Raw genomic sequence first — 72,089 nt, forward strand, 5'->3', positions numbered from 1 at the left:
AATCAATCAATCAATCAATCAATCAATCAATCAATCAATCAATCAATCAAAGGACATTATGGAGCATGTTGACTCAATGTCGATTTCACAAAATGCTTCCACTCTGTTCCGTCTTTTGCTAGTTCCTCCCAGTTGGTAATTCCCATTTCCATGCATTCCTTCTGAATGCATGAAAGTGCGTTGCATCAAATGGTAGAGAGGAAATGTCGCTTTTTTTTTTTTCATTGCTCATGTAGCTCACAATGGACAGTGTGAAAGCACTGCATATTTCGTACACCATAGGCTATGTTCTATCAACAGTGTACATAGTTCAGGTAAAATTTAATGACTTTTTTTTTTAAATAAAAAAGGAAAGAAATGGAAATGTAACCATAAGAAGAATATTGTTAAAAAATCCATTGTGAAGGTTTGAAATACATGAATTATAGTGGAAAGTATTCAAATGAAAAGGAAAAAAAGAAAAACAGGAGAAGACTGCAGTTTAGTACAAATATAGTATTATATTAGCATTGCACATAATTAATTACTACAGATATAATTCCATTTTTTATAATAACAAAGAGTATCTAGTAAGACTATTTATTCTGAATTATCATTTTGTGGGTGACAGAAAGTGTAAAAAAAATTACTCTCCTGCCAAAATTTCATAATCTACCACTTATAAGTTCTCCCAACTTGTACTTAACTAGGCCTAATTAAAACAACTGACGTCAAGTAGCACAGATGCAGAAAAGGAACAAAAGAAACATAGTTCAAGTCTATTATGTGTGGGTCTGTCAAAATGCTGGAATGTTTTTCCTTATCGTTCTACTATGTACTGTTTTAAAATACATAAAAATATTTGAATCTCAAATTTTTACATTGAAAATGTTTGGAAAAAGGAACAATGTATCCATTTCCAAACATTAACTCACATTTAACATGGTAACTGTCGTCTACCTTATTTATAGTAATTAAAGATATTTTAAAAATTGTACTTAGTCTATCGACAATTTTAAATTAAGTTTCAATGTACACTTTCAAATACTAAATTTGAAGTTTTGTTTGGATTGAAAAATCTGTATCAGAAATTAAAGAAAACAGGTCAAATTTTAAAAATTACAAGATGGGACTGTGTGGCAGACTGTTTTTAGTCACACTGTGAGAGAGAAAGGAAAAACAATGTGAATTTTTTTAACATATTGTATTACAGTAAAACCTCGATTATCTGTGCCTCGATTAACCAATCAGATTATCTGACAGTCTTCCCAATATTTCCTCCATAATAATCATAAAAACCCTACTAAAAGTTGATCTGCGCACTTTAATATAAAGGGTATAAAGCAATAGGACCTCTGCGAAGCTACTACACAACAATAAACATTCATTTAGCTGTGCCCGAGGCTTCAAAATAGAATGTGTACAGCTAGCACTTCCTTTAGCACTCTGTTGCCATTCACAGCAATTCGTACCTCCACTCATCCCTCACATTCCAATACAAGGGCAATAATCTTGATAATGAGTAACTTGCAGACGAACTTCAAGGGTTTGAAGAGAATGATAATAGTGGAAGAATATTAATGGAAGTCCACACCTGTGGAGTAATGGTTAGCGCATTTAGCTGCAAAACCAGGTGGCCCAGGTTCGATTCCCAGTCGGGGCAAGTTACCTGGTTGAGGTTTTTTCCGGGGTTTTCCCTCAACCCAACATGAGCAAATGCTGGGTAACTTTCGATGTTGGACCCCGGACTCATTTCACCAGCATTATCACCATCAACTCATTCAGACGCTAAATAACCTAAACTGTTGATAAAACGTCGTAAAATAACCTACTAAAATTTAAAAAAAATATATTAATGGAAGACATTAAAAAGTTGGAGCAAAATGACGAATTCTTTGATGTGGATGAAGAAAAAATTAATCAGTGGCTGGATACAGACTTGGCACTTCCCGGGCATGAAATAAAATGTGATGATGCCATTATTGCTGACCCTGAGTGTGAGGCTACAAATATGAGTGACAATGATAATAGTAGAAGGGAAGAAGAGATAGTGCTTGAATCACGTGTTTTACCACAAATTGCACTTGAATCAGCGGAGACCCTAACAAGGTTTTTGAACAAGATGATGACACTTCATTCCAAGATATTGTTTTACTTCTGGCAAACAAAAAGAAAATGCTGGTAGTATAGTTCAGAAAAATGTGACAGACTTCTTCAAATGAACATAAAAATGAGTTAAGGACAAGAACAACAGATCATGTCTTTTTTTATTCCTCCCCTCCCCTTCATTGAGAGATAATCGATGTTCTACCATATATTTCGTTTAATTAATAGGTGCAAAATAGGATTTTAAAATATCATATTGACCCAATCTAGCAAAATGCTTCTTGCATTAAAACTGCCTTGTGAAAGCCATACTTGTATTATAATCACCACAGCCTAGCCCTTTTTTGTCATGTCTACTTCATGGGGCACATGGACTGCTACAATACCGGTATGTAATTCTGTAATTATAAAATAGAAAATCCTTCCTAAAGGGCAATTATCCCCCAGATGTTATATTTCGAGCACAGGAGAAGTGCTGAATGACTGAAGTGGCTGACTAGCATAAGACTGTATGGGGATGACCACCAGGGCCCTGTTATATGATTTTACTAATATTATTAGAATAAATTTACAAATTACAAGTTACAAATTAAGTACTAATACTAATAATTTCGTTGCACAATATTCACCAGATTACTAATATTGTTAGCGATTTTTGCTAGAAAAATTTTATAAATTACAAGTTCGACAAAATTAATGGTTGGAAAGAAATATGTGAATATGGAAAATCAATTGAATCAAAACACTTGCTGTCTTCTAGGAAGAAACTTTGTAAATCTACTTTATCTGAAGAATCCAAAATTAGATAATTAATCACGATTTAGTTTACTATTATAGACTACAAATGAATTAATCTCACAAAATAATATAATCTGTAATAATGGGTGAATTCAGACTTGTACAAAAAACATTAGAAAACACTAATAATTAATAATATTAGTTTCAATTATGTAACAAGAGCTTGTAAAATTCACTAATAGTATAAGTATTTTTACTAGTAATTTGTAAGTTTTCTTCTTTTTACTAGTAATTTGTAAGTTTTCTTCTTAACAATATGCAACAGATATATTCTATAAATTACAAATCACAAGTAAATTCAGTATTATTAGTTTGTAAATTATTATGCAACAGGGCCCAGGTGCTTTATTAAGGAAGAGAAGAATGTTTATTCTTTTCATGGCGACACAACAAACAAAATCAAGGAGCAGGTAGCAGAAATTAACACTGATTTAGCCATTATCCCAGGAAGTATGACATCTCACTTCAAATGCTAGACACTCCTGTTAATAATTCTTCAAGGATAACTTGCGCAGTGTGTTTAATGACTGGTTGCTTAAAGGGGATCATGTCCTGACCCAAACAAGAAAATTGAAAAACCAAGTATTGTTTGCTTGCACAATGTATAATTACAGCATGGAACAGGATTAGGAGTCAGTCTATAGTGAATGGTTACAAAAATTGCTGTATCTATTTATAGGAACCTGGATGGCAGTGAGGATGACATTTTGTGGGAAGATTACTAGTGTTAAGAAGAACCCAGTTTCAAATCAGAAGATGAGGTGATAGGAGAACGAGAGAAGAAGAAGGAAGAAGAAGAAGAAGAAGTAGAAGTGGTAGTAGTAGAAGCCTAGGAATGATAAACAGATGATAATGTTGTTGAAGACTGGAATTTAAAACTTAAAAATAACTTTCAATTGTAAGTTTTTTTATTCTAGAACATTTTCAAAGTATAGATTGCATTATATTGAAATACCTTTACTTTTCGATATAGAACATCAGAAAACTTTAGTTCGTATTATATTTGAGGTCATACTAGACTTGGTCTAATACAGAACTGATCCATGACTGAATTACAGTAATTTTAGTGAAATACTGCATTCTAAATGTACTGTGTTTAAATATAAATATCCTCTGGCATCACAGTAGAAATAAATTTAAATGTTCTCAATTGTTAATGAATCAATGTCAGTTTACTTGCTGCAAATTCTGTAATAAAATAGTTATAACTACGAAATATTACATGAATAAGGAATTAGCTTATATTTTTAATCACCCGTTGCATTCAAAATGCGTATTCTTCAACAAAAGTAGAAAGATAACAATCGTGTAGGCAAATTAAATAATTTACACACAAATTAAGAGTAATAATTAATGCTGATAATATATTTTTCAGCATAAAGTTTTACAATAAAATAAAAATACCTGAGAACATGCTTCTTCTATGTGTAATGAATAAATCTGATAGAGCCAATGCAAGATTCACTGAAATAACATTTGTGGATTGGATAGGTTGTGTTACAAAATCTGAACAAAAACAACTTCCAGCATAATAACATTACAAGAGAACAACGTAACATAGTGCATAACTTCACACAGTACTTTTGAATATTAGAATCTGAGTAAGTCAAACTTTCCCTCTTCTTTTATTAATTTTTTTTGTGAATCTTATTCACAAAGATAAACAGTTTAATAGGCTTATAATTTATTGTATTTCACTTCTCGATTCTCCCATCACACATACCGCTAGTTACTAGCACCAGAATCTTCACCTGAATTCTGTCTTCTTCCATTTCTGGCTCGATTTCGTCCACCTGCAGGAGGAGAAAAATATTTAATTTAATATGAAATAGCTATACACATTCTATTATGATAAAGAAACAATTAATTATAAATATTTTACCTCTTCTAATCTGATTCAGACAGGCCAACATACGAATCATAAATGAAGCTGGCACGGTAATAGTGTCTTTTGTTTCTTCCAACATCACTTCGTTCCTCTCAGTTAACTGAAACAAAGAGTATAAAGCATGTGTAAGATATACACTGTGTCCGGGACAAAATTTACCAATAAGAAAGTTTAATAACTCGCGTAATAATGGAGATAGGAAAATGAAATTTGCGGCAAATGAAAGAGGGACATTTTAAGTTTTATGTGTGATGTTGGCAACATTTGGTCATTGTTGTCGACATAGTTGTAATTAAAATGGCGTTCACAGTGCAACAAAAAGTTCAATGCTGCTATTGGCTTGCCGAATTCAAGTATCCGAAGATAGTGGAGAGAAGATTTAGACAACAGTGGCCTGAGAAGCAACCACCAGATAGGCACACAATAACAACTTGGCATAGAAAGCTTCTTAAGACCTGTTCTCTTGTAGAGAAAACACCACGCGGGAAGAAAGTGACAGAAGCGCAAGTCGACAGAATTCAGCAAGCTTTCCAATGGAGCCCGTGTAAGTCTGTTCGCCGTGCCAGCAGGGAACTTGCAATTCCAAAGTCAACTATCCACGATGTTCTGCACAAGAGATTACGTCTGCATGCATACAAGATTAAATTGGTTCAAAAGTTGAAACCAAACGACTTGTCTGCACGATATGATTTCGCTAGTGACATGCTGTTGAAAATTGATATTGAAAATGGATATCTGCAGAAGGTCGTGTTTAGTGATGAGTCCACCTTCCACGTCTGTGGGATCGTCAACAGGCATAATTGTCGCATCTGGGGATCAGAAAATCCGCATGTAGTGAGGGAATTGGAAAGTGACAGCCCTAAGATTAATGTTTGGTGCGGACTTACACATGAAACTGTGATTGGACCGTTCTTTTTTGTGGAAAACACTATCAATGGAAATGTGTATCTTGATATGCTGCAAAATTACGCCATTCCTCAAATTCCACAGGGATATGTTTTCCAACAAGATGGAGCTCCGCCTCATTATGCATTACATGTTACAGATCACTTGAATGAATGCTTTCCTCAGCAATGGATTGGTCGAGGTGGACCTACAGCATGGCCTCCCAGATCCCCAGACCTAACCCCACTGGACTTTTTTTGGGGGGATACATAAAAGACATTGTGTACAAGACTGTAGTGGCAGATTTGGAGGATCTGCATCGGAGAATTGTCGCTGCTTGTGCAACTGTCACTCCAGAGATGTTACGAAAAACATGGCAAGAACTTGAATATCGCCTGGACATCTGTCGTGCTACAAGAGGTGCACACATAGAAGTTTATTAGTGGTCATTCGAAACTTTGGAAGTCCCTTTGTCAATTCCCGCAAACAGCATTTTCATCCATCAATTATTTGGTGAGTTATTAAACTTTCTTATTGGTAAATTTTGTGACGGACACCCTGTATTTATTTATTTATTTATTATAATAAGATATTTATTAGTCAAACAGCATCTATAATTATTGTCATAGTATCCCTTCACATTTCTGTATTTAGAAAACACCATAACTCACCATTACATCTTTCGTCATTTCATTATTTTTCTCCTCATAATCTATTTTATCTCTCCTCTGACCCTATTATCAAAATAATGAATTTTCTCTACCCTACAGTTCTAATACCACTTTTGTTCTCAACTATCAATTCAATCTATATAACTCAAATACATCGCAATCCTTTGTCACATTGCACTTCACTCTCATATAGACTCATACCAAATCAGTTCTTTCTACTGCTCTTACTTGAAATTATTAGCTCTCATTTTCCCATTCATTACTACACATATCAGAATTTCTAAGGAACACAGTATTTTTCATTTAATTCTCAATGAAGGAACATACTAAATGAAATGCAAGTGTTATTTATACTCAGAAAAACATTCTACACCGTAAGAAAATGTGTAATAATGATAAAAAGCATGCATAACCTGGTCTCAGAATGAAAAGATTACTTACTTACAAATGGCTTTTAAGGAACCCGCAGGTTCATTGCCGCCCTCACATAAGCCTGCCATCGGTCCCTATCCTGTGCAAGATTAATCCAGTCTCTATCATCATATCCCACCTCCCTCAAATCCATTTTAATATTATCCTCCTACCTACGTCTTGACCTCCCCAAAGGTGTTTTTCCCTCCGGTCTCCCAACTAACACTCTATATGCATTTCTGGATTCGCCCATAGCCTACTTGCTACATGCCCTGCCCATCTCAAACGTCTGGATTTAATGTTCCTAATTATGTCAGGTGAAGAAAACAATGAAGATTGAAGTTTTAAAACTCAATGGTTTGAAATCTTTACAATACTGCTGTTTTTCTCAACTTCACTCAAAACTTTTGTCATTAATAACGAGTAGCACCTCCTCTTGCAGTCAGTACTGCTCGACACCTTCTTGAAATTGAAGATATGAGATGAAAGATTTCATCTTGACCAATGTTCTGCCAGTGAATTTGGAGACGTGTGAACAGCTGATCGAGAGTCTCACTGCTTTCAATGTCCTCTAGAACTCTTTTTTTAAGGTTATCTCACAAATTCTTAATTGGATTAAGATCCGCTACCCTAGAACTTGAGCATGCTACCCTAGAACTTGAATATTGTGTCTTTCCAACCATTGTGTTGTTGTTCTGGCAATATGTACAGTGGCATTGTCGTGCATTAGAAGGAATTCAGGATCAATTTCTTCAGTGATGGGAAAGATTACAGGCTGCAATATCTCTTGAATGTAACGATTTGCTTCTAGTGTTTCTTCAACTAAAACGAGATCAGTCTTCCTGTGTGCCATTATTCACCATTATATCATGATAGAACTTCTTGTACATATCTTAGTCTTTCTGCTTGACCGAAGCGTGATTCATCAGTAAAGAGAACCTGACCCCGTTGATCATCTGTCCAGTCTTCATGTTGCTGACACCACAAAACACGAAGTTCTCGATTTCCACGTCGAATAGCTGGACACCTCAATGGGTGATGGACATTAAGACTTCTCTCGTGCAATCTGTTCCTAATGGTCTGGGTTGATACAACCATATTCCCAACATTCTGCAAAGCACTTCTTAACATGCTTGCAGTTGAAGTCCTTTCTCTTAAGGCTCTTAGGCACAGAAATTTGTCTTGTGCGGCAGTTGTAACTCTCGGTTGTTCTTCTGGACTACTAAATTCACGATATCAACTCCACATTCTGGATATTATGCCTCTTCCAGTATTCAGAGCCCTTGCTGTGTCAGCTTGAGATCCACCGTTTTCAATTATACCAATTGCTCTAAACATGTCATCGCAGCTTAAATGACGACGTTGACATTCATTTCTACTATTTTTTTATGTTTTACACTGTTGAAGTTAACCGAATTCTCCGTTATAAATGAACTAATCACCCTATCTGATGCACTAAAATAAGAAATTTCAATGTAATAATGTAAATAAAACAAAACACTGATTGCTATGTGTCTGGTACATAGATAAATGAATAACTCATTTATGTGTGCCCAGTGCTTTGTATTTATTTAAGTTTGGAAAGAATTTTATTAATAAAATCATATATTCCTTAGGCAATTTTGATACGTTTGACGTCTCCTGCTCACTGCATTCAAACTTGGCGGACGGCAGCCATATTGATAAACAATCGCACATCGCACAAGCATGCATTCTCTCTTCCACTCTCACCTCCTCACCTCTGCAGCCTACGCCAACACAGGCACGCAGCACATAGCTACTTTGTTTCGTTAGAAGAAGACGAAGGAGGACAAAGTCCAATATTATCGTCAGTAACTTGTTTCACTGTTGGTGGAAGTTTGTATGTAAGCCACGAGTTTGTATGCCAAGGCTAAGAAGAAAGTAAGGCAAATTACGAATGAAGAAAAATGAAACATAATTTAAGAAGTGGACCGCAACCCACACATGAAGTATGTTGATATTGCGTGGAAACTCAACATTCTGTCAACACTGAAAACGAGTCAGCAAAAAAATAAATAAATAAATCGAAGCAGCATATTTAGAAGCAAAAGCAGCAAACGAGAAACGTGTATGTGAGGGTCAGTTTCCAGAGTTATAAAATGTGTTACTAAAATGGTTGAAATAAGTCAGTGCTTCGAATGCACCTATCATGCTAAAACAGCGCATTTAGCACTACAGATGGAACTTTCAGACTTCAAAGCTTGAAACAGTTGAAATGAAAGGTTCTAGAACCATCACAGTCTAACGTACAGATGTTTTTTAGGCGAGGCTGCAAGTGTGAATACTGACACTGTTGAATCGTGAAAAAATACGACACTTCCACCCATTATAGAAAAGTAGGTACAGCTCAAATGATGTTTTTAACGCAGATGAGAAAAAAAATGTTTTTCTGTAATATGTTTTCCCGTATATGACATTCAAATTTTTTTGTCCCTAGAAAATCATACTAATGAGATTCTACTGTATAAGATTTCCATAAAAATAAAATTCAAGTAGATGAAACAGGAGATAAACAAAGCAATTGATTCAAATCTTACACTTACAATATCAGCTAAATCTTTGTCAAAACTGGGCTCATCATGAAGCGGTGCCCACAGTTTGACATCATAGTCAATGCCTGATGTAGCCAGCAGAGGCAGCACAGGGTGAGGCTGCAAACAGTTGACAACATGGTGGTCTGCCTCCAGCAGCATTACCAACTCTCCTGAGTATCGGTTCCATATGAATACATGGCCACAGTCAGAACCTGACAGAACATAATCACTGCCCCAGAATGTTGCTTCCTTTATCATTGTCCTGTTAAAAGAAAGAGTACCAATGAACACATGGATACATCAGAACCTGAGAGCATATAGTTATTGATCTAGAATGTTGCTTCTTTTATCATTATCGTATTAATAGAAATGCTTTTCTGAATAAATCTCTTTGGACAACTTTTCATCAAAAGAAAAAATGCTTGGTTGGTTTTGACAAGCCATTGGTTGGTTAAATTGTCCAAAGGTATTAGAAATGAACTACTGTGCGTAATTTCCTAAGCAGGCAACTTCTGTTACTGTTATTCAAATTTTTGCATTATTGTAGATGGTTCTTATCTAGTACTGCTTTCGTTAATCCTGTATACATGTTCAGCTATATAATCATGGCCGTTTCCATTTTGTAATAGAGCAAATGTGATTCTCCTTAGTATTCGTACATTTGGTATGTAAACATATTCATTATCTTTCAATGAATTCTTCTCAAAGGGCTTTTGTTTTATTTTGAAAATATTTATTTATTCATTTTCCAATGGCTAGAATTGACGATCAAGTCATTTTCTCTCTAGCTTCACAGTACAAGCTAAAGGCCCGCTCCCACTTAGCGGAATCAAATTGAAGAGAATTTCTCCTTACAATGTATTTAAATGGAAGTTAGCAGAAAGCCGCGTGTCGAATGGAAACGAAGGGAATCGAATAGAACAGAATTCAGGAGCTAGAATATTTATTACACTGCTGGAACAGAATTTCTTGTTTCAGGTATGATCGTAAGTTCTCGTGAAGCCTTTGTGAAAAAACAAATGGACCATATCCACTCTTGGCGGCTTAATTCATTTATTATTGAAAGTTATTGCTGACACAGAAATTACAAATTAATATGAACGAAGAAAAATTAATAAATCTTGTGTAGAATTATCCTCTTTTGTATGACAAAACACAGAAGTACTGTTTGGTTCGATTCCACTAGATGTGAGCGGCAGCAGACTTTTCGTTTCGATTCTGCTAAGTGGGAGCAAGCCTTAACAAGGTCCTCAGTCTGTTGTGTGGTTGAGTTTAAAGCTGGGCAGAACAGAAGGTGTTGTTTGTCCATGATTTGGTCAGGGTTATTGCACAAAACACATCTGTTGAATTGGTATATGCCTATCCTGTGTAGATGGTGAGCCAGGAAGTCATGTCTTGACATATTTTAAAAATATTGCTTTATATAATTAATTGAAGTGGTGAGATCAATTACCATTCAAGTCCACTTCTGGCCATTTATTTTTTGCAAATTTGAAATTAAATTTTGGACATTTCCACAAGTGTTACGACTTTAAAAGTTGGTATACTACTTTGTCTTGATCTCGAAAACAACCAGAAATATTATGTGCAAAAAATAATAATTAGGTAAGAAATAAAAAAATATTTTTTGCATTTTTCTTGAATGCTTGTGTAAATGGACTTGAATGGTTATTGATCTCACCGCTTCAATTGGTTTACATAGTTCTGTTTTTGTTGGCGACTTCAGTTTCATTACACATATTTTTCTACCGTTAAGTTGATCTGCATATTCCTTTCACCTATTTCTACAGCATAGAAAGATTTGACCATTATAAACCAACTTTGTTTTTATTGCAAAACAGAATAGAAGTACAGTTTTGGAATTATCTTATTACAATTCACTTTTATGAAAATATCACGTCATAAAAGTTTTCAATTCAATATTTATAAACTACAATAAAGTTTAAACCATCAGCCAAAATGGAACTTCACAAGCAGATCAACAACATAAAACAGCACTTCGCTAAAGAACAAAGAGCTATTCAATGCAAATTACTGAAGAATAAGTCTTATACTACATAAACAACATACATAATTTCTCAGAAGATACCATTTTTGTTGCTTTGTGAGTAAACAATTAAAGTTAGAAAAAAAAAGTTTCAGTAAAAGTTGTTTCTTTTTAAAAGTAGTTTCCAATGGTACCTTTAATGACCCATGTTCTCATTTGAAATTTCGAAGTTGACCACAGGTACCCCTACTTCCGGTTTGTTACGGGAAATGGTACTACCACCAATCGATTCTTTACATAGGTTTTGGTTTTCAAAATTTTTTTATGAACAACCAGTATCATATAGTTTTCGATAAAAAAGGCTGATACGTGTGGTCTGAAACACCTGGTATATATATACACTTCTATACTTTCAAAACAACTTCCTCCTTGATAATATTCTCTCTTTAGTGATACAACAAACTTCTCTTCACTATATGCTTTACTTACAGTGAACAAACCTCCATTTCGCTTCCAGGTTAAATTGTCCACTTCAAAATGACCAGAGGAAAAATGGCCACAAAAAAAAAATGTCCAGAGCAAAATGTCAAAGGTAAAAAATCCAGTAAAAAATGTCCACAACAAAATGTCCAGTATAAAAATGTTCACTAGCAAAATGTCCACAACAAAATGACCAGTGTAAAAAAGTATGCACTCAAAAATGCCCATAAAAAAGTCCATAATTGGAAAAAAAAATCCATATATATATATATATATATATATTTTTTTTTTTTTTTTTTTTTTTTACAGAAGCAGTGACCAGGAGAAAAACTACAATGTAAAATATGTTTTATTGAGGTTGCTAAGCGATGTACCAAATTTTAAATCAAGAGTTACAGAATGGCTGAAATTATACGTTCACAAAACAGGATGGCTTTTCGTATCAATTTCATTCAAGGAGCAAAACTGGTAATAAATTATATTCGAGGTGTGTGGAAAGAAGGCCTGTGATGCGAGATGTGTGACCAATGCTGATATGGATAACTTACATGTAGGTAAACCAAGCGGACATTTATGTAAGTGGACATTGCATTGACATTTAATTTTCATGGATATTTATGTAAGTGGACATTTTGCTAATGGACATTTCTGTTTGCGGACATATTGAAATGGACATTTTAACCTCCATTTCTGCATCGTCTGACCTCGTGTGTGCTCTGCTTACACTCATTTCCTTCTGTTGCTGTTGGTCGACTGACAATGTTAAATATCATAAAAAATATGAAGTTAAGACTCATACCTTGCATTTCTGTGACCTATATACTTCTGCTTCACAGCCGGTTGCAAGATGCTCTGTTCATCAAACACCATTTCCTTGTCATGACGGACAGCTGCTATTGCTTCGTCCATATGTTCTTCAATTGGATGAATAAATCTGAAGATTACATTAAAAAATGTATATAAGAAAATATAATTAAATGACGTAAGACGCTTTCTTCAGCATAATATTGTATGCAATTCGTGAGTTGAATTTGTTAGTCTCAGACTACCTAATTGCAGCCCTTGCTATCACACTGGCTCAAACTCGTCCTCAAATAGTAAAAACTACTTACCTCCGTTAATACATAAATAACTATAAAAGCTTTTGCATACACATTTTACAAAAGCTTATTTCTATTTCTCAACAATGGCATCTGTTCATTTTACAATTTGAAGAAATGTGATTGTAAGCATCATAGTAGACAACTTTCAACATTATCCCAGATATACAAGACAAGAATTTCAGTATATCAAAATTAATTTAACTGAAACTACTGCAGTAGTAATCATTACCTTCTGGTTCCAGTGGTCATAAGAATGCCCTCCTCATCACTGTCATTGTAGTCATCTTCCCCATCGAATCCGACACCTGAAATGCAATAAAAGAGGAAATAAATCAACTTCTGATATAATTTTAACAGACCTTATTTAATAGCAGAAACATAAGAATACCTTGAATCGTTTCAGAATGGCCCTTTTATCCACCCATCTTTCAATAATATAAATCAAATGTGCAACAGATCAAGAGAGTGGGTTATTTTTGTAAATATTTATTATTATTTTTAAATTTATTTCCTCTGAATCTGAAACTATCCATTCAAAGACCAATTTTAAAGTCTAGGAATATGCATAGTCATATTAGTCATATTAACAAACTTCATTATTTCATATAGATTTTTTTATATGGGGCAGATGACTTAATTCATACAATGTATTGTCAAATTCTGTACTTCAGTGTTCTCCACAGCGTTGTAAATATTTTCCTCTCTTCGCACACAGCTGTCTACAACAGCTCAGTTTTTCGATTTAAATTAATTCAAAATGAAGAAATAAAACATATACCAAGGTTACTTAGAATGACAATTCAACTACTCTCATATAAATAAGAAAAAATAAAAGACATGTGACAACTATGTGAACTACAAACAGAACAACAAATTAAACAATAAATAATAAAACAAAAGTTGAAGTATATGTTGTCACTGACGACAGATTTCATATACATTACATGAAGGATGATCAGATAGTAACACTACAGTAATGTAAAACTGCTGTAGGCTCAGGGAAAAATGGGTATAGAAGTAAGATAACTACTGGTATTTGAATTAGCTCATATTCTACTATAGCACTTTGTATAATTCCTTCAAATAAGATAACTACAAATTAATACAGGTACATGCTGAAGGGCATACAATTCATACTTCATTTGTGGTCCAGTTGTTTAGGATAGTTAACAAGTAAGTTTAACGGATCCAACAGATAAGTTAAACCTACTACAGCTTAAATGACAATATTCTGAGGATGAAACTGTAAGCAATAATTCCAATATGTTTGAAAAATTGAATACCTACATATGGGTGCGAAACTCTGAATCTTTGTCACAACCCAACTGTGGTTAAAGTCTAAAATCTCAAATTTTATTTTTCCACAAAATAACAAACATTACATATTCTCCACTCTTAATGGTTCAATAGCAGAACAAGAAACAATAATAACATATTGAATGAGTTCTATATTTAAATAATATCTCGAACTTACCACAGCATCAATCATCGCTATAAACTTACCCTTCAAAGCATCAAAGCACAGTGAATGTATGAAGGTATGGAGGGCCAATATGGGCCACATTTCAAGATGGGAATGCACAACAATTATGCAAAAACACGAAAGTCCATATAAAAATTTGTCATTTTCATTTCTTAGACATAGCATAATGAGAATGAAACAACATTTACGCAAAAACACGAAAGTTTATAATAATAATTTGTCCTTTTTACTTCTTAGTCATATCAAGCCATTGAAAGGGTGAATGCTATAATAGAATTATCTGATGTCTGGACATTTTGGAGATGTTCGAAGTGCTTTGAAATACTTTCTTTCCTTGTCACTAAAAACTACAAAAAATTACTAAAAATATTTTAAGTTCAATGTTGATAACTAACACTTGTAATGAGCTATATAAGGTGTATTTGGAAAGTATAAACAGGATCATCATAGAAGGAGTAACAGCAAAGGTTCAGAACAAATTATGTGAATATGTACAGTATATGTGTATAATGGACAGACAATAAGAAATGAAGCTGTGCTAGAAAGAGTGGCTGATCAGGAAGAGAAAAAGGAATTGGTTGGATCACTGGGAGAAGAAAGTGCCTACTGAAAGATGCACTAGAAGGAATGGCGAACGGGAGAAGAGTTGGGGCAGAAGATGATGTCAAATGATAGACGACATTAAGATATATGCATCATATGCGGAGAGTAAAAGGAAAGCAGAAAATAGGAAAGAATGGAGAATGCTAGGTTTGCAGTGAAAGACCTACCCTTAGGCAGAAAACTATGAATGAATGAGTGTTTATAGTTCGAGTGTCCCAAAAATTTTGACCTACTTTGTTTCTACTGAAAAGCACAATTACTATTATATAGCAAAATTCATGTTAACCAGGGGCGAAGCTGAAGGGTAATCTGTGAGCCTTAGAATACCCATTGGATTTTCAAGAAATAAGCGCATTTACATTTTCCCGTTTTCATTGGTATAGGTAAATGAAATCTCTAGTTTTCGGTCTAGTTACGGAAGGATTAACACCAGCTCCTCGGAGTGGGACCAGCGCGTAACTGCATTGTGGCTACTCGCTGAATGATACTGCTTCAAACCAGGCTCGCTGCAGCAGATGGATAAAGCATATGCGCATGCACCAAGCGGAGTGCTTGCATACGTCACTAATGCTAGACAGCTCTGTGAAGAGCCTAGACTCTGAACGTGTCATTCAGCGTTACAAACATCAAAACTAGCGAGTCTGCTACAAACGTCCCAAAATTCAGCTACAAATACCAAAATGAAGCCACACACATTCAGAGAGTAATAAACAGAATCCACGACCTATGCTATAGTTACAATGTTGGAAGGCGGATGTGTTGGATGTCATTCATTAATTTAGGGCCAGTTCATTTTTGTTGCATAGGCGACTCCTAATAAAGACACTGTCAGGTGTCTGCGAATTCACGAATTGACCGTTAAACACATAACAGGAAAAGAAAACTGAAAATAGCAAAGCTTTCCTTGCCGTAAATAATGGTCGCAGTGTCCGGAATTCAGCCCTACCTTAAATTTTCTGTTATGTTTTCGTAATTTTTTTGAGGAAGCGAGAAACTTCTTATGGCTATTAGAGTGTGAGAAAATAAAATTTGATAGAAGAACGTGTTTATACACATAAAATTGAGTATTCACAAATGGTCATTCGATCGAATCTCATTCGGATAGATTTTGCCATTCGATTACAACCATTCTGCTAAACGCTACGTTTAACCGAATTCAGCCACGGTTGGCAACGCTGCAGTCTGTCAGTGTGTGAGAAATTATAGGGCAGTATTCATTTTTCATCGGTATGTTTCCGTAAAGTGCAGATGTGTTCATTATTATCATGTATCATCCACTATCCACTTACATTTTTATTCAAATAGTCACCTGTGGGTGCGGTATTTCGGTACTACGAACACACTTATAATATAGAATTCGAATTAGATTAACTACTAAAACGAATGTGAAATTGAAAATATATTTAACGGTTGGTAAAGAATACTACCTGAAAACTAACTTTTTATAATGACACATTTCGACGCAGGAGCATGATTGTATTGGTTAGCAGCATCTTGAAATAACGATGCGCTGAAGTGAAGTGAGAGTGGTATTCCAGTGCATGTTTGTGAGTTTAAAAAATGGATCACAAACGTTTATTCTGACCAAACAAAACATTTGCCTGCAGGTTTGTTGCTGAAATATTTTTTGAACAATGGCCTAGAAAAAAATCTATAAGAAACAGTGTGGCTCATAAGACTGATTCTCATCTTCCCTGTATCTACTGCATCGAGTGAATGAAGTATGAGTGCATTGAAGAGACATTTTTAAGGAACTCCATGTCAGATTATAGACTGAGCAATTTGAGTACTCTGGCTATTGAGAAGGGTTTGTTAAACAGTCTTTTCAGGGATGACATCGACATCTTTGCAGAGCGAAAAACACCCCGATTGGAGTTTATCTACAAAAAAATATAAGGAACGAACTTTAGAATACCCAGTTGCATGAATGTAGCTTCGCCACTGATGTTAACACAAAAATTGAAAACTTGTAATTATAACTTACTGCTTTCTCATTAACTATAGGCTACGTTTCTCATCTGAGCAGAAAGACGAGTGTTATTAACATGTGTTAAAGATATGGTACATAAAAATTATTACTGTTACTTTTCTGATCATCCTTAAAATGCAAGTATTATGTCACCAAATGTTTATGAACTATTTATTAATTAATTAAAATTATTTAATACCCTGCCTACATTTAAATTTCCTTTTTATTAGCAGGGCCCTCACTCTGCCAACAGGCTTACAGATCGTCACTAGTGTCAAAGAACATAGACTAACCAAAGTGCACCACAGGAAGTGAATCTACATTACACTCGTAATGAATGATGGAGAATTACTGGGATGTAAAACCCCTATTTGCCTGGACGATGTGCTTGCCCAACACAAGTTACAAATTCAGGGTGAAGCATGATTTAAATCCGAACCCACTGGCTTATAAGCTCAATGCGCTAGCACCAAGTTACTGTGTTCTGTTGAATTTCTTTGTTATATTTGCTCTATTCAATATTTTGCAGAGCTTTCATTAATTTTACATATTTAGATTCATAAAACATTTTTTCTGGAAAATGTGATATACTATATTAGATGCATGGGATCTGAGTAATTATTTCTATTAACTGAACTATATACTGTGTAGATATATTTTTTCATTTTTCTTTTAACTCGTAAATATTTAATCGATTTCAAGAGTTCTTACACATCTCATTTCTCAGGTTTGTAGTCTCGATTTATCTTTAAATTTTAATGTTCATGTTTCATTTTCAAATAGTATAAAGTTTTATAAAATTTTGATTATATTTCTTAAAATTCTATCAATTGCATCACACATATAATTAAAATGTATTTCTTTATATCCAATACGAACATCTTTCAACAATAGGAGTTATAACCTAAAAAACTTAAATTTGTTTTGTTTCGTTCAATTGTACTACAATTTTCAATCAATGCCTTTTCATTTCATCATTTTTCCCAAGTGTTAAAATTAAGATACTGACTTCGAGACATACTTGACAAACATAAGGGATATCATTACAACTAAAACCATAGCTGTGATATTTATGCTAAGGCAGAACAATATATACTAATATGGAAAAACCTGAAAATTGTTCTAAAATACGTAAGTGAAATACTACCTATAGATCATTACTACAAATTACATCCAGAACTTGCGTGATAACTCTCCAGTGAACGTTCTTCCTGGTATTTAGCTAAGAATCTCAGTGAGGTGGATGACATCAATTAAGAATATGTTTGCACAGGGTGGATGTCTTGAGCACATAAAGAACACACCTTAATCTGACCCTGCCAGGAACCTTTCCAATTTTGAAATCGTGGCAAAAACTCTGCCTACCACTGGACCTGTTGGTTGCATCCTGTGAGCTAGGAGACAGATCCTGACTAGGTCCTGCTACTGCATCAGATGTCTCCATCTCACTCTGGAGCTTTGGTGATGAACTAGGAACAGTCTCTCCTGAACCTATCTCTATAAGAAAAAAAAGAAAATGGTGTTACAAAGGTGACAAAGAGTCTCTCTTTTTTGTTTTACGCATTTTGCATCAGTTCTCTTCTTTTATCATATTGCAAATGCACCACAGTTTGTAGTTTATTTTCCTGAACTATCATTAAAAAGACATAGATAACTTACTCATTTACTATGCACTCAAATAAAATGACAAATTTTCGTTTCATGAATTGCATCCAAAAAGCATACATTCCCAAAAACTAAGATATGCAATTTCCATTTATAAACTGTCCAGTTTAAGTATATTCATGTCATAAATACTTCATTCATATATGGGGCCTCGCCGTCCTCATTGAATAATCAATGACTATAAGTAGTCATACTGCAGATACCTATTATTGGAGAAAAATTCGTTCCAGCACTGGGAATCGAGCCAGGACTTCTCAGCTCTGCATACTGAGCGCTCTTTCCATCTAAGCTATATCGGGACCCGATTCATGGTGCCAGCCGAGGAAAGTTCAGGTCCTGGTATAGCTCAGATGGAAAGAGCACTCAGCACACAGAGCTGAGAGGTCCTGGGTTTGATTCCCGGTGCCAGAACGAATTTTTCTCCAATAATAGGTATTCATGTCATAAGTTTCGCACAAGCTCACAAAAAAAGTTACTCTATTCGCACACCTATATAAAAAAATTTTATTCCAAAATTGGCGTGTGTATCTCACATGAGGACTTTAAATTTTGTTATATTCAAATGAATAGTATTTGACTCGAGTAGTATTTCAGCAACCTTGCGTGTTCAATTCCGTGTACACACTCTGATCAATACTCGTTATACCATAATTATTCTCCATATTTGTCAACATTCAACATTCTATTTTTCTCTTATATTTACAGTATGACGATTTCCATTTGTGGGCTTTTTTTTTTCTTTTTTTTTTTTTTTTTTTTACACTATATATAGACTTGCAACATTAAGTCAGTCGTTAGAAAGTTGTGAACAAGACTAAAAAGAAATGAAGTTTAATATGCCACGGAAATGAATTCAATAATAAGTCTTGTTTAATAAATACACCCAAGAATAATCTCATAAGTTTTATCTTTCTTTACCGCCTTATACCTTTCCTTCTCTCAGGATATATTTATGTCCATAAGATTGAAGCTAGATGAAAAAAAGTACAAATGGCACACAAGAATGACCAGAATCTGGCAAATGTGCTTAGTGGAAAAATTTCATAAACAACCTAATTTTAGTGAAATCACTGGGAAAAATACAGATTAATTATGTTCTATTAACGTAATTTTTCTCATATTTAATTATGCGAATTATTTCAAGACAGATAAGTATAACTATGTCTTTATTATTTCTTGTAATTACGTGATTCAAAAGGTTACGCACAAACTTAAAGATCTTATAGAGGGATCGAAATATAACTACTTTAGAATAGGAACTTATGATCTAGGAAGTAATTCTGGGTCAGTAGTACAAGTCTGGGAATGTCAAGAAGTACATAATGGATAATCACACATTTAAGTTAAGCAAAGATAATATTTACGCAACACTTTTTTTTCACAAAAGTTGTTCAAAATGGCGACCACCATAATCAATACAGCCATAACATCGTCATAGGAAATTCTGGCGCACTCTATCACGAACCTCATCAGATGCTGCAAGTATCCTGGCGAGAAATTTTTCTTGGTTGGAAGCTGGTGTCTCGTACACGAGGCTTTTGATATGCCCCCAGAAGAAGAAATGAAGAGGCAGGGAGGTCAATCAACTGGACCTTCCCTTCCGATCCAACGCTGGGGATATGTGTCATTTAGTATATCATGTACTTGAAGAGAAAAATGTGCAGGTGTTTCATCTAGTTGCATCCACATCTGATGATGCACGATAAGTGGTACATTCTCTAACAGTTTTGGAAGAACGTCTCATATGAAGACCTTGTACCTCACACCATTCAAACATGGTGGCAGAGGAATGTCTTCTTCATTTCATAGTGTATCGAACCCAGTGCATCATTGCAAAGTAAGCTTACATCTGCAATGTAGTTCCTGACATTCCCAAGCATGCACTGACTCAGGATTACTTACTAGACCATAACTTCCTATTCGAAAATTGTTATATTTCGACTCCTCTATAAGCTCCTTAAGTTTGTGCACAACCTTTTGAATCACCCCATATATGATATTGCTTCACAGAATTTTATTATAAGTCTATTACAGTCTAGCTCTTTTTAGTGAGTCACAGAGAAAAAGTTTCATCATTTCTCATTTTTCACTCCAAATTTCACTGCTTACCTTCCACACAACACAGGTTAAATGTCACAGCTTACCTTCAACACAACACAGATTAACTCAAAATTAGTTCTATTCACTTACATTTAAACAACCAAATCCACATTAATCTACTGTATGTTAAAAATCGGTTAATCCACCCTGTACAACTTTTGTAGATTAAAATACAGCTTGAGTTATCCTGGTCAAGTTAATATGTAACCTAATCATATTTAAGGTGATAGTAGTTGAGTTAATCATGATTAGACACACTACATATCAGTCACAGTAAAGTTATCAGTGATAATGAAATAATGATAATGTTAATCATATGGGCCTAAATATTTACCTGGTTGGTTACTGTTGCTACTTTCATGAAGCTCTCTGCTCACTTCGTCACCAAGACCCAGCGAGATTTTGGCACCAGTTGAACTCTTGTCTGAATACACTAAGCTAACTGCTGGCTCACTTCTATGCCTGAAATGCATTAAAGACTCTTTAGCTGGGACCCAATTTACATCAAATTTTAAAAAATGTATTACACAGTTGTTCTATATTAGTACTATTTCAGAGAATAACATAACTTACGGATTTGTAAAACAATGAAACATATGTACTATGTATTACCTCTATGTTAAAGAAATAATGAACTTACTGAATATCATACATAAAAATGCTCTGTACTTAATTTAAATTTAAGATCTCTTTTCCCTTGTACAGTATGTCCATAGAAACAGACCGTAGCAATAGCTTGTAACCATGGCAAACTTTACAGCCCCGTGGGGATGTCATAAGTCCCTAATGTCCACGCGGGCATAATGTAGGTACTGTATTTCCTTATATATCTCGTATCCAAGGAGTAAAACTACTATAATATATGTCATAATTTTTTTTTTACTCCCACTGCCGTAAGTAAGTAGGCCTATGCTGTTACTAGCTTGTTTTTAGGAAAGTAAATGGATTTTATCGTGATAATGTTGATTGCTATTGACAACGGGACCTAAGTCACATTGCTTCTCTAGGGAAGTAAGTGAAAATAATGTTTTTCATTCAACAGTAACATAGCATCAAATAAAAGAATACCCAAAACCCGACGACTCTCCCAACAATACTAAATGAATAAATTTTTCTTTTATTGCGTAAAATGTGAGAGTGAAAGAAACATTATATGCAATTCGTGAGTTAAGTAGAATTTGCTGGTCTCGGACTACTCAGTAATTTTATTCCAGCCTCATTGAAACAGTCCGTAACTATAAACTGCTATAAGTTTGTAACTATGCATATTACGAAATTCATACCGGTGCCATTAGAAAGAACTGCACAAAGAATTTCAGGGGATGTGTAATTGTAATTGTTGGTGGAAAACAATAGATGGCACGAGCTTCTTAATTACCATTATAAGCGAGTTTCATACGACTTTTTATGCTCGACCGTATTTCTAACTTGAAATTACTGGTACATCTGAATACCGGTAATTTCAAGTTAGAAATATGGTCGAGCATAAAAAGTCGTATGGAACTCGCCTATAATGGTAATTAAGAAGCTCGTATGAAAATTATGAAACGCGCTCGTTTCATAAATATCCATACTCGATTCTTGATTACTATCATTATAGGCTCGTTGCATAATGTACTATTATAATTTACAAATAATTGACTGATGTCAGTTGTAATTAACTGTGTCAGTTGATATATGAGGGGCTCACAACCAGAATGGACCAAGTCCACCAGTGGTCAGTTTGTGGATTAATACTATGTCGGATGAAGAAAACTTAGATTTATTCAATGCCATAACAAACGAAGTCCATAACTCATTTGTTACTCCACAGAGAGCAGCATCTCCTATGGAAGGTGAAGGTTGCTAAGCGTGAGCCAGGAACTTCAAGACTCAATTTCTCAAAATTATTCCAGAAGGACTTGGTCCACTCTGGTTGTGAACCTCTCATATACAGAACATATAATTTTATTATTGAAATCATGGAATGGTCTCACCTTACACTGTGTAATTATGTAACTTTGAAGTTCTGTTAATACTATTCATTCATTATTGTTGTATGAATTTTAATTTGAAGTTTCGTCCTGTTGTTCCATAGTTCCTGCAGATTTAAAATGCTTGAATTTTTTTCTGTTTCACACGTAAGTAAAAGCTTGCACTTGTGTGAATTAGGTTCCACGTATGACTGGCATCTTGTATCGCATTTCCATGGCAATGGCAATAATGACATTGTCTCTTTGTAAAATATCAAACATCATGACCATCTATGTCTAAAAGACGATCAGAAATAAAAAGAGACTACTGTACTAATAATTCTAATGGCTCAAGTCAAGGAATTGCACATAACATCGCAGTGGAAGAGGGCAAAATATGGGCTGCAGATATAGAAAATCCATGCCCTATTATGAAGAAATTTTTCTTAGTTCACTGGCATGCAAGAGTAGAGTTTTATGGTCTAGTGGTCAGAGCTTCTGGCTATAGTTCATGAGGTCCCGGGTTCGATTCCCGGTTAGAGCACAGGAATTTTTCCTTAAAGGGAATTATTCCTGTGTTCGTCCATGGTCTGGAATTTAGGTTAAGTTTAGATTTAAGACCTCTCCTGGCACCACATTATCATAATCATCCTATCACATCATCGGGGTAATGTAACTCCGCCTTCCAGGCGCCCCAACCTCAGAAGTGGGTTACAATTAAGCCACGGCCAGGAGAGAAGACCAGAAATGTCGAAAGACAACCTGGTGGCATTGGATTAAAAAAAAAAAAACACTATATTGTACTTCTGTTGCTTATTTAATCAGTTGAGCTTCTTCTTTTTCTACCTCATGAATTAGGCCTTTGGCCTGTTTCCACATCAAGAGATCAAATCCCTCCATCTTGTGATTGGACGTCCTACTCTTCTACCTTTAGGCTGATACTGAAGTAAAATCTGTGGGAGTCTATTATATGGCATTCTTTCTACATGTTCTAGCCAGTTGGTTTTTATTTGACTTATTCTGTCGTTTACATTATATATTTTTAATTGTGTTCTAATTTCCTTGTTATGTTTTTTATCTAAAAGTGTGTAACCCGCTACGGAATGTAAGAATTTCATTTTGGCTATCTCTAGGTTTCTTCTACCTGACCTATGAAGTGTCCAATTCTCGCAGGCATACGTTAACATGGGTACTACCATTGGTTTGTAAAATTTTAATTGAGTTGTTCTTAATGTTTTAATTTTCAATGTTCTCTTACTGTTCCGGATATATTATGGAATCTATTTATTTTTATGTTGAACTTCTATAATCACTCAAACTTAACTAATGAAGTTCTACTGAATACAACTAGAATTTTAGAATGACAGTGTAAGAGACCAATATTGGGGTAGCTTTGAGTATGGCGGTAAGATATGCCAACTACTTGTAAACATGTCCGTTACAAGCACGGTATGTTTGACCATATTAGGCTCAAGGCTGGGAGACTCAAAGTAACTCGAGTGGGCAAATGGAATGTCTTGCAGTATTGTAATCTGTACTATACCTGATTTTCAAATACAAAGTACACTACACAGCAGTTTAAAGTTCTCACTATAATGCAACAACTGTTACCTATCTGTATGCTATTCAGAATTGTGCAGGATAGGCACCTGACTGAATTAACATTACATTACACTCTATGAAAATACTTGGAATAATAACAAATGTTTTGGCTCTGTAGTGTAGTGGCCAAAATCATCTCGAAGAATCAGAGGTATGCTTGTCTGTGCATAACAACGAGGACAATGAGAAGCATCTCCACAGCTGCTATGGAAATCTTACTTCGCTTGCTTCCTCTTGACTGAAATCTACACTGCCACCAAATATTGGAGAGCTAGACTGCAAATGGCTTAAATGCCAAAACTGCACATTGTAAACCAACCAACATGACTACATGGCTCCCATATACCGTAATTTCCCACAACTATGGTCCAGGCACCCAACTATGGTCCAAAACGCATGATGTACTACTTAGTCACCCAAGAGTTCGGTGTTTGCCATTTAAGGTGCCACTATGATGGAATTACGTTCCCCATAGATGCTTCTATCTACCATTACACGTGGCAATAATATGGATGCTTAACAAGGTCAGCGTGCATCGTTCTATTGAATGTGTGAAGACACGAAATCATTCAGTTTGTGTTTGTCTGTTTTATTAAGCTCTCCTCTGTAGAACTGGTAAATTATAGATATATGATTGTTTGTACAATTAAACCTGGCTATGTAGTGTTTACTTTCACATAATAATTAGACTGGCAGAGGTTAAGGACTCTGCGTGAAAAATGTTTAACCTCAAGGCTAGAAGTCGGTCCTCAATTATGTACCACAATTTTTCGTGGACCATAGTTGTATTTCATTTTGAAATATTTGTTTTAATGAAATGTGAACAATTTGATTATTTACTTCTGCAAATACGGTATCTCAGTATATTCTAAAACACCATTTAACATTATAGTCCAGTAAATAAAGAAGCAGGCTGTTCCAGCATCAATGGTACTAGCACGAATTAAGGTCCGGTAAAACGAAAACTTCAGGGTAGAAGGATCACAACCGTCCCTGTAAGTGACTATGAGAGCGATGAAATTGAATTGGATACAGATTATGATGTTTCCGGTGTACTCTCCATATTTACAGACAGTGAGTCAGATATGGAAAAGAAGACGAAATCTGTTAAAATAATGCTAAAGGCACATAGTTATATGATAGTTACTTATGAGGAGGAATTATGGCCAGGGAAAATTTTGGAAGTGAAGAACAATGGAGTTGTTGTTTCATGTATAGTAAGAAGTGGCAATTACTGAGGGGAGGCAATATCCGCTATAGTAACATCTGGGTGGCCACAAAATCAGTTTAACATTTGGAAGAAAATTGAAAGAATTTGTAAGTTTTTACACCTTTTAATTATATCCATTGTTTGGCATTGGAAATAATAGCACAAGAGACAATAAAAGAGTTTTTTTTTTTTTCTGGGAAGCAATGTTTTCTTCATTTCATAATGGATTTTCTGATTCTCACCTCATAAAAAAATTGAGAAGCTTTAGGTGGCCCGGTAGTTTTGCCGGCGAGTGTAGTTGTTCATTATTGGAGGAAAATGACTTTCAGATTTCACTTGTTTATTGTGTGTTTATGCAATGTGTACTAATAAGAAGAATCTATATACTTTTCATTTATTTTTAATATTTCTGTGCTAGATTATGTTTCTACCCTTAAATTAGAAACTCGATTTATTGATTTACGAATAATTACAGATCCAGCTATAGTCCATTCATGCTTTCAAGCATGAATATATGAGTGGACCATAGTTGGGCAACTCAGAATACAACTATGTACCAATACTTATTATTTTTTCAACACTTGTAATTAAATAATTTCAAACACATATGTCAATATTTATTTAATATACACTTACAAGCGTCCGAAGCCAAAATTTCACTTAATCTGGATGGATATTATTGAATATACAAAGAAAAATGTGACAAATGTGGACCATAGTTAGGGGAAACTACGGTACTATCTTCTGGCAAGCCATTCAAAATATCACTTGAATGCAAGCAAGAAAAAAGCCTCTGTTCTTCAAGGGCCCAAATCTGGTGGTATACAGATGGCGCCAAGACTGATAGAGGATCAGAAGACGGAATTCATGGGGAAGCCTCACAGTGTGACATTTCTGTAGCCCTGGGTAGCAATACCACAGTATTTCAGGCTGAAATACACGCTAATAAAACCTGCATTCAGGAGAATCTATGTAAAGGTTATTGTAGTAACAACATACGAATATTCTCGGACAGTCAGGCAGCAATTCAAGCACTTGCAAACTATCAGATTGGTCTGGAATTGCCTACAAAACCTTACAAAAGCTGGCAGAACACAACAAAGGAGCAATTGGGTGGATTCCAGGGCATAAGCAAGTAATAGAGAATGAGCAAGCAGAGCTTTGCAAAGAAAGGATCTGATGAAATATTTATTGGATCTGAATCAGTATGTGGCATTCCTATATCCACAATTCGTAAATCCATTGATGACTGGTTTAAAATAACCACCATCAGCATTGGATACATGTGGAAAAAAAAACGCCACAGTAAAAGACTGATAAATAAGTTCACTTTATCACTTACAGTAGAACTCCTAAGATTATAAACAGACTCCAAATGAGAACTGCAGTAAGTCCCCAGTAGACTTCTTGATTCCCATTGTGTGCAGATGTTTTCTCAAGACTACAATTACCCTGCATATGATGGGAATCCTTGAAGAAAACCCCTTTGCACACTTTGTGGAAGAGAGGATGAAACAGTCTGTCACAGAATTTTCAAATGTGAAGTATTAATAGTCAGGAGGAGGTATGAACTCCTAGGAGCTATTAACCCTAAGTAGCATTTTCATTAAAATAATCTCCTGAATCTAATATGGAGTAAAGATCTATTCAACTAGAACCAATGAAGATAGGAAATAATACATTAGACTTTCAAAGTTTCAGTGTTAGGGAATTATCACCCGATCCTATCTATAAATATATTTATAATCTAATCTATCAAACCAAGAAATGGATTCGGAACACCTCAAAATCTGTGCTTCAGTGGCTGGCCATGATAATATCTTTGAAAAATATTGGAGTGCAAGAGGTCAAATGACTTTATTGTCAAACGCCTGGCATTAGAAAACAACAACATAATCTAATCTAACACTTAAATGCGTGCCAGTTAATTTCTGCTATTTATTCAACTCCCTTATATGCTAAATCTCTTGCTTATACCTTTGTGAAAAAGTCTGTTACTTTTCACTGAATTCCTAGTTTCGTTTTGATATTCATTCGCACTTTCTGATGGCAAGAATGTCAAGAAATAGGGTTTTAAATTGAGGTAAACTATAAAATGCTTCTAAGGAAAGGCTTAGTTCTTAGTGGCAGTCGGTTAACAGCACAAGTTATGAACACAGTACTGTATATTGTATTGTTGTTACATCTGAACACACTTTTCTGAAATATAGCTAATGTGAAAAAAGTGAACTCATGGAAAAAATAAAAGGGATTACCTGATGATCATTTAATTGTACAACAAATGATGATACACAACTTGCTAATTAAACTGACTTGTTGATATTGAATATGAATAAAAATTCGTTCAAAAAGTTTAGAAGGAATGATTCTACAAAGACAGATGAATGGATAGATACTTACATACAGGCTTTTAAGGAACCCGGAGGTTCATTGCTGTCCTCACATAAGCCTGCCATTGGTCCCTATACCAAGCAAGATTAATCCAGTCTCTACCATCTTATCCCACCTCCCTCAAATCCATTTTAATATTATCTTCCCATCTACATCTCAGCCTCCCCAAAGGTCTTTTTCCCTCCGGCCTCTCAACTAACACTCTATATGCATTTCTGGATTCGCCCATACGTGCAACGAATGGATAGATATCATTCCAAAATTATTTTTTTCAGTACAGTATGAGAAATGTCGAAAATACGTATTTCCGTGAAAATCTCGTATTAAATATTTGCAGCACCTGAAGATCATCTCATAACCTGTGAAGTTCTACCTGATGGATCCACCACAGAGAAATATTGGAGAGCAAGAACGCTAATGGCTTCGTTGCCAAAGCCCGGCATTAGATAACAACAACAACAACATATTTGCAGCATCAGAATATGTGGCCGGGAGGAAAAAGGTCTTAAGTAAAAATTTTATATTTTTCAGGAGAGTAGTAGAAAGATTGAAATTGGTGTTAATTATAGCGTTCTTTTAATTAAGAGGTTTTTCCTGGATATTATTTATTTAGATTTCTTCTAAAATAGGCAATGTTGCTCATTTAACAATTTTCTTGATTTCCAAAAATAGCCGCACTTAAGCCCTTTTTAAGACTACAACCCAAACTGAGAAGAAAGGACCATTTAAACATAAGACCTTTTTCATGTCAAAATAAATGGGAAATGTAAATTATAAGGAATGCAAAAATAGATCTTAAACAATACAGGACTTTACCTGGTGCTTAAAGTTTTAAAAGTAAAGGGCATCAGTATGTGATAAAATAGCTAAAATACAAGTTAGATCTTTTTAAAAGGGAAGTATGAAAAGTAAACATGTGATGTTTGTAAAGAATAAAGTATTAAATATTCTTAAGTCCTTCATTCTGTGTGTGCTCGATTCAAAAAGTACGTAGGACCTTTGGTAACACTCTATAAATCCAGTCAGGAGTCTTATTTGACTTTAACCGTTTTACCAGATTGTAGAGAATTGTTTCTGCTTTCAGAATATATAAAAATCTCATTTTCACAAAAAACTGACTTAAGACTTTATTCCTCCTGGCCACAGATATTGTTACTCTCTACTTCATACAATGATTAAGATGAAAGAAAAGTTACCTTTCAATAAATCCCTCTCTCATAGTGGACAACTGATCCTGCAAGTTACTGATATTATGATGAACGAGCTCGGAGTCCGGCATCAACACTGAAGATCTAGAACTTTCACTGCAGTCTTGTTGTTGACTAGGAACACTATGCTCAGGTAACACTGACTCACTATCAGTCTCATTTCTCTCACTTTCACCTAAAGTGTCACTGGATATAGGCTGTTCAATTGAACACACACTTAACTGTGGAACTTGAGAAAGATCAAGAGCATTGTTATTTTCTGTGACTGGTAGTTCTTCTGCTGCTTCAGGTTCGTTCGATATATTCTGGGTATATGAAACAGCAGTGGTACTGTCACTGGAAGGAATATTTTCGTTACTGGATTCTACTGCTTCAGGCATTGTGGAATGGATAGACAAAGAGGAGATCTGTGGCACAGAGATAGAACTTGATGAGGAAGGCTGGGATGAGGAAGCAGTCTCAACTGATATGTCGTTGAGAGGTAAGGTCTCTGTGGACTGTGATGGCACTGCTTGAGCATCGGCTCCCTGATTTTCGTCCCCTTCAAGAGAGTCTTCACCACCTCCACTCAGTGCTGCACGTGTTGCGGGATCATTTAGCATCCTTGACAGAACATCAGTCATGCGCTGCATCAATGTAGCATGAAGTGTAGGCCGTGCCTGTGCAATTTCTGTAACAAAAATTGGCAACACAACTTGTGCAAAATTATCTAACAGTCGTAGTTACACACGGTTCAGACCACTGTAAGTTCTAAAACTGAAACTGATTCACTGGAATCTAAAACTTCTTAAACAGTGCTAATGTCAATAGTTCACAACCATACTTCAGTTTTTCCTCTTCAAAACTGTTCTAGGTTCTTACTGTGGAATGGTAACACATAAAGTGAAACAAGTGATCTATTGGCTTGGAGCTCATATAGTTTCTTCCTGTCAGCCCCAAATCCCCATGTAAGGACACATATTCCCATGCCTTTAGTTGTTTTCCCTCCCTCATATTAACATCATCATCATCATCATCATCATCATCATCATCATCATCATCATCATCATCATAAAAAGTGCTACTCATCAAATACTCTTAAATTTCAGCATATTAGTAGATCAGTACTGAAATTACAAGAGATTAGGTATCAAATCAAATTTCTTCTTTCACATTCATACCCACATGACAGTGACAGGATTATAAACAAAATTCGAATTAAATGAGCATCAATGGGTTCTTACAGCAAATTCACAAAAACTTAATTATCCTGCCCTAAAATTCTGTAGTAAATTATGTCACCTATACAACTGATCTGTGTTTGACAAATTCCGAACAAGTCCAGACTAAGATGTTTTATTCCAAAATACGAAATTCTAGAAAATTTACTGCATCAGTATTGAAATCACCATGCAGTATCTGCAAGAATAACAGTTCGATTTATTAATCATACAGGAAAAATTCCGATGTCCAATGACACAAATTTTATAACCATCACTTAACATGAGAACAGTTCTAAACATTTCTTCTGAAATTCCTCTAACCAGAAAGATGTGTAATCTTCTGAATTCGTGATCAACAAACATCTATATGTGAAAAAGTGGTGAAAATGATGCATTCTATACGTATAATATAAAATCAATGAAATAAATACCAACCTGTCATCATTTTTCCCCTAACAGCATACCTCGCTCCCCAACACATCAGGTGACCACTAAAGTATTTGCCATTCTACAATTTAATAAATAAGTGAGTGGGAGAAAATGCAAGTACTTTTGTGGTCACCTGGGTATAAGCAATTATTAACACATTTTTTCTTACTGCTTATCTCGTGATTTTGCAAAAAGCAACTGTTAATATGCTAGTAACAAACTGCTATCAGTAACTAAAATTTCGCCACTGTATATAGTTACAGTATTGTCAGTTTAGTGTACTTTTCAGTTTTATGTAGGCTACATATTTAAATCTCCTACGAAAATCCCATACATTATAATACAAAGATATTTCATTTTTACCTTATCATTACTTGTGATCATTTCATTATTACGTACGAAAATTTTTGAATTTGTTATCTATTTTTTTAACTTCCGCAACTTTATTTCATCTATTGATAGTTGCAGAATTTATGTATCATATGTAAACCTATCAGTTTTTTTATTACTATTATTATTATTATTATTTACTTACTTACTTACAAATGGCTTTTAAGGAACCCGAAGGTTCATTGCCGCCCTCACATAAGCCCGCCAGCGGTCCCTATCCTGTGCAAGATTAATCCAGTCTCTATCATCATACCCCACCTCCCTCAAATCCATTTTAATATTATCCTCCCATCTACGTCTCGGCCTCCCTAAAGGTCTTTTTCCCTCCGGTCTCCCAACTAACACTCTATATGCATTTCTGGATTCGCCCATACGTGCTACATGTCCTGCCCATCTCAAACGTCTGGATTTAATGTTCCTAATTATGTCAGGTGAAGAATACAATGCGGGCAGTTCTGTGTTGTGTAACTTTCTCCATTCTCCTGTAACTTCATCCCGCTTAGCCCCAAATATTTTCCTTAGCACCTTATTTTCAAACACCCTGAACCTATGTTCCTCTCTCAGAGTGAGAGTCCAAGTTTCACAACCATACAGAAGAACCGGTAATATAACTGTTTTATAAATTCTAACTTTCAGATTTTTGGACAGCAGACTGGATGATAAGAGCTTCTCAACCGAATAATAACAGGCATTTCCCATATTTATTCTGCGTTTAATTTCCTCCCGAGTATCATTTATATTTGTTACTGTTGCTCCAAGATATTTGAATTTTTCCACCTCTTCGAAGGATAAATCTCCAATTTTTATATTTCCATTTCGTACAATATTCTGGTCACGAGACATAATCATATACTTTGTCTTTTCGGGATTTACTTCCAAACCGATCGCTCTACTTGCTTCAAGTAAAATTTCCGTGTTTTCCCTAATCGTTTGTGGATTTTCTCCTAACATATTCACGTCATCCGCATAGACAAGAAGCTGATGTAACCCGTTCCATTCCAAACCCTGCCTGTTATCCTGAACTTTCCTAATGGCATATTCTAGAGCGAAGTTAAAAAGTAAAGGTGATAGTGCATCTCCCTGCTTTAGCCCGCAGTGAATTGGAAAAGCATCAGATAGAAACTGACCTATACGGACTCTGCTGTATGTTTCACTGAGACACATTTTAATTAATCGAACTAGTTTCTTGGGAATACCAAATTCAATAAGAATATCATATAATACTTCCCTCTTAACCGAGTCATAAGCCTTTTTGAAATCTATGAATAACTGATGTACTGTACCCTTATACTCCCATTTTTTCTCCATTATCTGTCGAATACAAAAAATCTGATCAATAGTCGATCTATTACGCCGAAAACCGCACTGATGATCCCCAATAATTTCATCTATGTACGGAGTTAATCTTCTCAAAAGAATATTGGACAAAATTTTGTACGACGTCAACAAAAGTGATATTCCTCGAAAGTTACCACAGTTGGTTTTGTCCCCCTTTTTAAAAATAGGTACAATTATGGACTCCTTCCATTGTTCTGGTACAATTTCCTTTTCCCATATAGCAAGTACAAGTTTATAAATTTCGCTATGTAATGCACTCCCACCCTCTTGTATTAATTCTGCTGGAATTTGATCGATACCTGGAGACTTGTACTTTTTCAGATTTTCTATCGCAATTTCGACTTCTGAAGGCGTGGGTTCGGGTATAAATGGCTCAGCAGTTTGTATTTCAATTTCGTCCCGATCATTTCTATTTGGCCTATGTACATTTAGTAGTTGCGCAAAATAGTTTTTCCATCTGTTTAGGATTGATGGAGAGTCTGCAAGCAAGTCACCATTCTCATCCTTGATCACATTTACCCTTGGCTGATATCCGTTCTTAAATTCCTTTATACCCTTATATAAATCTCGAATGTTTTTATTCTTACTATTTGTTTCTACCTCATTCAGTTTTTCCTTCAAGTAACCTCTCTTTTTATTCCTAAGTGTACGACTTGCTTCCCGTCTTTCATTGAAATAATTATCTCTCTTCTCCTCAACTGGATCCTGTAAGAATTTCAATTTTGCCTGTTTCCTTCTTTCTACTACCATGCAACAATCTTCATCAAACCACGGTTTCTTTTTCTTAGTTTCATAATAACCTATGCTCTGCTCAGCTGCAATTTTGATACTATCTCTGATATTTTCCCACACGCTATTAACATCTAATTCTTTCTCAACTTCGTCGGAACTTTCTAAAGTGGCAAACCTATTCGAAATTTCGACCTGATAATTTTGCTTAGCTTCCTCGTCCTTTAATTTCAAAATATTGAATTTAGTAATATTAACTTGTTGCTCTACTCGCTTGGCTACTGATAATCTTTCTCTTAATTCTCCATTATTATTATTATTACTATCATTATTATTGAGAAGCTTTTATCATCTAGTCTGCTGTCAAAAAATCTGAAAGTTAGAATTTATAAAACAGTTATATTACCGGTTGTTCTGTATGGTTGTGAAACTTGGACTCTCACTCTGAGAGAGGAACATACGTTAAGGGTGTTTGAGAATAAGGTGCTTAGGGAAATATTTGGGGCTAAGCGGAATGAAGTTACAGGAGAATGGAGAAAGTTACACAACGCAGAACTGCACGCATTGTATTCTTCGCCTGACATAATTAGGAACATTAAATCCAGACGTTTGAAATGGGCAGGGCATGTAGCACGTATGGGCGAATCCAGAAATGCATATAGTGTGTTAGTTGGGAGACCGGAGAGAAAAAGACCTTTGGGGAAGCCGAGATGTAGATGGGAGGATAATGTTAAAATGGATTTGAGGGAGGTGGGATATGACAGAGACTGGATTAATCTTGCACAGGATAGGGACCGATGGCAGGCTTATGTGAGGGCAGCAATGAACCTTCGGGTTCCTTAAAAGCCATTTGTAAGTAAATTATTATTATTATTATTATTATTATTATTATTATTATTATTATTATTATTATTATTATTGTCAAACATGATGGCTGAGAACTTCATGTTATATGTAAAGTACAGCATCTTGCATGCAATTATGATCTTTGTCCTACATTGTTTCTAGCAGAAATTATTGATTTTCAAGTCTTGAGTGAACCACTCCAACAGTTTGTAGAAGATAAACTATTAGAAAAACAAACAAAATTAAGTTAACAACTACTTCAAATTTTATCGATCGTAAAATCTTAGAAAAAAGCTTTGTAGTACAGATATTTTTAAAGGCCCCTAAGTCCCAGAAAGGAGGCAATGCATATGAGGCCAAGCGACCTGGTTCACAAGAGAAGGACTAGTTGAGGTAATAAAATTAGTTTTGTTTTGTTGTATGTCTTATGAGCACTGCCTCTTTTCTGGGACGTATACTTTTGTATATACGCAGAGGCTTTCTTTAGTTTGTTGAATCTTACATGGATTGTGAACACAGCTGCAGTACATAAGATATGTTGTGGAATAACTCTGCATTATCTAATGTAGAATCAGAACAGTTTTGTTTGGATAAAACTTTCTCTTTTTGTTATAACGTACTTTTCAAAATAAAGTATAAATATTATTTTCTGATGTTTGTTATACTGAGATTTCACTGTATATTTACTACACTAAACTGACTGTAGTAGTGTTTGTCACCATAATACAGCATTTTTATGGACACTATCTTTAAAATGCCTTAGAACAAAAGAATTATAAAAGTACATATATCTAACCTCCTCTCCGACCTCCCTCTCTCTCTGGCCGAGCATCAGGTCCAGTATCTGACCAATCTCCTCTGAGTCTCAGTCTCCGAACAGGTGCAGGCTGACTCTGAGATCCTTTCTTGTCTGATTCTGGCTGCATACCTGAGGTGGCTTCAGAACCAGCTTTGAGCTGAGTGCTACTATGATCCTAAAACAAACGCATTTAATCACTATGAAATTCAACATCTAAACTAATACAAAATAATTTGTCAATCACTCTCTATGCTAGGTTCATGTACATAAACCCAGTCAAAGGAGAGAGACTTTTAAAGGAGATGACAAACTTCTTCCAGTAGCAGGAAAATAAAATCAGGATCTGTATCGCAGATTTGCAACACAAAAGACTAACCTCTCCCTGAACGAGAGTGCTCCAGGTGAAACTTACTGGCAATTTTAATTCTGCTAATCATTTTTCAATAATGATAATAATTATCTATCCATATATCAGTTGTTTCAATGTTAATCACATCTGATAAGCCATCTCCATTCTCTGTTGTTCCATTGACTGATTATGATAATGATAATAACAATAATAATGGTAGCCATCAGCGAGCTCAGACAGTGTGTTTGTCTGTTGATCTGGAGTTTCGCTTGGGCATGGGTTCGATTCCTGCTTGGGCTGATTACCTGGTTCGGTTTTTTTCGAAGTTTTCCCCAATCAGGTCAGGTAATCTATGGCGAATCCTCGGCCTCATCTCGCCAAATATCATCTATCATCAATTCCATCGACGCTAAATAACTCTATAGTTGATACAGCGTTGTTAAATAACAAAGTAAAAAAAAAAAATCAATTATTATGGTGGTGATGATCCCCCTTGGTGCTCTTTGACAGGAGTAGGCTACGTGCCAGCATCGGGTTTCCCCTTCTCCCTTCGTCACCATCATCATCCTCACCCATTTCCTACACTACACTTACACGAACACACTCACCCTAGTACACGACATAACTCTTCACAGTTATACATCATGCATAACATGGCCCACCAAAGTAGTGTGCAACTTGAAAATGGGTCACAGTCCTGCCATCTATCTACAGTATGCGGAACCCGAATCACACAAAGTGAAGTGGGTAGGCAAAAAAAAACACACACACACACACACACGCACGCACGCACGCACGCACGCACGCACGCACGCACACACACACACACACACACACTAATAATAATAATAATAATAAATTGAAAGAGCCATTATCATTATTATCACTACTCACATCAAAATTGATCAGCAATAAAGCAATTTAATGCATTTGAAAAGCACAAAGGTTATTACAGCCTATATTTTACCGTTCATAACAGTAGTACGATAATTTTCTTACCTTAACACTAAACAAGTAGAGATGGTCTGATGAATAGCTTACTAGTATCTCTTCTCCTTCTGGACTGAACGTGAGAGACGTTATTCGATATGATCTATCTTCAAAGCTGGGTACAGTGAATGAGCAAAGTGGACGCAATGTTCCTCCAGCCAATGCCCCACCTGAAGACATTATATAGTAAAACTTTCTCATATTTGTTTAATGTTACACGGACTATAAAGTGAAGGATAAAATGAAACCATATATGAACAGAGTACAGTAATTTAAGAACAGGCAAATCAATGTTGTTGTTGTTGTTGTCTAGTGCCTTGCATTTGGCAATGAAGCCATTAGCAGTTGTGCTTTCCAATACTTTTGAACTGTAGTTTCTTCTGATCTTAATGCTTCACAGGTCTTCAAGTGGTCTTCATTCATTTCTGCTGGATCGTTACACAGGACACATATTGGTGAAGCTGAGATACCTATTCTGTAGAGATGACTTGCTAGACAGTCATGATTTGTCAATAGTCTGAAGGCTGCAACTGCTGTTTTCCTTGGTCTCTGGGGGATTATATCTGGGTTGGAAAGTAGTGTAATCCATTTTTTGTCTTTAGCATTAGATTCTATTTCTTATAGGTATGAATGAGAAAATTTTGTAGTGATCAAGCGTTTTATTGAGGAATATGAGAAATTAAATTTAGATTTTTGTTTTATTGTTGTGCCTTTCTTGGCAAGTGTGTCTGCGGTTTCATTCCCCATGACTCCATAGTGTGCTGGAATCCATTGGAGACGGACAATCTTATTAACTTTTTGGAGTTGTGTCAACATTTTGTAGCATTCCCTTATTTTTGTTGACTTCTTTGTAGCATTTGAACATATTCCCTGAATTGCAGCTTTAGAATCTGAAAGAATTACTATCTTGTTATATTTATTTAAGGGAAGATTTAATAATTGTCGGAGAGCAATGTGTATAGCCTCTATTTCACCATCATAATTTGTTGTGTCTCTGCCAACAGAATGATAAAAGGAAAAATGTGTACATGTAACTCCAGGGCAAATCATTGTTAAAATAGAACAATTCCCCCCCCCCCACCTCCCCCCATCTGTATCTAGTGAAATGTAATCAGAACTTAAAATAATTTTTAAAACTGTATAGTATGTGTGCCGAGATATTTTAGATAAGCCTTTTATTACAATACACACGAAAATATATATACAGAAATTACAAGAATATCAATACTATGAAATTCTAAACATACTGAGAAATAATACTACTTTTTTAACAAAATAATTGAGGAATATATCCTGTTTGGCACGTTCACCAAAGAAAGTTGAAAAAGAGCACCTACGAGCAACTTAATGGGTTTAATCAGCTACTACTATGTTTTATATAAAATCCATCAATAAAATTCCATTTTGGTTGTAATTATCTTCATAAGATTATCTAATGTCACTCAGTGGATTAATTTTGAAGGAAACATTTCAGAATGTCATTCCAGTAGGTTTCAGCTGAAAAAAAAGTTAATATTAAAACAAGATTTAGAATAAAAGGCCTGTATTTCACAACAGCACTACCACCATAATAATAATAATAATAATAATAATAATAATAATAATAATAATAATAATAATAGTCATCATCACCATCATACTTAATGTTTAGGCCACAAAACCCAATTCATTTCTATTAACTATAAAGATACCAGTATCACTCAATAGTGTTTTTTTCTAATGGTATAGACTGGTATGGCATACCTGCACTACAATAGGCAGAAATAAAGAAAATGTAATTAAAATACACTTTGAAGCTGCAGGTTACATGTGACTCAAACCCACCAGATATACAACACAATTTGGAACTAGTTCACATAGTTCCTGCATCTTACAAAATAACAATAATGTACTGGTAATTAAAGTCAAACCCATAGCAGGCCAAGTCGACTAAGAGGGTGGTGAGAGTTAAGACTCCCATCTTCACCAATAATCAGCATTTAATGGCAGTAGGGATATCAGTCCTACGTGCTCGCCGCCTTTACTCCCAAGGAAATGCCCCAGGTACTAATCTTTGTTAGAGGCTGAGTAGACCCCAGAGGCATTGTGCGACTGGAAGGATTAAATCAATGGAAAAATTCATGATCTCATTTGGAATAGAACCCACGACCTTCTGGTTTGCAAATGTTATGGCTTTACAGCAAAGCCACCACATGCCCCAACATATTGATACTATAGAAAAAAGTATACCATACTATTGTGGAATGCAATTTCATATGAAAATATGAAGCATCTGATATTAAGATGGTACTTAGAACAAGATGGAATAAGAATAGAGCCCAAAACAGCAGAAATAATGATGATGACGCAAATGAATTATTATTATTATAATATATTACTGAGTGGACAAATTATGAGTTTCCTGTGCTATGCACTGGGCTGCATGGTCCATGCAGCCTGTACTCACAACCGTACAACAACACGAGTTCATGCTTTAGCAAACTGCAATTTCAATACTCAAAGCACTGGCTAATAATATATTACAAAAAAAATAAATAAATAATTTAAAGGCATGTATTCACCCGTGTCATCTAAGGAAATGTTGAAACTGATTTCCTTCATATTCCAAGCATTTCTGGCAATGACTAATGAAATTATCTAGGAGAATTTTGTAGGTGATGAAGAGCCCATTTACAACCAGAAAATTGGTGTTTGGTGTGCCATTAGTTGCAAAAGAATTATAGGATCATTTTTTTAGTAGATAATAAACATAGGTACAGGCCGATTATTTAGTCCTGACAGCACAGCGACGCGAAAGAAGCAAAGTAATAGGAGTAGCGGGGAGAGCTCCGGAGTAGAGATAAGGGCGAGCAGTCAGTAAAGGAATGTAGTACTGCTTAATTGTACTAAAACACACCGCTCTACAGCACGCATGACATCCAATCGCTTCGAAGGCAAGAGAGTGATTAACCCAAACACCCCTTGGCTTAGCTAAATGGACTTGCCTGATCCAGGCACACATCTCCGGCGACTGTCAGGACTAAATAATCGTACTGTAGGTATAGTTCCTTGATTTTGCAGCCTTTTTTCAATTAACTGAAAGAAAGGGAGTGTAATTTAAGCTTCTTTCAACAGAATTTTGCAACAGCACATGTTGCCAATATTTCTTTACAGGCCATACCTAACATGCTTGGAAGATGGACCGACAACAAATGTGTGACTTCCATACAACAAGCACTAGACTCTTTTTTACAGAGGAGGGGTTCAAAGGATTGCACCGAGACTTATTACGGTTACCATTTATAGGAATGGTTGTTGAAGTACAAATAGTCACTTTCCTGTAGAAATCATGACTTAGCTATGTGATATCATCTATCAAGCCCCTGTGACTATTACACAATGAAAGAAAAAGTGTACAAAACACACCCACACAACTTAGACGAACTGAAAAACGATATCAGACAAGTAATAGCTTCCACATCACAATGTAAATTGCAAAGTAATGGAAACCTTTCTAAGCTGATGTCAAAAGGGAGGAAGACAATTTCAACACCGTTTTGGATAAATTTATGCGAATAATACATTTGTTACTGTGACCAGTTGTAAAAGGAAGAAATGAGCTCACATGTCAACTAAAATAATATGCTGTGCTACAGACACAGCCTCAACTGATCACAGAGTATAATTTAAAATTTGAATTAGATATTAATTATAATATTTAATTTAAAATTCAAATTACAAATACACTAATACCTGAGGCCTTTGTTCCTAACATACGTCTGTCAAACATCCGAACAGTACTATCTGAGCACCCTATTGCAAGTTGGTATGGTGCAACTGGGTTTACAGATAGAGCTGTCACAGCACGCTGGCATGTGATCATGACATCCTGAAACATAGAAATATAAGCAGATATCAGTAACTAATCACTCTTTTTCTAACATTACTTACACTTTATATAGATTCAGCCATATTTATACCAACCTCCTTGCATTGTGGTTTGTTGCATTTGTCTTTCATACGCAAGTCAAACCACCGAACTGTTCCATCTTCACCACAACTTAGGAATGAATGGGGATCATTAGGAATGGTAATTACTTCATATGTCGTGCCTGAGTGGCAGTTAAACTGATTATAATAAGTTTCTTCCTTCCTCATGAGATCTGAAAATAAAACAATGCAAATAGTTATTTGCTCAACTATTAAATTATCAGTGGCTCAGTTATCTGATATACAGGATTAGGCCTAGTTAAAAGTCCCGCACCACCTAAATAACTTTTGAAGCATATGGTTCAGTGATATGAAACTTGGTATGTGAGGATAACCATATACTAAGAACTCAATAATGGTATTACCGAATTTTTTCTACTTCCGGTTTAACCGGAAGTAACTCCAACTCTCTTATTTTAAATGGAACACCCAATATATTTTTTTTATTTTTGAATAGTGCTCATTAAGAGCTTTTCAAAAAGTACCCACACTCGATACTTCTGTACAAATTCAGTGTTGCTAAGTCAAGAAAACAGAAGTGTTCAAACATATCAGCACCGCGAAGTTGGTATACAAAACTTTAGACATTGACTTCAGTTTTGATTCTTTCAAAAAAAGTTCATTACGTATTAAAAATAATTGGTAAATCCCCTAGGTTTGTAAATAGTAACGTAAGACATTTCATTACCACTACGTGAATAAACAAGTTACCTTACACATTTAAAACCTATTGGCTGTTGTACGCTACAGCAGAAATCACTTCTTGAACTATTGAAACCAAAGGTACAAAGCATTATCTCCTAAGTATTAGGCACCTGCGACTCATACAGCAGCAGAAGTGTTACAACAGTACTTCTATAAAAAATTTTTTTTTAGCTTGGAATCAAAATTGATCTGATCATTTTTAATTCAGATTGCAACTCTATTCATAAATGCTTCAATTTCGATTCCACAACTATAACTCCAGTTCCAAAACCATTATAATATTTAACTATCTCTGAGCCCAGTTAATAAGACATAAGAAAAAATACAGAAATTTAATGTCATGCAAATATTAATTTAACTAACCAAGAGATAAGCAGTAGCAACAACAAATATTTCTGAACGATTTCTTCATTTCAAAAAGAATTTGAAATAAATAAAGAAGCCTATATCAGGGATGTCAAAACGCCTGCACTGCCTACACTCAAGAACCTGCATAACATTTCCTTAAGAGCGATGATTGTACTTAATCTTGCTGATAAGTGAGCCTTGTTGCATTTCTATTGCTTGTAGTATGAGCACGTAATTCAGGTGTTTTGACATCCCTGGCCTATATTATCTCATGTTCTACAACTACATTGCAAGTTTTGTTTCAAACCAGAGATGAGACTTTTACAGACTGTACAAAAAGGATCAATCAGAAATATTCTATGCTGCAACTACTTTCAACATCATGCAATAAGTTAAGCTTACCACGTAAGGAATAGACTATAAAACGTATAATATAATGACAAGCATCATCATAAACCAGAAAATCATCATCATTGCCAACATGATGACCACTGCTATCTTATCATCACAGTTATCACTAAAATGGGACCAGTCAGAGCTGAACTAGACATTTGTTGAACATGTGATTGTAAAATAAGTGCATGTCTGCTTTTGTGTGTGTTTTTATAGCTTCTACCCTATTTTCATGTTGAAGTCCTTGGTTCTTCATACATTTCCATATGTTTTTATTTTCTTGCCTTTCAGTGTGAAACTGTGTTTCTTTAATAGAGATACCACATGAGCCAGCTAAGCTAAAATAAGCTATTTACGTTTTCCTATACGAGCTTTCTTAAATAAATTATTTATATGCCTATAATGTTTACTATCTCTTATTTTATTTGGTAGGGAATACACATGTTAAATTGTACAGTCAACATTTAATTCTGTAGTTACGCACTGTCCTCCATTTCACTATTATCGCACACTTATTCACCAGTTTAACATAGGCCGATGCCTCCGCTACACATTACTATCTCTGACTTGCACAAAGCGAACCGACTTCCTCTGCAACTTGCTTAAGACTGCACTTTCCTAAATGTAAATACAGAGATGATAAATGTCTAATAATATTTAAATTTAACTTAATAATCTTGATGATTTTTTGCTGTTAATCTTGTTTCAGATATTCAATATTTTGCTCTGTTAAACCAGTATTGCATATCTAAATAAAAATCATCAATAAATATTAGCAAATACACAAACATTTACAAAAGTTAATACAACGTAAAATACTTAAATAACTAACCAGTATATAAGATGATTCCATCCCCTGAACAAGATATGATGTTATTGTCACCACTATTAGGCAAAAATTTGGCACTGAAGATATTGGCACGATGACTTGTTTTATAATTGGTCAATACCTATGGAAGAAAAGAAACAAATTTAGTTTCAAATTCTAAGTCACAATACAGAAAAGAAAGCTTGCTAATTAACAGTTATTACAAACATTTCAGCATCATAAGCAATTACCTTAAAGTTATATCCATGGGTAACAACTAAGTGTTGGTCATCTGATCCAGAAAGGATGTATTCTCCAGTTTCATTCCAACAAATTGAGTTGACACAACCATTATGAACTGGAAGCTTTTTTAATAAGCAGAGTCGCTGTATCAAATCCAAACTACCTGTAATATATAAAGTCCAATTTAAATGTTAAACCAACTAGCTTAAGCAATTTAAAGCTAGAAGCATGAATTAAATATATGAACAAATCAAGTCTGAATATCTGAATATGCTCTAATATGGAGCAGGGTTTTTTTTTTTTTTACGCATTTAACAGAGATGAGGAAAATTGGAACTAGCACTAGCATTAATATTCAGATAGGCCTAATCGAATGGATTAGGTAAGCTTTCCTTGGTAAATAAACAGTGCGTCAGAACTCTAGATTAAGATTTTGGTGAATTCAAGATGCAATTTGTGGTCAACAAAGGCACTACCGGTATCGTTTCTCTTCCAATATTTCTTCGTAATTTACTAGGCTTACCATCCACAAAAATGGGAAATTTGGTACAACTTATATTTCTAGAATGTTCTATGAAATCTTGTGTGAAATACAGTGCAGGCTGTTTAGAAGTCCCGAAAAACATTGCTCGGTCAGTTGGCAGTACACGCCCCTCTATGAAAGCACGGGGCTCTTTTCACAGTAGGTATGAGATTTCATTGAGTAGGACAGTTGTATTGTCCAGTCGTGAGTGAGGTTCCATTAGTGTGTACAGTAATGTTGTGCAATGGTGAGATAGGTATTCACTGTGTCATCATAATTTTGAAGACGAACAAAAAGTGCAGAAAGTTGTGTGGCAGAACAAGACAAGCATTTTGACGTAAATTTCCTGGCAGCCCAGTTCCAACACGAAAAGCAATATTAAAGTTAGTGGGTAAGTTTCATAAAACAGGTTGTGTGATTGAACAGGGGAAAAAAAAAAAAGACGTCATGTGCTTACAGAAGAAAAACTTGATGAAAAAGGAGCTGCATTGGACCATAGCTAGATTTTGAAAATCTCCTCCCTGCACTCGGTATACATCTTCAAGATGAATATACAATGACGCAGTGAATAGGCTATCTCACCCCTGCATAACATTACTGTACTCTTTAATGAAAACACACTCATGACTGACAGTAGGTTGGAAGAGTACTATGCTTTCATGGTAGGGAATGCTAGAGATTGCATAGGGATCAGGCTGCCAACCAGCCAAGTAACGTTTCAGGACTAAGCAATGGGAGTTCCTGAAATTTGTGTTTAACACCGACTAGAAGTGAACACTGAAGAAGAAGAAGAAGAAGAAGAAGAAGAAGAAGAAGAAGAAGAAGAAGAAGGAGATAAAGAATAAAAAACAAACGAAGGAAAAAGCAGAAAAAAGAAGAAGAGCATAGAAAATGGACAATCTGAATGAGGATGGAAAATAATAAAAACAAGATTAAATGGAAGAACATAATCAAAAGTAAGACTGGTATATTAAATATACTATCAAAGATATGTAAAAAATCTATCATAAAATGTATACACCGTGTACATAAAATAATGTAACAAGAATACACAGCAATAACTTTGAAACCAATAAACATATTTTTATTCTGTTTGCTTTGTGAGATTAACAGATGTTGGGAGTTTTGTTACACAGTTTATACATATGCGACTCTGGTTGCCCGTGCAATGTCTAATAGAAAGTCTATTTTGTTCCAAGTTTTTTTAAGCATAACTGGTGTGATCGTAGAAATGACATCTCTTATTCTTACACGTAAGACCTGGAAATTGGCTACGGGTGTTCTATAGACGTCCTTTACATAGCCCCATATAAAGAAATCTAGTGATGTTAAATCTGGCGACCTCGGAGGCCAAGGAATTGGACCATCTCTGCCAATCCATCGTCCAGGAAAAGAGTCATCAAGGAAGTGTCTTACTTAGAAAGACTAGTGCAGGGGCACCCCATCTTGTTGAAAGAAAATATTTGGTAGCTGCGCAATTTGAGGTAGTAAAAATTCTTGTAACATATCTAGGTACACGCCAGATGTCACAGTTTTCTTTGTGAAAAAGAATAGTCTGATTATTCAATCACACATAAGCCCGCACCACACATTGACTTTAGGACTATCTCTGTCATGTTCCCTCACTATACGAGGAGGCTCAGATCCCCATATCCGAACATTGTGACGATTTATGCGTCCCGGCAAATGGAATGTCACTTTGTCAGAAAACAGCACTCTTTGCAAGAAATTGTTATCTTCATCTATTCTATGAAACATATCCACGGCAAAATTCATTCTTCTTACCTTAACATCTTCCATAATAGTCTCCACAATTTGAAGTTTGTAAGGAAAGAGCTTAAGACGCTTCAGAAGGTCTTTGTGGATAGTTGATTGTGGAATTTATAATTCTTGTGATACACGACGAATAGACTTTGTTGGACTGTGTTGGAAAGCGTCATGTATAACTGCAATTTTAGCTTCAAGTACATTCGGTTTACTGTAGATTTTGGCTTTCCTAAGCTGCCAGTTTGCTTAAGTTTCTCATACCATAGTCGAATATCACATCTAGAAGGTGCATGACGAATATTGTAAACTCTCCTATAATTTCTTTGAACCTGTGTTATTGAATTAGTCTGAATTAGTCAGAGTTTTCTGTTCTAAATTCACAATTTTTTTTAAATTAGACATATGGAAAAAATGTGACATACGGAAAAAAGTGACATATGGCTCAAGCAACAATGACTATTGCCAATGCATAAAAGCTCGCAACTTTTGTTAACATCTTACAATAACCATAATTTAATTATTCTGACCATGTTATTAAATACTGATATTATTTTGTTACATTATTTTGTGTACATGGTGTATTATAAAATATATACAGTGTAACAGATCTTTTATAAAAGTTTCTTCGATACAAGATCTTTTGTAAAATGTAAGTGCATCTTGTTATCTTGCATAAAAGATTTGACTAATTTGAAACCAATATGGCAGAATGTACTAATATTAGGTTTGTTCCAGCAAGTAATTCAGAACGCTTTCCGAACTAATACCGAACTTCTTTCGATGCATGCGCCAGTTGTGTATGATGTCAGAACTAGTTCGAAATTTTACATTGTTGGAACATTTCTTGAACTGTTCTTTCAAGGCCTTTGGAGTTTCTTCTCATATTAAAATTATATTCATCTTCTGCACTTCATTTGTCGTAAAATATATCACTATCACCTTCCAAATCACTCATAATAGACTATTTTTTTATTTTAGCCTGCCTAGTGTCAAAGCATTTTAACCATAACTTCAGATTAAATCATCTGCGCATGCGTCAACAGTTCAGAATTCCCAGTTCTGCTCTTAATCTCGTTCTGAATGAGTTCTGAAGCAAAGGGAACTGGGAGTTCAGCATCAGTTCGGATTCAGTTCTAGTCTTGTTGGAACACATATTGGACTACTGCGCATGAACAGGCAGTTCAGAATCAATTCCGAACCATGCTGGAACAAACCTATTGTTGGACTGTTACTATGACTACAATGCAAATACAGAATATTTTTTTTTATTTAATACCTGCCACATTTACAATCTGTCTACAATAGACAATAAGTAAATATTATAAAAGAATATGAATGAGTGGCGATGTTATCCCATGACAACACTCCAAAAGAAAAATAACAATGTTTCAAATAGCTGTAGTAAAAATGAATGGAAGGTCAAGAGCATTGGTCCTTTTAAGTCTCCTTATTGTTTGACTATTATCCAGCAAATTTAATGCATGATGATTGGGATGTTAATTTAATCGGTGCAGGTATTTTTTACTGAACTTACAGATTTCTTCTTTCACAGTAGAAATGTTTAGGTCACGATGAATGACATCATTATGGACATACCATGGTGCAGTGACAATGGAACATAAAGTTTTAGGCTGATACCTCTGCGGTATTTCAATGTTTAAATTGCTAGCAGTTCCCCACAGTTGAATGCTGTATGTCCAGATTGGTTTTAGTGCGACTTTATAAACAAGTAGTTTATTTTCTAATGGCAGTTTTGACTTAGGTCCCAATAACCAATAGATTTTTGATGTTTTAAAATTTAATTCTTTACATTTAGTTTCAATATGTTTACGCCATGTTAATCGGCGATCTAAATGCATACCAAAATATTTAACATGTCTGCTTCAGGAAGTTCTTTGTTGTAAAGTGTTACAGGAGGACAGTTTTCAGTTCTAGATACAGAATATGAAGCAAATGAAATGTTATATAACATATCTCACATGAACTACAAAACAGAAATAAAAGACAAAAGTGTAGCTACATAACAGAGAGAGTATAACCGCTGTACAGAAAGAATGCACACAAGTCTGGACAAAATGAAAATTATCCTCATTCAACCTCAAATAATTTATGTAACTTTTCAAGTCCTCGCATTATAACTCTTTTAATACATTTTGATGAATCCTTTTCTTGTCACGTCTTACAATCCATGGTTTTAATTAGCTCACAGGCATTTCCGTTTCTTTTTCAGCAAAATGGATATTGTAATACTTCGAAATAATTGAAGCATCGGCTGGAACAACATTGTAAGTTACAAAATTTTCATTCAATGTGTTTCCGTGTAATAATGCTGTATGTCATGTTACCTTGCTACACTCTTTGGCTTGCAACTGTCCATCAATGCAGTACGTGAAATTTGTCCACTCAAAAGTTTGCTACCCTATAAAAACAACGTACGTGTACACATTTTTGCAGTTCCTGTAAATTTTACTAAATTTAACTTATAACGTTGTTCCAGCCAACGCTTCAATTATTGTAGCTAAACAAGCATAGTACTGTTCTTTATTCCTTTTTCCATATCTGTGATCAAAAAACCTTTTATTTTACAATAAACAGAGGCTGACGGTTCTAACTCCTTAATTTTAGATTACTGGTATCATTAATAAAATATTTTAGTGTAATATACTCCAAATCCTACCTTTTATCACAGACCTTTGATGAAATATTTTATCATATTTTTTGTCAGAGAACTCTGATAGTGTAATACCAGCCTAAGAAGAGAGGATAGAGAATGTGGGGAAGATGACAAAAGAGAAGCACAATACGAAGAAAATGTCCCCAAAAGGTAAAGAATTGGGGGGGGGGGGGTTATACAAAAATTGTTTTATGCTTAACGACTTAAGAGAATTTTTACTAGACCTATCACTGAGAAAAAGTAATGGTGAAGTCCAGAAAAATAGACAGGGTTTGGAATTGAATGGTTACATCAGCTGTTTTTTCTTATGTGGATGACATGAATATGTTAAGAGAAAATCTACAAGCTGTTAGGGAAAACACGAGAATTTTACTTGAAGCAAGTAATGACATAGATTTGGAAGTAAATTCTGGAAAAAAAAAAAAAAAAAAAAAAAAGAGAGAAAGAGAGAGAGAGAGAGAGAACAAAGTATATGATTATGTCTCGTGACCAGAACATAATATGGAATGGAAATATAAAAATTGAAAATTTATACTTGGAAGAGGTGAAAAATTCAAATAGACTGCCTTAGAACAACAGTAACAAATAAATGACACTTGAGAAGAAATTAAACTCAGAATAAATATGGGAATGCCTGCTATTATTCGTTTGAGAAGATTCTGTCATTTAGTCTGATTTCAAAAAAACTAAGTTAGAATTTATAAAACAGTTATATTGCCAGTTGTTCTGTATGGTTGTGAAATTTGGACTATCATTCTGAAAGAAAGAAAAAAAAAAAAGTTAAGGGTGTTCGAGAATAAGGTACTTAGAAAAATATATCCTCAAAATCTGTGCTTCAGTGGCTGGTCATGATAATATCTTTGAAAAATATTGGAGTGCAAGAGGTCAAATGACTTTATTGTCAAACACCTGGCATTAGAAAACAACAACAACAACTTAGAAAAATATTTGGGGCTAAGAGAGATGAAGTTACAGGAGAACTGATAAAGTTACACAACACAGAACTGCATACAATGTATTCTTCACCAAATATAATTTTATTAGGAACATTAAATTCAGATGTTTGAGATGGGCAGGGCATGTAGCACACATGGGTAAGTCCAGAAATGCATATAGAGTGTTAGTTGGAAGACCTAAGGGAAAAAGACATTTGGCGAGGCCAGATGTACAGAGAGGATAATATTAAAATGGATTTGAGGGAGGTGGGATTTGATGCTAGGGACTGGATTAATCTTGCTCAGGATACAGACCGATGATGGGCTTATGTGAGGGCAGCAAAGACCCTCCAGCTTCTCTGAAGGCCATTTGTAAGTAATTACTTCTTCACAATTGCGTTACCAAATGGAGAAAGCTACTGTTTTACCAAAGAAAGGAGTCCACTGCTGTGGTTAGGATATCTGACCGAGTGGACTCGAGTTTAAATCCTGGTTGGGATAAGTTACCTGATCGAGGTTTTCCCTCAACCTATTAAGAGTAAATGTTAGATAACTTTCGCATTGGACCCAGCATTCATTCCACTGGCATTATCATCTTCAACTCACTCAGACGCCAAACAACTTTCGGCATTGGACCCTGGACTCATTCCACTGGCATTATCATCTTCACCTCACTTAGGCACTAAATAAACATAGCAGTTGAAAGAGCGTCGTAAAATAAACCAATAAAAAATGAGCAAATGAAGGTGTTTATCTATCCATACCCACCTATCGACCAAAATGCATTTATGCAAGACATACCAAAAACCTGAACTAACCAAACCTAACCTGTCACTGATACTTGACCTTACGAAAACTCTATTTCTATCTATCTAGCCATATGTACCTACCAAAAAGCTTGCATGCAAGGCATGCTATCCCACTTCTCTGCCAGCCACCATTTTCACAGCAACTTTCCATCCTTATTCCTGTGCGAAATTTGTGTCGTCACTTAATATGTCTTTTGTTTACAGTACATATAAACCAACTAGAAGCCAAGTATGTAAATACATCGTACCGGTACTTTTTTTGAAATACCAAAGTAAATAACCTGCTGTATGTACAAGGCAGCACTTCGATTTGTGGGAGGCATAGAATCTAATACAAAGAGTTGACACAAACATGATATAAGCTTACCAGTAATATTGCTTACATATTGTAGGTCGACTGGGTGGTGCACAACCTGCACGAAAGCCATACAACATGCGGCAAACAGTCTCCCGCATACTCAGCAATACAGGTCAGTTTCTCTATAGAAGTGACATTAGAATGCGTGTTATTCTTCTTATTGTGTTAGTGAAATGTTTAGATTTAGATATGTTTGTGTTGACGTTAGATTGCGTGTTGTTCTTTTGAATGTGTTGGTGAAGTGTTCAGATTTAGGAGTGGTCGATGTTAGAATGCATATTATTATTAGTTAATTGTGTTAGTAAAGTGTTTAGATTTAGGAGTGATTTTGTTGACATTTGATTGCATGTCATTCTTCTGAGTACCTCAAAATCTGTGCTTCAGTGGCTGACCATGATAATATCTTTGAAAAATACTGGAGTGCAAGAGGTCAAATTACTTTATTGTCAAACGCCTGGCATTAGAAAACAACAACAACATTCTTCTGAGTGTGTTAGTGAAATGTTTACATTAGCTCGCTCATATGGCACCACAGAAATTTACATTGGAGCAAACGATTTTCATGGTAAAGACTTATCTGAAAAAGAATGATTACGGAAAGGTAAAAAGATGATTTGCAAGAAATTTTCCTAATGTTACCATTCCACAGAGTAACAGCAGAAGATCACTCCTTAATCTAAATCTAAACATTTTACTAACACATAATCATCTAAGAATAACACACAATCTAACGTCAACACAACAACACCTATAGAGAGACTGAACTGGACTGCTAAGCGTGCAGAAGACGATTTGCATGGTCTTCATGCCAGTCGCGGGCTGCCCAGTAAACATAGGCTAGGCCTATATTATGTAAGCAAACGCTTTGTATTTGTATGCAATGCACCTGAAGCACATGCAGACAAACACTGTGAGAAAATTGCTAAAAATTGTTTAATCATTTATCCCCAGAGTTCTTGAAGTTCCATCTTCTGTGGATAGGCTACCATAATATTTGCTTGATATCTTTTGTTGAGTAGTATTGAATTGTAACTGTTTAAATTTAAGTTTAAATTATTATTATTATATGTATTACTACTGTTATTTTCACTTTTCTCTACTCTGTAATTACATTGTTGAGTAGATTAAATAAATAAATAAATAAATAATATTTTCCATTTCAACAAAAAGGCGTCAACAGGATTTAAAGATAATAATAACACTTTGCTTTTAAAATAATGTTTTCTTTTTAATTAATCTTTTCAGACCCAGGGAACTGTCTTCAACACCCACATCAGGGACAGAGTAACACATGCCACAAGAGCAATGCAGGACATACATAATATCAACAAGCTCTCGCTCAACACAGCCATCAAGCTCTTCAAAACAAAAATCAACCCCATAATTACATACGGTCTGGAGATCATCTGGAAAGATCTAAATAGAAGCAATCTTAACCAAATAGAAAAAGTCAAGGCGACATACCTGAAAAGGATACTCTGCATCTCCAAATTTTCCCCATCGCGCCTAGCTTATGAGCTCGCCAGAGAGACCTTTTACATAGAGGACCTGCGCCACCAACTGCTACTACCGGCAACAGAACAATATGTGACACTACGATCGGAGCTAAGAAGCAAGAAAAACCAGATCTGGGACGATTTCTACACCACACATGCGATGACATCACACGACTGGAAGAGGGCATCCTACGATCTCAGGCATGTGACCACACGCCTGGCAATACATGGCTTCCACTTCAAGCTATGCAAAACCAAAAGCTACCATGATCCAAACCCCATGTGTATATGTGATCTTTGCGAGTGTTTCTGTGACAGATACCATGTACTTACGTGCAAACAAAGGAAAGAATCACTGACACAATTCTGTAGTGAGTGAACGGCAAGACCAATGTGTCAGATTAAGTAATTTGTGCTACAGTGACATCTATGCACATTTGTGCGCAATTCTCTCTTTATTATTTAATTAAGATCGCCTGCCAACAATATGTCAGTACCCAACTCCTGACATTCTTTGACAAATATTATTTCGGTATTCAAGTTCTGAATCTTAGGCCTACAGCTCGTGTCTGTCACCATTACCAATTTAGTAGGCCTACATTTCTACTGTTTACTATTTTTATTATTTTAATTCCGTCTTGTATATAGTATCAGCACACTACACTTAAAACATTCCTGCATAATTAATGAATAAGAAAATATGGTAAATATTGACCACCTGCAAGTTTTCTGTAACATTTTTGCAAGATTAACATCAAGAGAAAATGTGTAAGTATGAGAATGATTATATAAAACGTTGTAGCTAAAGTTTCTAAAACTTACTGAACAGTAGGCTATGTTTCCAAAAAGCCATTGCTAAGTAAAGAGAGGGGAGGAATACGATGCACGTATCGACTTGTCCTACATTTTGTTCACTTTTTGGTATGAAACAGTGATCGTTTGGAGTTGTGAAATACAGTACGGTGGCATCAAACATGACTACTTATCGCAGTTTTTCTTTTCAAATTTTTCCATAGGCCTACATAAAAAATGTCACTGAGGCGAAACAATCATCGCCATAAGCACAAAATTGACTATTAAGTCTAACATGTAATTAACAGTTCTCTCCACAGTAAAGTGACAAATTAGGGGCCTAACCTGTTTTCGCTCAACTTAACATGTTTATTATTATCTACGGCAATTAATGACAGCAATGCAATTTATTTATTAGAACTTAAAATGTTGTTCGAATGATCCAACGTGTTTAGATTTCATAATTGCAGATGACAAATTGCATATTTAAAATAATACAGATTCATAAACTAGCTGTAGATAAGTACATAGGCCTACCGGTAAGGTTATGTATGTCTGACCTTACACATTGTTTACATTATCGAGTTCTATGTGGTGTTATCAAATAAAATTTTTGCTGCACATTCGGTATTTTTATAGGCTACCGGTATGTATAAATGAAATTTTACCTGACAATACCATACATGTAAAAATCTTAGAATGACAATGTGAAAACATAGAATAATGCCAAAAACGAATCCAAATGTAACAGGAATAGAAGTTCTGTGTAGCGTTCTATAAATATTCCTACATTGCTGCACTGTCATCCACCTGCGATGTTCTATTTTTCACTGTAATATCAGCTTGATATTTAATATTTCTAACGATGAAGGAATTGTTTCACTAAAGCAATTACATTACTGTTACATCATACAACAATGAATTAATTCAAATATTATAATAAACGTTGTTTTGCACACTTTCAATCCCTATATTGTTTCACATTAGGGTCAAATTACAATTGCCTTCCTCGCGACATAATTTGTGTTCAAGAATAAAAATGTAACATCGTTATTAATATGGCAAACCAAATACTCACCTTTAGTACTTCTATATAGCTTCGATCGCGTTGTATCTGTGTAGGGTTGCTGATACACATCTCTGAATAAGTTGGATCTTCCCTTCATCTTGAATAATCTGACTGATTGAATAGGTTAACAGAGTTAAAAATAGTTCCACAATTGTGCAACGAGTAGAAGCAGTAATGTTTCTTGCACCAAAAAAACAGTGTATCAGTGAATTCAGCTGGCAAACGTTCTCCCCGACATATATGCTAAAAATAAAATAGGCATTTGCCTTCATTACACATAACAGCTGGTACACAGGACCAGAATTAAATCACATCCACAGTACCAACCAACAGTAATCCATATCGCCTATATCACCTATGTCAAATGATACGGATAAAGTCAACTACATGAACTGGTGATGTATTTAGGAGGCCATGAAGTTAAGAAAGTTGATTTCGAGTATTAACTAAAAATATGTGATTAATTTAAATTATCATTTGGGGCTTATTCGACTCTCATTCATATATTTCTCAAGCTCAACGTCAAATACTTTTTTCAGCGCTCACATGTTTAATCTCTGGTCCAGAGTTTATAGTTCTAAATCTCAATATTACATTTTGTTAGAATTATTATTTCGTAAATTGCTGTACGGTACTTGTAATGTGTTCAACTGTTTGATTTCTTCTAAATCGAACTTACTATAATTACCGGTATGGTTACTATTCTTCACATCCATTAAGAGATAAATGTTGAACTTCGGAGAGAAAATGACCTAGACACTGAAATTGTGGATTGAGGTTCATAAAAATTTCAATCCATGTAAATAATTTTCATCTGCGGAAGATACCGTAATATAGTCCTCAGTATCCAGAATAGGCTACCTACCCTACTTACCGCTTTTCTAATACAGTCCGTCCTAAATAATAAAAAACAGACATCGGTTCGTATCTTTGGTGGGTAGTAGTGAAAATAGACTTAACTGTAAAGAAGCTACGTGAATAAAATAAAGCAATAAACCCACCAAACATTATTATTATTATTATTATTATTATTATTATTATTATTATTATTAGTTGTAGTAGTAGTAGTAGTAGTAGTAGTATTATTATTAGGGCATAAGAATCTTCAACTGTAATCCGCTCGGAGTTATATCTTGAAAGATATAGTACACAAGAAGTTGCATCATCTTTCATTTTTCGCGCCTCATACATTTGGTGATAATCCTATAAAAACCTACGTTAACACGCTAGGACCTATTGCGAATACTCACTAAAATTATGCCATTAATATTAGCATACAGAGATGAAAAAAAATTCGAAGCATGTTGCAACGATACTGTCAACAATGAACAAGAGCGTTTTCCGATTTTAAATCATGAAAAATACGTTGTAAACATGTAAAAGGAAGTAACATAAGCCTAATTTCGCCCTATTTACGACACTGCCTGCTCCGTTAAAGATGTATCATGTCGTAGCTCCTATGATACGTAGTAAATCACTCGCGCTATCATTTTTTTAATTGATAGCTCAATGTCTAAGGAAACCATAGACAAAATTCGAAATGGTTTTTTTAAGTGAGAAAAAAATGTTTCGATGTGATGTGTTCAGAATAGACATTTACACCTTCAAAAGTTGATAAGCGGCGAACTTTTTTTTTATTTTTCACGTTGTATGGCGGGGGGGGGGGGCGAGGTCAAAGCGAGAGAAATGTCGAGAAAAAATGAAAATTACTTTTAAAAGTGTTCACTACTCAAAATCTTTACTGGTTACCGAGTTAAACAAAGTAACGTTTTCGCTTGGCGGAGTACTCACGACCACAGATCACACACAGACTTTTTGTCTGTCGGAATCTCAACGAAAAATTCCTTCCTGACCCTTCTTGTACTTCGGCCTGAATAATTTATCCATCTTGAGTTTTCTTAGTAGATGAATATCGTCCACAGTGGTAAATCTCAAACGAGATGTCATGTTTTAACACCGATTTAGACCTACGATAAACTTCGATCTCGTGCAAATTATTCGGGTCCGCTATTGAAATAACGTGAGGTGAATGGCTTTGATTGGCTCTTTCATCAATGACGTCAACATAGTGGTGTTCCGGGAGGGTGCGAAAACAGACTGCCTTGTCTATTTGCACTTTGCAGTGGCGGCTCGCTCGCTGAAATTAAAAAAAAATAAGTATCGTATTTGAATCATTTTTACAGAATTATATACATTCTTTAAAGCTAGGCCTAGGCTACATAAATAAATTCTTATATTTGCATTCAGCTAAAAGTTAGCTGTCGTTTAAATAGACCTATAACTTTGAATAAAAATACTTTGTGATCACCAGCTGATGCGTCTTACGAGCAATGTTGCCGTACATTTCAATCATCCGGTACGTGGTGCGAGCGCGCGATCTGTCGGTGTGTTTCGAAACTAAACAAACGTCATGCCGCGAGAACAAAATTACAAACTAAACAGACACAAGTAATAAACTAATAAAACAATAACAACGAAGCAAACAGATTTAACAGAGAATTAAACTATAACATCACCAACAATAACTACACTATAACAAATCAGAATAAACTCATTTACGTTAGTTGGCAACTGGTACGAGTTTATATCTTATCAGATCTTATTTAAAAATAGAAGGCAAACTGTTAATATATCAAATAAGCTCTTTGATGTGAGACTTGTCACTAATGAAGTTCCTCATGGCAGCATATTAAGCCCTTTTCTCTTTCTTGTAGTAATAAATGATTTGCCCTTCAGTCTGCCTCAAGATCTAATAATGTATGCTGATGATACCACCTTAATAACATCTCACTTAGATCTTAACCAGTTAAAGTTGTCACAAATCAATAATCTTAACATAGCTAAACAATGGTTTCAATCCAACAAGTTAATGCTTAATGAGGAAAAACTCAGAAACTGATCTTAGGCCTCTCCAACACACTACGATAATGAAATGTCTTATGTAAAACTGTTAGGTTTTATTTCAATCCAAAATAAGGATGGGGTACAAACACATAGAAAGTATATATACTAAATTGCGTCAAGAGTAATTTTTGTTTTTAGGAAGTTAAGGCGACTGAGATCAAGAGAAACTCTCAAACAGGTATACTTTGCACTATTTGAATCTCACATTAACTATCTGGCATTCATATAGGCTGTAGGGAAGTGCAACAGGAGTTAATAGCATCTTATTATTACAAAAAAGGACACTGAGGGTAATATTCAACAAAAATACCAAGGAATCATGTAAGTTACTATTTCCAAAGTTAAAGGTAATGTCATTCTACAGTCTATTATTACAGTCTGTTTATTACAGTCTATTCATTTACAGAATCTTGATCTTCCTTAGATACAATATAGATCTTTATCAACCTAGATCAGATATATATTCCTTTAACACTATAAATAAAGATAAATTAGATTACACAAGGTGCAGATTGAGTGTAAGCTTCAATACTTGCTTTTTAATGACATCAACATATTTAATAAGCTACCACTGGAGGCGAGAAAGGTACCAGTCCTATGTACATAGATGGTTGCTGAATAGACCTTTCTACTCAATGAATGAATTCATGGAGTGTGATGCAAATACTGTATTTTAGAAATATAATCCTTTATATTTTAATTTTTCTTTTTGTCTTTGTATAAATGTGTTAATCTGCATCATACTTACTTACAAATGGCTTTTAAGGAACCCGAAGGTTCATTGCAGCCCTCACATAAGCCCGCCATCAGTCCCTATCCTGTGCAAGATTAATCCAGTCTCTATTATCATACCCCACCTCCCTCAAATCCATTTTAATATTATGCTCCCATCTACGTCTCGGCCTCCCTAAAGGTCTTTTTCCCTCCGGTCTCCCAACTAACACTCTATATGCATTTCTGGATTCGCCCATACGTGCTACATGCCCTGTCCATCTCAAACGTCTGGATTTTAAGTTCCTAATTATGTCAGGTGAAGAATACAATGCGTGCAGTTCTGTGTTGTGTAACTTTCTCCATTCTCCTGTAACTTCATCCCGCTTAGCCCCAAATATTTTCCTAAACACCTTATTCTCAAACACCCTTAACCTATGTTACTCTCTCAGAGTGACAGTCCAAGTTTCACAACCATACAGAAGAACCGGTAATATAACTGTTTTATAAATTCTAACTTTCAGATTTTTGGACAGCAGACTGGATGATAAGAGCTTCTCAACCGAATAATAACAGGCATTTCCCATATTTATTCTGCGTTTAATTTCCTCCCGAGTGTCATTTATATTTGTTACTGTTAATCTGCATCATACTCTTGTTTATTCGTCAGTGTTTGTTTACTTGGTAATATTTGTTTATGTGCTAAGTTTACTTGTTTGTGCATGTGTGAGTGTGTATGTGTGTATATTATCTAATCTGACGATGTCATATCCAGGCTTTGAATAGGCCTACTGGTTTCTGACAAATAAATATTATTATTATTATTATTATTATTATTATTACGCAAAGGCCTTACGTACAAGCCACACAGCAGACGAAATACAAATGCGGAACAAGATTGGTTTTATTTTTAAGATGAACTGGGAACAATGCTACAACATCACAATTCAGAGCGACCGTGATTTGTTGTTGCCATAGCAACCATGCTAACTTCCCGTGCAGTGCAATCACAAAGTATTTTCAGTCCAAATATAGTTGCGTTCATCTAGAACTGTCAAACTATGCAGAAATGATTGTGTCCTTCTTAGGTGAAACTGTGAGTGGCACCTGAGAAATGAATGGGAGATGACATTTGCGAATAAGATAAGGGAAGGTCTGCACCAAGAGGGCTATAATTAAAGGTGGGGTGTGAAAGCATTTTGCCATCACAGCTCCGGAAAATCATTGTGTTAAATAGTGATTTTGTCACTATAATTTTTGTGTTCGGATGATTCTTGGTCATTGTGGGTTCTGTTTCCTGTTTGTATATTTCCAAGTATTCTGGAACTCAATATCACTGTCATCTACTTATCTCTGAACAAACCACGAGGAACACCCAGGATGTTTCTCATCACGAGCTGACAGATGTTTATGTTTATTGCTCTTCTGCAAATTGAATTGATATGCTGGCGCCAAGTCTTATATCAGGGCTGGGCACTGAGAGCGAATCCAAACTCTAAACCGTGACGTTTAATATTCATTCGTCACGGCATCAATGCTGCATGGTGTTCGGTGGGGAAGAAAGGGGTTGAAAAGAAGTCATATGGCTCCCTGTGAGAGAGTAGAATTCGCTCTTGGTGCCCAGTCCTGTCTTATATCAACAATAGTGATTATCGAGGCATGTATACTGAAAACAAACCACTTTCTGAGCTGTTACCGTGATGTGTGGGGTGTATATTCGTCCAAGAATGTTTACGAATAATTAAGTGAATCATTCGTGGAAGGGGATAGCGAGTGTATAGCTTCAATATCAAAGAGTTGCCAACATTAACCTTACGAATGGGGCGAAAGTTTATTAGATCCTAATTATGTGATCCTACAAGTTAATCTTCTGACTAGCAGTTGTCTGGACTCTGGAGCTGTCACAAAAAACGTACATCAGTCGCCACCGCTGTGAGTCACATATTGAGCAGAGATGGTAATTTCTCATAGCTATGATTTTGGAACTGCAGTCACAATCGGAATCAGTGACAAACCTATCACAGCGACAAAATCACACACCACCACTAGCTATAATTGAGCCAAAATGTCTGGTCGTAACAACGCCAGTAGACCATAGCCTATTAGCCCGATAACTCTAACTCCAGTAACAAAACTGTTAACTTCTTAAGTAGACTGAATACGCCTGGATTTTTTCTGATTGCAGACTTCATAAATCCGTTGACGAGCAGGTCAATGTTAATAATTGTTAAGCCAGATCAGAATGTACATTGAGCAAAACGACATGATTTAATCGATTTGAGTGTTCTAAGAGTTGACAATGACTGCTTCAAGATATATGTTGAAATAGGAATACTCAAAAAAGGTTTAGAATTTCTCCATTCATTTAGGTGAACTGCAAATAAATCGAAGAAATCATCCACATTACAGACACCATCATAAAACAAAACTACTTCATATACAACAACAAATATTACATCAAAACCGAAGGCTTGCCCATGGAATCATCCATTTCCAGCATATTAGCAAAATAGTAATATGCGTTACAAGAGCGGTATGTTGAAGTTTTCATATTCGAGGAAAAGTTTGAAAAAGCGAAACATAGTTGAGCTTTTTTAATTTCCGAGAATTGAAAGAAAACATACCGCTCGTGTATCGTACATTATTTTGTGCAAAGATCGTTTATTACATACCTGAAAGAGGAATTTCTAATTAGTTGCAATGAAATCTCCATCTTGGTTTCTGTTCAATGACGGCAAATTTGCAAAACAAAAATGTCTATCTTCAACATTGTTGCTTTAAAATGTTTTCTGTGTTTACTATACTCCAGCAGGCCGTGATATATGTCTTTTTTTTCCCCCAGTCTATAAATGCGAACTTAAAACAAACGGCTTCCTTAATGTTACATGCATCACGAATGCAGTCACTTTAGTGGAGTTGTAGAGTTTACTTAATTTTTGCAAATATTTAAAAACAATAATTAACAGTGCAATTTAGGTGAAAATGCAGTGGTAAGTTTCCAATTTATAATTATTACTATATTGAACATCTCTAAAAATATGTTAAAAGCGTAAAGCAGTAAAATCAATATGTCACTTAAGTGGTAAGAAGAGGGAAATTGTTATATGTGCTAGGTTGGGAATACTGAATGTGGAATTTTAGACTTACCACGGATTGGTTTTGTGCGGAAACCAAGCAAATACGCACGATCTCGCACAAATATTCATACACAATATACAAACAGACATACATACTATGTAAACAACAAATTTACTTTTGTTTTCTACAATCTTAAGTTGTAAGTGAACTTTAATCTTATGTGTAAAATGATACACCTACTGTGTGTATTACAGTAAATACTTACTTTTACAGGCTTTCTCCTTTCCAGTGGTTGTCTTATGTTCCTGTTCCAATTCTCCATGATTCTATCTTGCCACTGTCCCTCATCCAATTCTCTCCTCTGCATGGCCTTGTTGACTCCATTCATCCAAGTATGGCAGACCCTGCCACGCTTCTTTCGATCAGGATCAGTCCAATTGACAACATTCACATGGTTTTTTCTGTATTAGTGAATGTGATTTATTATTTTTATAATGACAGTTTTAATAAGCAACTATGGTATACTCTCGATTATCTGGACTAATGACTGAGAAGAGGTACCCGAATAATGCGAAAAAACTGATAATACGAAAGTATATTATTTTGCATGTACCATGTAGTATATGGGGCTATTTGGTGAACAAATACTTTTAAACCTATATTTAACTTCATATTTACTGTAATACACAGACTGCCCGTGAATGTATTACAGTAAATACGAAGTTAAATATCGCCTAGATTTAAAAGTATTTGTTCACCAAATAAATAGCCCCATATACTACTACATGGTACATGCAAAATAATAAACTTTCGTATTATCCGTTTTTCGCAATATCCAGATATCTCTTCCCAGTCATTAGTCCAGATAATCGAGAGCATACAATAGCTGCTTATTAAAACTGTCATTATAAAAATAATAAATCACATCTGCTTAATACAGAAAAAAAACATACTTCTTCACAACTGTCACTGTAGCCAAGGTGTCACACTAATCAGAATTGCTATAACCAAGTTCAACTGTATTTATATTAAAAATATGAAATATTTTTAAAGTACATCTAAAACAAAAATGAGGTCATGTGGAATGAATAAGAACAAAATGAAATTTATATTATGCTATTTAATAAATGCAAATTAAAAAAGTATTAAGACTAGTTAACAATGTAGTTATTACCATTTTTTAACAATGTAATAGCATTTTGTTACGGTATTATCATTAAATCCCATGTAACACCTTACACTTGTACCACAAACATTCAACAACTTCGTAGACAATTGTTTATCAAGGCAAGAATTTGAACACTGAACACCATTACACACTTTTAACCAAGTCATGTTACAAAACATATTATATTACCACTCATCAGAGGCACTGGTAGTTGAGCAAATCAAACATCGGTTTCATTACAACAGTCACAAAACACAAGATGGATAAAACAATATGAAGAGGAGAAAGAAGAAGACATAGGATGAAGAAAATATGAATAACTGTTCAGAAGATATGACTGACATCTTGCCATTAAAGGTCGGAGGAATTCTTGTATTTTACATAACACCAATGATAAAAACTGAGATTTTAGATTTCAATAAAAATATATATTCTTCAAAAGAATTAGAACAACATGATTCTAACAATTTGATAATCGTATCTAGAAATACAATGCTTTATGATGTTAAAATAATGTTCACTAAATCAGATAAGAGAGTACTGCAGTACAGAACCATGTACCGGTAACTGCTAGAGGTCTGCACAGGCTGAAAATCTTAGGACTGGCTCAGCTTGGCCTCACCCAGTGAACCAGACCCAAACCCGACATTAGCAGATGAAGCACAGTCCTAGGCCACAGGTGCCAGGAACAACTGCGACACATAACACTCCAGTGGGAGCATGAGAAAGAGTAATCTTCCATGTAAAACAAACAATCAATGCTCTGTGTCTATGGCAGAATAGAGACAAGGCAAATGCCATTACGAAATACGAAGTTGAACTAAACAATAACTTACAATACTGGTAGTCTGGATGGTTGTCGGGTGGACATCTAATTGTGCATGCATTAAAATCTTCGTATTTTTTTAATCAGTATACAGGGCTATTCAAAAAGAAGGAGCAGATTTCAGATATTTATTTCTTCCAAACTACAAAAGATAGAAACACAATTTCAACGTTCCTGGACAGACGAAAGTTTAAATTTTGAACAGTTCGGGTAGAAGTTCCAACCACGGCCGCATTGGCGCTGTTGCTTGTCATGCGCGGCCGCATTGGCGCTGTTGATTGTCTGTAGTAAAATGGCGACACAACAGGAAAAAGCATTTTGTGTGCTGCAATTAGCAAAAGTAGAATCCATTCTTGAAGTTCAACGTTGCTTTTCACCGTCAGTTTAATAAACAACTGCCTCGTCATAAGCAGATTTACCAGTGGCATCGAAAATTCGTAGAAGATGGTTGCATCTGCAAACAGAAAAGCATGTCCACGTACATCGAATGAAAATGTCGAGCGTATTCATACGGTTTACGAAAGGAGCCCAAAAAAATCCACAACACGAGTAGAGAACTGAACTGAACATTCCTCAACCAACGGTATGGCGAGTTCTGAAACACTGTCTGCACATGAAGCCATACAAACTGCAAGATGGTGCCCTGCCTCATTTCTCTAATCACGTCCGACGTTATCTGAATGACACCATTCCAGGACGTTGGATTGGAAGAGGAGGAGGAAATCAACTTCATCGCCGGTGGCCTCCCAGGTCTCCAGACCTCACTCCTTGTGATTTTTATCTGTGGGGTTACGTAAAAGACCGTGTTTTTATCTCTCCTATGCCTGACATTGGCCTTAACACTGCAATCAACAGCGCCAATACGGCCGTGATTGGAACTTCTACCCGGACTGTTCAAAATTTAAACTTTCGTCTGTCCAGGAACGTTGGAATTGTGTTTCTACCTTTTGTAGTTTGGAAGAAATAAATATTTGAAATCTGCTCCTTCTTTTTGAATAGCCCTGTATAATTCGCGGAAAAAAAGATTTGCGTTTTTAAGACATGAGTCCAGCCTGAACCCAACAAGCATAAGTGGATTTCAAATCGAGCCAGTGCAGAGCTCTAATAACTACAAGTATATTTAGTTCATAATTGGATCTCCTTATTGGGTCATCAAGAATCAAATAAACTAAGCTAAACTGGAGCCAATCAAAGTTGATCTCTGAACACAGTCAGCTTTTACTTCTGCTTTTCTTTGCATTTCTGTTGCAACCCTATCCAGTTATCAAACTTAATTCCTTGTTTTTTTCAACAATTTCAAGTAGTTTTGCGTTTCTATTAAAATAAATTATTTATACATGGTTCCTTTACAACCTTGTTTACGTCAATGTTACTGAAATTTAATTGTAATTAAATAAGATATAGTGAGAGAGAAATTTGAAGAAAAATAAATCGTCTGGGCTTAATTAAGGATGACCAGAAGGATCCGGACATTAATAACAATAATATAATGAATTAAAGATTAATACTGTTATAAAAATAAATTGTAATAATTAAGTACTCTTGATATCAATTATAAAATACAATCTTTCAAGATAACCTTAAAATGAAACTTATAAATAAAAGATTTTTTAGTTAAAATTAGCTTATGGCATATCCTTAATTAAGACTTTCTGAATGGTATAAATGAAATTGTATAATCTGCAGGGAATCTTTAAGAATTTGGGTGATGATTTTTTTTAATTTCAAAAGATGATATTGATAACTGTTTAAAAAAAAAATATATGTAAATTTGGATAAAGAACCCCGAGTATCAAAAAATAAACCTGTTACTGACTAATTGAAGAGAGGGATGTTATACTTGGCACTAAGGTAGGGAATACAAGACTCATAAATGGTTCTCTTTTCATGATCAACCTGATGAGCTTGGTTGAGATCTCTCTCCATGCGTGTAGTTGGATCTATGATAATAGCCTTTTGTTGTTGCCTGTTTAATGTTATTAATGATAGTGGCAGAATTCGTTGCAAGAGATTATAACCACCACAGGTTAAAAAATTACAGTTAAATATTTAAAATAATACAATTTAAATGTCGTTCTTTTTGATGTGGATAATTAATACATGTTGTTGTTATTATTATAATTATTGTTTTATTATTATTATTATTATTATTATTATTATTATTATTATTATTATTATTATTGTATTTATTATGCTTACAAAATATAAAACTGTTTAAAGTTACAACCAAACTTCCAAACTGCTAGTTAAGATAATTTCAACTCAAATAAAAAACAGACCATGACCTGTCCTTTGGCAAAGTTTGATTTCTTCTGCCAGGGATAAACTTTGGTTGGCTCACTCTGATTTAAATATTTTCAAAATTGTATTTGTATGTGTCATATATTATGTCAAACCCAACAGTATTTTGTTACCGGTACTTGTGTTACTAATAATGAAAAATAAATTAGTTATGCCTATTGTTTCCAGCACTCAATGTAATAAATTAATCACGCTTCAATGATTATATCAGTCTTATGTCTAATAAAGAGTACTTATTGACAACTTTCCCTGCTACGATCAAATATGAAGAATTTTCTGGAAAGTAAGCAGACAGCTACCCACTAAGAAAATTAATCACTGCAGGCGAGGACCAATGATCAGCAGAACACACTGTATTTTCAAGTACGATAAGGTCACTTCCGAATTTACATTTTATAGCTTACGTTTATCATCATTAAATATTATTCTATTGATTACAGAAGGAACTATATTTATCTTAAAAAATTAATTTGTTTGTATTTTTCATATAAGTAGGTTTGGCTTGTTAAATTCTCAGGATATTGCTTAGCAGAAACAGAGTAACAATAAGTAAAACTGTACAGCAAAACAGTACTGAACAATATATAATAACTGAGTTATCTTATCATGTTGCCATTTACTAGATCAGAAATTCACAAGTTCAAATCTGGCCAGAGACTTCGGAAAGAAACTAGAGTTTTGTGTCGTATATTTATTGGCACGTAAAATAACTCTGTCCCTGAATAAGAGAGCTCTAGGAAAAATTTACCGACTGTATTTCTTCCGCGTAAAAATTCAACTCAGTCATTATCATCGCCTGTCACCGTAACATCACAGTCTAGTATTATACAGTCACGAAACTTGAGTTGTGAGAGTGCTAGGAACAATAGACTGTGCTGGTACTATTTCACATTGTCTGTAATGAGGCGATATTAGCGATCCTAGTGGTTAGCAACTATCTATGGAGGCATATTTACTACGTATTGAGCTTCGTGACTGTATATACTAGACTGTGGTAACACTGCACTAATGAAGTCTATGTTACAGGTGTCCCTAGCTAAGATGGAATTCAACACTACCAGAATAGCAGAGTTCAGGGAGATCTTAGATGCTGAATGTATCTTCAGACACTATTAACTTATCCGGCAATTAAAATTGTTGGAATTTGAAAAATAAAGTTGTGTAATCATTTGTAATTTAACTCTACTTTTTATCTTTACACTTTTAATAATCACAAATATCCAGTAATTTTTCTGCAGTGAGATGTGTGACACATCAAAGAGTTAGAAAGTAGCAATAAAGGCTAATAATTATTATCAAAATATGAACTGGTACTATTTATGGTACATAAAGGTAAAAAGGTATCCTCATCATATGCCATGAAGGCACTTGGGGGGCATGGAGGTAGAGCCCCATGCTTTCCATGACCTCAGCACTAGAATGAGGTGGTGTGGTCGGCACCACGCTCTGACCGCCTTTTACCCCCGGGAAAGACCCGGTACTCAATTTTATAGGAGGCTGAGTGAACCTCGGGGCCGTTCTGAAAGTTTGGCAACGAGAAAAAAATCCTGTCACCACCTGGAATCGAACCTGGACCTTCCAGTCCACAGCCAGCTGCTCTACCAACTGAGCTACCCGAATTACTTAGAAATGACAGATTTAAATTATTCAAGAATCTAATGCAATGTTTATCCAGTGCAAAGAAATTTAGAAATAAAATATTAAACCTGGTTATGAATACAAATGGCATACAAAATACTGTAATGAACACAAATGGTATAAAAAGTCCAACAATTGCTATCATATCATTACATCAATAGAATTGTCATAGAATGCCAAATGGTCTGAAAGTCTTGATTCATTTTGATGAAAAATACTTGTTACTATTGTTCATTTTTTTTGTCAGACTAGCTTAGAAATCTGCTCACAGTATAGATTATAATGGCCTATTATTGTGAGTGGACACCTTTCCGACACAAGTAGAGCTGTATCAAAATTCTAGGCTTCAGGTTTTACTGATTTGACATCCCTGGGAATTGGTTATTATCCCCGGCACCGGAGCAGATTTTTCTTCATTAATAAACCAATGGTAACCATAACAGATAATTCTGTACGATAAAAAAAATTAATCTTTATATAGATCCCTAGGGATGTAAGTGTAAAGGCTAAAGCATAAAATTAAAACTCCGTAATATTAATAAAAATGAAGCTCAGAATCTGTAACGCACTTGACCCACTATAACAAAGTGCTGCAAAATATTTTCATAACAGCTGTATAACATTGGAAAAAGTGTTTGGAATGAAATGTGATCAAGTGTTGAAATTGTAATGACAAAAACATGACAATGATCACATGTGACAGCTCTTAAGTTATTTTAGTTCTTTCATCAAAATGAGTCGATACTTTTCGACCACTGTGTATTGTAAGGAGGAGACAATATTTCCACTCATTAATAATATATTTGTACATGCTGAATAATGTTATCGAAATATCTGATAAAATATATTCAGTTTAAGGACACAAGCCAAGTTTAATAACTGGCAGTGTTTTATAGGAATATATAACAGTTTTCATATTACATATTAAAAATAACAAATTCAATACAGAAGTTCAACTGGAGAATGACATCAGTAACATGGGTCCTAATCCATTTTATCTTTCAGTACATGTAACAATGTCTATGTTAAAACTTTATAATAAATATGAAACAACAAGTTGGGTACAAATGGCAAAATATTAAGTATATATGGAAGAACTAAATATATGCATTGAGTCTTTATTGGAAAGCACAATGAAAAGTTACTGCTACTTACTTACAAATGGCTTGTAAGGAACCCGCAGGTTCATTGTCGCCCTCACATAAGACCGCCATCGGTCCCTATCTAGTGCAAGATTAATCCAGTCTCTATCATCATATCCCAACTCCTTCAAATCCATTTTAATATTATCCTCCCATCTACGTCTCGGCCTCCCCAAAGGTCCTTTTCCCTCTGGTTTCCCAACTAACACTCTATGTCCCTAATTATGTCAGGTGGAAAATACAATGCGTGCAGTTCTGCGTTGTGAACTTTCTCCATTCTCCTGTAACTTCATCCCTCTTAGCCCCAAATATTTTCTTAAGAACCTTATTCTCAAACACCCTTAATCTCTGTTCCTCTCTCAAAGTGAGAGTCCAAGTTTCACAACCATACAGAACAACTGGTAATATAACTGTTTTATAAATTCTAACTTTCAGATTTTTTGACAGCAGACTAGAAGACAACTACGAATAGTAATAAATGGCAAGTTTAAGGAAGGAACATTTAAATGTCAAACATTATTATTATCATCATTACTTTATATTTCATTTTCGAAGATTTCTTGATATGTTCTGTATCCAAAAATGGTTCCATATGTGCTTCGAACAGATTCTTGATTAACAATTCAAGATGTTCCACAAAGTTTTGCAGACTGTAGTGTATACATGCAAATCTAGCTTTCAGGTAAAGCTCCTTGTGAAGCAGACTTGAATAATTTCAAGGCAAAAATTGTTTCGGGGCCGGGTATCAATCCAGGACCTTTGGCTTAGTGTACCAACACTCTACCAACTGAGCTACCCAGGAACTTCACTCGACACCATCTAAATTTTTCCCTTTTTACCCACATACATCAAGTGGGCTGACAAGACGTCAGAAATCCACATCAAGTGTACACAAACTCTGTGTGACTTGAAATTGTGCTTTTCTGTTAACATACCTACAGTGACATACCGGTATATATTATGCAAATATAGCTTTCAGGTAAAGCTCCTTGTGAAGCAGACTTGAATAATTACAAGGGAAAAATTATTTCGAGGCCGGGAAACGAGAATTTCTAATTCTTTGTTGTTGTGGCAGTATCCTACTGCGAGCTGCCTTGACATTTCTCAGCATGGCTGAATATGCCAGTGAAGTACGCCTACTCAATCAGAATCACCAGACTAAAAATTTTATTAAATTCTCTAAGGATATTAACTCACCAAGTTGGCAACCCTGATTATTGATAACACGCTCACTAGCCATTCGATTTTTAAATAAAGGTTATATGCAGTTCAAATCTACAATTTATTCTTTTTTATTATTATTATTATTTCTCAAGTCTGGCGTGTTTCATCTGAGCCCCATCTAATATTTGAAATACCAATAATACGAAGTTTTAAAATGGCGTAAAGTTTCGCCGAAACTAGTCACTAAGGTAAAGAATCATAATATTTCATTATTAGACACAGTGAAGTTACAAAAGTTGCTAATTTAACAAGTTTAACATTAACATTATTAGTATTATTATTACGATGATGCAGAAGACGAAGAAGTCGAAAAATATGAAGATGAAGGAGAGGTAGATAAGAGGAAAGAAGATAACTAAGATCCCTTAACAAGAAATTAACAATGGATCATAAAGTATCAGTGATCACATACAAATTATCCCTGATTTTCCAATATTATCATGTGCTCCAAATAGGAAACTTTGTTCTTCCATACACTGCAACGTGTAAGTTATAATCTGTCACCTTCATTTTCTTTTGTAGGATATCTACATGCATTCATTACACAAGTAACAATACATTTTATTTAGCTAATGATACAAACAATAACTTTCGGTGCTGAACTCTGGACTCATTTCACTGTCATTATCACCTTCATCTCATTCAGATGCTAGATAACCATAGCAGTTGATAAAGAGTAGTAAAATAACCAATTAAAAAAAAAGTAGTTTTACACATACATAATCTTCCAAATATATAAAATGACTGTTTTGTCTGTAAAATTTGATTGAAGTTTTAATATGTTACAATTTTAACAGTTTTAAATGAAATGCCTCTGATTGAGGTTCTGGCTGATACATTTATTGACGGTATGTGTCAGAGGAAGTACAATTGTTGCATACATTTCAAATTTGATTAGTGAATTATGTTAGTAGTCAGTGATGTATGCAATGAAAGGGGGAAAGGAACTGGCCACCCATCATCTCCTGGCTTAGTTGCCTCACTAATGATGCCATATTGGTATCACTTATGAGGTTTCAACCAGTCTTCGGACTGCTGACTAACATACATATGTTAAATGAAAACTCGGAATTTTTACAGAAACAAAGTATTTTGGATAAATGACAATTTCATTGCATATAATATATTTTATCTAACTTCATTGCAAAAGTAGGCCATTAGGTGACACTTCTGTACTGCAAAATTTGCCTTTGTTGTTAAATAAAATGGAAAACACGTTACTATGTTATTTTCCTTAGCACCATGTTATGAAGCATTTTATAACACATTTTTTTTTCAATCAACTACAATTATTACCATTGTAACAATACAGCTGACGTCATGAATCATAAAGAATAAAATTCTTCACTGATATAACAAATTTAATATGCCTAATTGTATTTATAGATTTTCTTATAATTTTCGGCAAATAGCGAACAATGTAGATAAAGTATTGTATACAATTCGTACAAAAGCACCTTCATTAACTAGTGGGTCTTAGGTCACTCCCTACTCGGTTATAAAGCTCCACTTTTGTACGTCGTTATATAACATACTATTATACTAGCCTACTGTATATATTTTAGAAATTTTAAGCTTTTTATGCATGCATATTTTAGGAAATTTTAGTGCATAACCTTCGACAATCTATTCATTAGAATATTGCAGTAAATGAGCTATGGAATATGATTTATATTAATACACTCGCACAGTTTTCAAAGTCAAAAGCCAATGTCAATAGAAATAAAGATAACAGACCTTATTAGGGCTGACGCCACAAAAAATGATAAGGAAACATTACAAAACAAACTTTCTAATAGGGTGGCCTTATTAATAAGCTACTGCTGCTTTCATTATACTGATTATGAGAACAACGAAACTATATTACCATAAGCATGGAACAAGAATTTCACTGTAGGCTGGAGTCAGTGGACATGAACAATTTATGTTGATAAATGTTTGGCTTTATAAAATAAAACAATCGATATTTAAAAAAAATATATACTTGTATATTTCATCATCCCAAGAAATGGATTCGGAACACCTCAAAATCTGTGCTTCAGTGGCTGACCATGACAATATCTTTGAAAAATATTGGAGTGCAAGAGGTCAAATGACTTTATTGTCAAACGCCTGGCATTAGAAAATTACAACAACATATTTCATCATCCTCCTCCTACTCCTCTTTCTTCCCTTTCTATATTGGACCTGAAAAAGTGTAGGTGCACAGGGACCCTAACTACAGTCAATCAATCAATCAATCAATCAATCAATCAATCAATCAATCAATCAATCAATCAATCAATCAATCAATCAATCAATCAATCAATCAATCAATCAATCAATCAATCAATCAATCAATCACTACACCTAAATGAAATAAAAATGGTACAAAATTGCAGGGTAATATGGACTTATGTCATGAAATTTGTTATGTTTATAAAAATTCCTTAACATGAAATTTGGCTGGGTCACTGGCTAAGAAGAAACTACGTACTGAAGGATGCACTGGAAGGAATGGTGAACGGGAGAAAAGTTCGGGGCAGAAGAAGATATCAGATGATGGACAACATTATGATATATGGATTGTATGCAGAGACTAAGAGGAAGGCACTAAGATTGGAGAATGCTGGGTTTGCGGTGAAAGATCTATCCTTCGGCAGAAAACTATGAATGTATGAAATATGAAAACCACGTTTAGTAAAAGGTACAATACTGATAAAATTGTTTCATGCTTGGTACAGATATTCAAATTTCATGGATTAACAGCATGCTAAAGAAAGCTCAAGTTACAAAGAAAAAATTTTTATCAGAAAAGTTGAAAACTACTACTGCATTATAGTGTTGGACCAAAGTGAGGAAATGTGCAAATGATATTGGTGAAATGTGGGAGTGAGAGCACTAATTTCTCTTTCTTGAGAAGGCTTTGCAACATGTACAGGTCACCTCAAATATTTCATGATGCTCGATGCATGACAGCCTGAATAACTCTGTGAACGGTCAGACTGCCATATTGTTGCTTAAGACTTCACAATAAACACTAGATTTACCTACCTTCCTTCCATACTTTAACCAAAAGATAAAAGAGCATGCATTTGAATCAAGACCTATACTAATAACAGACAAAAACTGATAACATTATGCACTGGTGTGTGCTTTTGGGTAGGTTTGTGACAAGAGTGGGGTTGGGTGAAAATATGCATGCATGGCAAAATGTCTTCTTGCCTGGCTACATCTATAATAGTAGCTTAATATTATACTATAGTTCCAAGTAAAGAGATTTAGAATATTTACTTATACACTTAATTTCAGGTACAGTTACACCTTGTAAGAACATCCTTCTGTTTCATCTTTAGCATTTTATAAACTTATCTTGCCATTGAATGTAATATAATTTTAATCTCAGAATAGTTAAACAGTTGACCAAAACATCAAAATATATCTCAGTTTATTTTTATCCTATTCAAATACGCAATGTACGTAACTATGATAGATATTTCGAAATTTGTTATATGTTACGGAAATTACAACTTCGATAAATATTGCTACTCATGTTGGGTTTTTTATGTCAAGATAATCCTGACTACTAAACAAAAACTACTCACTGAACACCTGTTCGTTTATGAAAACCAAATATTTTCCTGTCTGGTCTTACCATCTTCATGGTCTACATATAAAATTAAATCTATACTTTTACCCAAAAAGAACATACAGGTGTGAAGATTATATTTTCTTATATGTATCACCATAGGGATCATTGACATAGTTTATTAAGGAGTCAAATCCATTTTAATATGGTTAAAGACATAATCCTGAAACAGTTTTTAAAATCAGACACAGAGGAGCTGCTTATCACTGTTGATTCCCCACAATCATACTAGGTTTGAGAATGTCTAATTTAAAGACAATTTAAAAAATGGCACCACTAATATTGATCTACTAATTTCTTATTACTCGGTTCATTATCCAGATCTGCAAAAAAATAATTTATAAAACTATTCTAAGATCAGTGGTTACATATGCTAGCGAAGCTTGGGTTTTAACAATAAATAATGAAAATATGTTAGCAGTTTGGGAAAGAAAAGTCCTGAGAAAGATATATGGTCCCCAT

General features: G+C 34.9%; 2 protein-coding genes across 4 annotated transcripts in view; both read right to left on the reverse strand.

Annotated features, from left to right (window-relative positions):
• Positions 1 to 3,773: 3,773 nt before the first annotated feature.
• On the reverse strand, positions 3,774 to 53,539 carry LOC138710838 (DDB1- and CUL4-associated factor 6-like). The gene is made up of 15 exons (XM_069841984.1): positions 53,017 to 53,539; positions 42,593 to 42,747; positions 42,366 to 42,483; positions 40,082 to 40,260; positions 39,851 to 39,986; positions 36,128 to 36,288; positions 34,777 to 34,954; positions 29,035 to 29,716; positions 21,018 to 21,145; positions 18,284 to 18,415; positions 13,093 to 13,168; positions 12,560 to 12,694; positions 9,303 to 9,555; positions 4,766 to 4,871; positions 3,774 to 4,676 (listed from the first exon to the last, which is right to left on the reverse strand). The coding sequence occupies exons 1-15, from the start codon at positions 53,102 to 53,104 to the stop codon at positions 4,609 to 4,611; spliced, it is 2,595 nt and encodes an 864-aa protein (XP_069698085.1). The 5' UTR covers positions 53,105 to 53,539; the 3' UTR covers positions 3,774 to 4,608.
• A 7,350-nt stretch (positions 53,540 to 60,889) lies between these two features.
• The window catches only part of RtGEF (Rho-type guanine nucleotide exchange factor), a 117,796-nt gene continuing 106,596 nt past the window's right edge, over positions 60,890 to 72,089 (reverse strand). For all 3 annotated transcript variants that reach the window (XM_069841987.1, XM_069841985.1, XM_069841986.1), the window contains exon 13: positions 60,890 to 72,089. This exon is cut by the window's right edge and continues 3,383 nt beyond it. The gene's annotated coding sequence lies outside the window, so the exon portion shown is untranslated.

Source organism: Periplaneta americana, chromosome 12 (genome assembly GCF_040183065.1).
Source record: "Periplaneta americana isolate PAMFEO1 chromosome 12, P.americana_PAMFEO1_priV1, whole genome shotgun sequence".
NCBI lineage: Eukaryota > Metazoa > Arthropoda > Insecta > Blattodea > Blattidae > Periplaneta > Periplaneta americana.

Bases quoted from the DNA above. Each gene is read 5' to 3' on its own strand.
- LOC138710838 (XM_069841984.1), bottom strand. From the start codon at position 53,104: ATGAAGGGAAGATCCAACTTATTCAGAGATGTGTATCAGCAACCCTAC. The intron at 42,484-42,592 runs GTAATTGCTTAT...TTTCTTCCATAG, and splicing joins CCCATGGATATAACTTTAAG to GTATTGACCAATTATAAAAC. The intron at 12,695-13,092 runs GTAATGATTACT...TGTAATCTTCAG, and splicing joins ATGACCACTGGAACCAGAAG to ATTTATTCATCCAATTGAAG.